We start from the raw sequence: 70,766 nt of genomic DNA, 5'->3' as shown, positions 1-70,766 counted from the left end.
ATCCGCGCAGAAAAGGTTTTATCCATGGATGCAAATTATTTATGGCTCCTTCAAACACTCAGCCCCGGTGACAGATTTGGTGGTGAGGAAAGGAGAGAGTAAGGTGTGACATGGAAATACAAGGAAATATTAGGAAGCAAAGCTTCACTGTCACTTGCTTTCCGGCTGCCTGTTCAGGAAGGAAACGGGGTGGGGGGGCATGACAAAGCCTGTGCTGGTGGGAGATTTGGGGTCTAGTGTTTGAGGAGGGGCCGGAAGGGATCAAACTGCATTGACTCCAAACCTCCCAGGAGCTTCTCAATCGTTAATGCACACCGGTCGCCTGGGGACCGTGAGAAACTGCCGGTCCTGGAGGAGAAGGGCTGGACCGGGCCTGAAACTCTGCATTTCTAATGCACCCCATGCCTCTGGCTTTTTAGTTTCTGTGTCACACTCTGAGTGGCAAGGCTATACCATACTCTTTTTTTTTTTTTTTTTTTTTTTTGTGGTACGCGGGCCTCTCACTGCTGTGGCCTCTCCCGTTGCGGAGCACGGGCTCCGGACGCGCAGGCTCAGCGGCCACGGCTCACGGGCCCAGCCGCTCCGCGGCATGTGGGATCCTCCCGGACCGGGGCACGAACCCGTGTCCCCCGCATCGGCAGGCAGACTCTCAACCACTGCGCCACCAGGGAAGCCCTACCATACTCTTATTAAAGGGTCACCGTGGGCTTCTGGGATAAGACAGCTGCCCGCCAGATACACCTCTTGTTTTCTCAGAAATTTCGAAGTGTATGACGCTAAGAAGACTCGCCTTTAAAGCATCAGCTGTATTAAAAAGACGCACAGCACCAGTCCTACCATGAAAAGAGCACAGTGGGAAACCAGGTGACCAGGCCTGGGCCCGGGAGCTTTCTGGCATTCCCAACGTATTTTTATTTTTTTAAATTTTTCAATTTTTTGGCTGTGCCTCGTGGCATGGGGGATCTTAGTTCCCCGACCAGGGATCGAACCTGCGCCCCCTGCAGTGGAAGCACAGAGTCTTAACCACCGGACCTCCAGGGAAGTCCCCGAAACGTACTTTTAAATTATCCAACTACTTGTTTCAAATAATTACTGTTTAAAAATGTATGCTGGCGGCTCCCCTTTTTGTGAAAGGGAGACCTGGTGGGAGCCGGGCCGTGGGATGGGGAGGTGCAGACCCCTGCGAGTGAGGAGACGCCCGGGCCATCTGCGCGAGGAAAGGGCACAGAAGGCCGTCGTGAGTCTGGTTGGTCATCCCCCCACCAAAGTGAAAACTTCCCTTTGAAACCCAGCTCCTCGTTTTAGTAAAGGAACCACTGTCACCGGAACCAGGCTCCAAAGGCCAGGCCGAGGGTCTCTCCCGTCCTGGCCCCCTTCCCCTTCTGTCTCTCTTCTCCCTTCCTGGCGCTCCTGCTGAAAGAACGTTCTGTCCTCCACCACCCGCTTCACTCCTCCATCCCTGGCTCGGTCCTTCCCAAGGCATGTTACGCAGTGCCCCGGTCATGGATTGAATTGTTTCCCCAAAACCCACTGAAGCCTGAACCCCCGTGCCCGGGACTCTGACCTCCTCTGGCAGTAAGGTCTTTGCAGATGTGATGGAGTCTAAGATGAGTCATTAGACGGGCCTTCGCCCACAGAGCGGCAGAGCCCAGGTGAAGATGGAGACGGAGATGCGAGGGCTGCATCCACAGCCGAGACACACCAAGGGTTCCCTGCGGCACCAGAAGCTAGAGAAAGGCATGGAAAAGTTCTCCCACAGCCTTCAGGGAGAGTGTGTCCCTGTGGATCTGGACCTTGATTTCGGACTTTCTGTCCACAGCCAGCCCCAAGGGAGCAGACAGGTGCACCCCAGGGGATCACACATATTTAGAGGACAGCCTGCCATACTTGGTGAAGTCAGCCAGTCCCCTGCTGGGAGACGGGGTCACAGGGGCTCCTCCCTCTCCCCAACCTGTCGGTCTGTTGTCTTCACACCCCCTACCCAGTCCTCCTCTGTAAGAGCCCAAGCTCACAGCCCCGCATCTCTCCCCTGGACCAAGGCAAGGATCTGCTAACCAGTGAAACCCAAATCGAATCAAGACACCCCCTGATTTAATTTTTCAAAGGCTTCCCAAGGCTCACCAGTCTCTCTGGCCTGGCAGACGAGGCCCTCCGTGGTCCCATCACCTCCCAACTCTCGAACTTTGCATCCAACTCACAGCTGTCCTAAACAAGCCATCCTCGACCCCAAGGCTTTGCACACACGGTTTGCTCTCTTCCCACCTTGCTTCTCTGACCTGACTCCCTCCCCGGCCCAGCTGGTCATGTCCTCCTTGGCATCTCTCCATTCCCTGGACGCTTTTCTGGTGGAGTCTTCATGCTGGGTGGCAACGGGTATTTGCGGCATTTACTTAATCATTCATTTGCTTGTTCATTCATTCAACAAACGTATCGAGTGCCTGCTCGTATAGAGCTTCCATTCTAGGGGACAGAAGCTCACACACACACACGCACGCGTGCGTACGCACACACACACACACAATTAGAATAGTAGCTTGTCATAAGTGAAGGGCAGATATGCAGGTTTATGGGAACTCCCTGGCGGTCCCGTGGCTTGGACTCCTCGCTTTCACTGCCTCACTGCCAAGGGTGTGGGTTTGATCCCTGGTCAGGAATTAAGATCCCACAAGCCACGTGGCCAAAATATATACATACATATATATATATGAGGGTTTAAACACCATGTTGATGGTAACGATTCCCACATTTCCCTCTCTGGTCCAAGAGCCGCTGGGCTCCGGATCCACGAACCTCAGAGGTCAGCGAGCTACCAGCAGAACCATCCGGCCTGTGCCTGTTTTGTAAGGCCCGAGAGCTAGGGATGGTTTTTACGTTTTTAAATGGCGAAAAAGTATCAACAAAAGAATGTCTCCTGGCAACTTCTTGCTCTTTTAACAATCAGATTCTTTGCCACTATTGCAGATTTTAATATAAGAAGAGTCATTCTCCTTGGAGAAATGAACACATCTTTTAAATGCTTGATTTTTCTTTAATTCTGCTACCAATTATTTGGAAATATTAACCCAGAATATTTGAGAGAACTATGTTTTAAATAGAAGCTTAAACTCCATAGCAGGGGCCCTTAGAGATCACTGGTGCTGGTCGAGGTTTACATTCGTTGCTGGATTTTAAACTTGGGCACCTGTACAGAACTTGGAACATTCTTTATCCTGAAGCTTTTTGCCTGTGTGTCTAGTGATGCCTTATTAATTTCAGAGATACATTATTCATTTCCCCATGAAGCAGTCAGGAACTTGCAAGAGAATTGCTAACTTCAGCCCCCATCACTGTGGTCTTCCTGCATCATGCAGGCTCCAACAGGGACCAGCAGCCCTGTTTGGGAACCATCAAATCTAGAGGCAAACTTGTTAAAAGAGCTGCTCTTAGGCCTGGCCTTTACCAGTCCTCTTAGCTCTGTCTGCAGTTCAAATTGATTCCACTTGTTTTCCAGGCTGTCCCGTCTCATTCACGAAGAAGGCAAGTGATAGATTTTCATGTATACGTCTTAGGATAAACATCAAGATTGGATCAGACTCAAATCGCTAAAGAATACACACCTTTCCTATCTCATCCCTGTTTTTCGTTTAAAACAATGTTTTTTATAGAACCTGCCTGACAAACACACACCTCAGCCAGGGGATCAAGGCCAACGTCACAGCAATCGGTCACGGTGACAGCATGTGCCCTGATGCGATGGAATGAAAATGACAGCTTACCCCTATGGTCGTCTCCCTCAAGCCCATAACTCCGTCTAATCTTGAGAAAAACACCAGACAAACGCCAGTTGGTTCTGCACAACCGGCCCGGTGCTCCTCAAAGCTGTCAAGGTCATCAAAAACAAGGGAAGTGGGCTTCCCTGGTGGCGCAGTGGTTGCGAGTCCGCCTGCCGATGCAGGGGACGCGGGTTCGTGCCCCGGTCCGGGAGGATCCCACGTGCCGCGGAGCGGCTGGGCCCGTGAGCCGTGGCCGCTGGGCCTGCGCGTCCGGAGCCTGTGCTCCGCAACCGGAGAGGCCACAGCAGTGAGAGGCCCGCATACCGCAAAAAAATAAAAATAAAAAAAAAAAAACAAGGGAAGTCTGAGAAATCGTCACAGCCAGAGGAGCTAAGATGACAGGACGACTAAAGGTCATGTGGGATCCTGGGCCAGAAAAGGACATCAGGGAAAAACTAAGGAAATCTGAGACTAGACTAGTCCATGAAAATGTGTTCCTATTCGTTCATTAATTGTAACAAACGTACCCAGACTAATGTAAGGTGTTCATACTCGGGAAAACTGGGTGAGAGGTGTATGGGAACTCCCTGCCCTAACCCGCGTCCCCTGCATCGGCAGGCGGACTCGCAACCACTGCGCCACCAGGGAAGCCCTCCCTGCCCTATTTTCAAAATGTTTCTGTAAATCTAAAACTGTAAAACGGAAAGTTTAGTTTTAAAAATATCATCATCGATTTTTAAAGAGCAGTGGTACTTTTTTCACCTTTATTGCAAAATAAAGATTTTCAGGGTTTTCAAAGCTCACAAGGAGGCCAGCTGGGGAATCTGTTATGAGTAAGCAGCAGCGTCCTCCCAAGAAGCTTTTCAAAACGATCCGATATTTTTAAAATCCTCTTGGATCAATGGTTCTTAATTTCCCTTAAAATGGATTTCAGGTGTTAACCCTCCCGCGTGTTCTGGCTTAGTCAGCAGACAGGAGCAGTGCAAGCGAACCGAGGGGAGGTTGAGGGGACCCCAGGAGAGCTGCCACGAGCAGACAGGGTCACCTCCACAGACGTCACGCAGCAACGCTGAGAGCCTGCTCACTTGTCACGGGCGCCTGCGGCCGGCAGGGGGAATTCGAGTCACGAGATGCATCTGCCCTTTCTGTGCCTTTGCCTCTGCTACGCGGTGACGGATGTGGTCATCCACAGCAACTGCCTAGTTTGATTTTTTTTTTGATTAGTCAAGCCCAGAAAAGGTGGGACTTATTTCCTTATGTTCTCTGACAAGAGAATGACATGCAGAGAAATAAGCTCTTCTCTAGCTCTAGGGTCTTAGACCTCAAGGACTGGGAAGGACTGTGTATCAGTCGGGGTGTCCAGAGAAGCAGAACCAATAGGAGATGACACACATATTATATCAGGAGAGATAGACGGTAGACAGACAGACAGACAGATAGGTAGATAGACAGATAGGTAGGTAGGTAGATAGATAGGTAGATAGATAAGTAGATAGATAGATAGATAGATAGACAGATAGGTAGGTAGATAGGTAGATAGATAAGTAAGTAGATAGATAAGTAAGTAGATGGATAGATAGATAGATAGATAGATAGATAGATAGATAGGTAGATAGATAGATAGATAGGTAGATAGATAGATAGACAGATAGGTAGGTAGGTAGGTAGGTAGATAGATAGATAGGTAGGTAGATAGATAGATAGATAGAGAGATAGAGAGATAGACAGGTAGGTAGATAGGTAGGTAGATAGATAGATAGGTAGATAGATAGGTAGGTAAACAAATAGATAGGTAGGTAGTTAGATAGATAGATAGATAGATAGATGATAGATATAGTCTTCTCCTATATAAAGAGATAGAGAGAGACAGATCCCAGTGTGGGCCTCATCCTACTCATTAAGGACCTGAATAAAACAAAGGTCAGAGGAAGAAGCAATTTGCCCTTTTTTTCCTGCCTCACTGTGGAGCTGGGACATCTCATCTCCTCTTCTCCTGCCCCCCAACTGCGATTTAGGCCATCGGCTCCCCTGGTTCTCAGGCCCTTGGACTTGGACTGAATTATACCGCCAGCTTTCCTGAGTCTCTAGCTGGCAGAGAGAAGACTGGGACTTCTCAGCCTCTGTAATTAAATGAGCCAATTCCCTATATGAAATCTCCTTTTATATGCATATACCTCCCATGGATTCTGTTTCTCTGGAGAACGCTGACCCTCTTTCAGTTCCTGGAAAACCCCAGCTGCTTTCCGTCTGAGGCTTTGTAGTGGCTGTTCCCCTTCCTAGCTAGCTGTTCCCTTCACCTCCTCACCTGCTGGCTTACTTCTCATCCTTCACATCTCAGCTCAAGTCCCCCCGTCTTCAGAGAAGCCTCTTCTGACACCCCAGACCAGGATCAACACATTCCCCCAGCACCTCGATGGATCTCTGAGACCCACTGGAGAGCCAGCCTGGGCTTCCCCCAGGCAGGGACCACTGGGCTTTGGGGGAGCGGCTCTGAAGGAGGGGGAGGGGCAGGCCCTGCAGAAACAAGGACCAACAGCTGGCAGCTAAAGGTCATTTGAAATGACTGGGGGAAAAGGGGGTACCTGGGGTGAGACGGGGGATAAAGGGGTGAGCCGACGCAAGATGCCGAGAGGCATCTGGGGATAAATAAGGAGGCCAGACGTTACCCTGAAATTGCAGGGAGGGGGCACCTGCACCGTGCCCGGCACGTGTGTTGAGTGACTGAGCAAATGAGCAGAGGAAGTGAGGGTTCAAGGCCGGCTCTGGCTCCTGATCATGCGCTCTTCCTGTTCCCCACACCCGGAAGGGCCAGCCGGGAGGAGGCTGTTTTCAGACAGACAGGAAATGATGCCCGGCTGGGCCCAGGGCTGAGGCTGTGGGGATGGGAAGGGTCAGATTCGAGGGAGATCAGTCCTGGCGCAGCTGCTGCAACTAGTTCCTATCAGTGCTTAGGTGACGGCTCTGGACGGAAGCTTAGGGATGAACCCTATTTAACCTTCACTACGGAAACGGCTCAGGAAATTCCAATCCCATCGGACTTCAACACTTCCTCTCAGTAAGGAGAGCATGTCCGTTTCTACCCCTACAAGTTCAATGTCAATCCCTACCATGTCTCTTTATTATGTCCTAATATTTCTAGCCGTAGCTCTGCCCGCTTAGTTGTTCAGGGAAATTACGTTTAGATGAGCCGTAATTTCTGGGTATGATAATAAGATCGAAGCGATTGTGTTTGGGTCTCTGACTCAATCTAGGGAGGTCACCTGTTTCACATGATGGATGGATCCAGGCTGGCTATTATCTCAACAATGAGAAGTCGGAATATTTATATATAGTAGGAAATGCTTCCTTTGTTAGAAGCTGATTGACTGAAAAGGGGTGGGTGGGTGGGAACTGGGTAGAGAGGCTGTAATTTTCGTAGTTGATCCAAATTCATAGGATGAACATTCTTCTCAAAAATGATTACTATTTTCCTAGCAAGATAATGCTGAATGTCCTTTTGCACAAACGTTCTTTGTTCTTTAAAGTTATCTAATGATTTGGCAAAGGAGTCCAGTAATTTACTCGTCAGGAAAACGCCATGTACAAAGTCACAACCAGACTCGGGGACAACGGGATGACCGTTAGCCCCTCTGGCAAAGCATTGTTAGTGCTTAAAGGCGGAGGGTTTGACCCCAGTAAAGCGGTGTTGAGACAGTTTCCCACAGTTCACTTTGCAAACCGAAATGTGTGAGTATAAATGTAAAACATGCCTATGTTTTATTCCAAATTTCAACCAATCTTTTCTCTCTGCGGCACTCCCAGGTGATAACAATTCGGGAAGACTCAAATCTCTCCCCTGCTCACACCATCCTCTGCATCCAAGGCAGAGCCCACCCGCCCCAAGTCGGGGACTGTGGCTCTCAGCTCCTACTGTGTGCCGGGCCCTCCACATACAGTTCCTGTTACACACAGGACCCAGCAGCCCCATTCCACAGAAGAGAAATGTGAGGTCAGGGAGGGGAATATGGTTTGCATCTGATGATAAAAGGAGGGTTTTTAATTCCCAGCCTGTCCTTCAGCAAAGACAGAGTCCCTCCTCATTCAGGTCCATACAGAGACTCTCACAATTACTCCAGTAATTACTGTAGTCATCTTGCAATTGCTCTAGTGCAAATATCGGAACATCTTCTGGGGAGGACCTCTACAGGCTGAAATAACTTGCTTTGGGCTTTTAAATTTTATTTATTTTTATTTATTTATCTTTTTGGCTGCATTGGGTCTTCGTTGCTGCGCGCGGGCTTTCTCTAGTTGCGGCGAGCAGGGGCTACTCTTCGTTGCGGTGCGCGGGCTTCTCATCGCGGTGGCTTCTCTTGTGGAGCACGGGCTTAGTTGCTCCACAGCATGTGGGATCTTCCCGGACGAGGGCTCGAACCCGTGTCCCCTGCATTGGTAGGCAGAGTCTTAACTACTGCGCCACCAGGGAAGTCCCTTGCTTTGGGGTTTTTTTGGTTTGTTTTTTTGGGTTTTTTTGGCCATGCCACACGGCATGCAGGATCTTAGTTCCCCTACCAGGGATCGAACCTTTGCCCCTGCAGTGGAAGTGCGGAGTCCTAACCACTGGACCGCCAGGGAAGTCCCTGAAATAACTTGCTTTGGATGATGATAGATCAGGAGTTCTCAACGTGTGGTCCATGGGCCCCTGGGGGCCCCTGAGACTTTCAGGGGATTTGCGAGGTCAAAACAATTTTTATAATAACACTAAGATGTTACTTGGTGACTCAGTTCACTGGGGTGACATCTGCACTTATGCAAAGGTGACAGTGGGTAAAAGTGCCGGGGTGTGAGCACGGGGGAGGGCGGAGCCCCAGCCCACATTTGTGGTCACTGTATCCTGCACTCAGGGACTGAAACGAAAATGCTAGGCTCGGACTTCTGTGGTGGTCCAGTGGCCAAGTCTCCATGCTCCCAATGCAGGGGGCCCAGGTTTTTGTTGCTGCGCGCGGGCTTTCTCTAGTTGCGGCGAGCAGGGGCTACTCTTCGTTGCGGTGCGCGGGCTTCTCATCGCGGTGGCTTCTCTTGTGGAGCACGGGCTTAGTTGCTCCACAGCATGTGGGATCTTCCCGGACGAGGGCTCGAACCCGTGTCCCCTGCATTGGTAGGCAGAGTCTTAACTACTGCGCCACCAGGGAAGTCCCTTGCTTTGGGGTTTTTTTGGTTTGTTTTTTTGGGTTTTTTTGGCCATGCCACACGGCATGCAGGATCTTAGTTCCCCTACCAGGGATCGAACCTTTGCCCCTGCAGTGGAAGTGCGGAGTCCTAACCACTGGACCGCCAGGGAAGTCCCTGAAATAACTTGCTTTGGATGATGATAGATCAGGAGTTCTCAACGTGTGGTCCATGGGCCCCTGGGGGCCCCTGAGACTTTCAGGGGATTTGCGAGGTCAAAACAATTTTTATAATAACACTAAGATGTTACTTGGTGACTCAGTTCACTGGGGTGACATCTGCACTTATGCAAAGGTGACAGTGGGTAAAAGTGCCGGGGTGTGAGCACGGGGGAGGGCGGAGCCCCAGCCCACATTTGTGGTCACTGTATCCTGCACTCAGGGACTGAAACGAAAATGCTAGGCTCGGACTTCTGTGGTGGTCCAGTGGCCAAGTCTCCATGCTCCCAATGCAGGGGGCCCAGGTTTTTGTTTTTGGTGTTTTTTTGCGGGTGGGGGGGGGGGTTGGCGTTGCGGGTTTGATCCCTGGTCAGGGAACTAGATCCCACACGCCACAACTAAGAGTTCGCATGCCGCAACAAAGATCCGCATGCGGCAACTAAGACCCAGTGCAGCCCAATAAATAAATAAATAAATATTAAAAAGAAAAAGAAAATGCCAGGCTCACCGGAGAACATCCTCGAGGCAAAATGCTCAATTTCATTAAATCCCAGCCCTTTAACATTCTGCCTGCTGACACGGGGAGCACAGAGGGCACATCTGTCTCAGGGAAAAGCTGTGCGGCTGGGCTGCAGGGAACCAGCCGCTCTTCCCAGGGAACATCAATCATTGTTACCTGAAGGAATGACTGACACCCTAGGATTATTCTGACTTGGGTTATTTTGGCAGATGTTTCCTTGAAAATCAATGAAGCGAGCTTCAAGGAAAGCAACTAACAGTATTTGCTGCCAATGAGAACATAGGAGCTTTCATGTGAAAACTGGAATTTGGAGAAACTTGTATCCACCACGAGCTTGGCAGCTTTCAACACTTAAAAGATTTTTCTGATGAGATCAGTGGTGACATTAATGAACGTGATCTTTTAATTTTGCATAATCATGACCTGTGTCAGTATTTGGAAGATTTGCATAATTTGTGAAGCAGTATTTCCCAAATGATCAATGTATGATGCTACAAAATCATGCCCAGGTAACAGACGCAGTCACAGTGCCAGATGGACCACTGGATTTGACGGAACTGAGCGTGAAAAGTCACTGATGTGGTTCCGGATTCCAAATTGCAACTAACCTTTGAAAAACCATCACTTGTTGAATTTTGGTGAAGTATCAAAGAATACTCACTGTCATCTGAAAAGGCTATTAAAATACTCTCCTCTTTTACAAATACCTATCTATGTGAGGATGGATTTTCTTCTATACTTAAACTACTTCAATTGCAAGAAATTGAATGCAGAAGTAGATGTGAGAATCCATGTGTTTTTGAAGACAGACAGTAAAGAGATTTGCAAAATTGCAAGACAATGCCACTCTTTTCACTATATGTGTTTGGAAATACAGGTTTTTCATAAAGTGTTATTTAGGTTAGCAAGCAATGAGTTTGTTATTTTTAAATGAATTACTATTTTTAAAATTTTTGGTTTAATTTCCAATACAGTAAGTATTAGCATCAACCCACATAAACAAAAGCTCTTTGGGGGTCCTCCACAATTTTTGACAGTGCTAAGGGGTCCTGAGGCCAAAAAGTTTGAGAACTCCTGTTATACACAATCATCTGAAGAAATCAGTAAAAAGCTAAAAAAGGAAGCAAAGAAATTTATATTTAGTTATTGTTCCTGAGGTTAAATGTTGGATGCCGTAAACAAGCTTTTAAAAACCATCCAATAGGGCTTCCCTGGTGGCGCAGTGGTTGAGAGTCCGCCTGCCGATGCAGGGGACACGGGTTCGAGCCCCGGTCCGGGAGGATCCCACATGCCGCGGAGCGGCTGGGCCCGTGGGCCATGGCCGCTGGGCCTGCGCGTCCGGAGCCTGTGCTCCGCAACCGGAGAGGCCACAACAGTGAGAGGCCCGCGTACTGCAAAACAAACAAACAAACAAAAAAACCATCCAATAAGTGGTTATGTTGTGGAGATCATTGGCTATGTAAATATTTCATGAATGGGTACTGATGGCTTGGGAGAGAATTTCTGGGAAAGCATCATAATTGATTCAGAAAATGCTGTGTCTGGCTGGTGACAGCGCCGGGGTTCGAGTCCAGTCTGAATCACAAAGTATCCACTGCTCGCTCCTTGTAGCTAATGTTCGAAAACAGGCAAAGCGATCTACAGTGTTACACATCAGCTCGCATTTACACGGGGGCACAAAGCCTCAGAAAACCCACAGGCGGCATCCCTGTGACTGGAATCCAGAACTGGAAGGTACCAAACCCCAATCCTCTCCTTTGACAGAAGACCGGCTGCGGCCCAGAGGGAAGAAGGGAGTGGGTTTGGTAAAGAGCCCACAGGGGGACTTCCCTGGCGGTCCAGTGGTTAAGACTCCATGCTTCCACTGCAGGGGGCTCAGGTTCCATCCCTGGTCAGGGAAGTTCCGCATGCCTCGCGGTGTGGTGAAAAAGAGAAAAAGCCCACAGGACTAGGGCCAGGATCATGACTCGGGGCCACGACTCCACCTGCTGACGGTTGTCCAGGCCCCATCGCCCCCCAACCTGCCTCCTCCTCCCCGGACACGTTCAGATGCTTCCCCTCCTGATGGGCCACAGGCAGGGACAATTTACATAACTGAAGCAGCCAGAGAGGGCCCACGGGCACCCAGGAGTGCAGACTCGGGCTGAAGGAACATGACTCCAGTTCCAGCCCCGTTCCCTGTAAGAATGAAGGTCTCGAGTCATCAGACCCAGTTTTTTTTTTTTTTTGGCGGTGCGCGGGCCTCTCACTGCCGTGGCCTCTCCCGTTGCGGAGCACAGGCTCCAGACACGCAGGCCCAGCGGCCATGGCTCACGGGCCCAGCCGCTCCGCGGCACGTGGGATCCTCCCGGACCGGGGCACGAACCCGTGTCCCCTGCATCGGCAGGCGGATTCTCAACCACTGCGCCACCAGGGAAGCCCAGCCACCTTATTTTAAACATTTCATTTCAAACGCAGTTCTCCGGTTTTTATCCTAGACTAAGGAATCCGCTCTTCTTTGATGATCTTTTTTTAATTTATAAATTTATAAATTTTATTTATTTTTTATGGCTGCGTTGGGTCTTTGTCGCAGTGCGCGGGCTTCTCATCACGGTGGCTTCTCTTGTTGTGGAGGACAGGCTCTAGGCGCACAGGCTTCAGTAGTTGTGGCACACAGGCTCAGTAGCTGTGGCGCACGGGCTTAGTTGCTCCACAGCATGTGGGGTCTTCCTGGACCAGGGCTCGAACCCGTGTCCCCTGCATTGGCAGGCGGGCTCTGAATCACTGCGCCATCAGGGAAGCCCCTGCACAGCATGTGGGATGTTTGTTCCCTGACCAGGGATAGAACCCGCATCCCCTGCAGTGGAAGCTCAGAGTCTTAACCACTGGACCGCCAGGGAATCTCACTCTTTGGTGATCTTTAAACACATGGTGCATTTGAGCACATCTAGTTATCCTAAAGGTAAATTTATCTGGTCTTTAAAAAAGAAAAAGCAAATGCACAAATTAAAGAGAATTCTTAGCCGCAGGAGCTGCAGGGTATGAGAAAGATGTCAAAGTGCAGGGCCTTTGCAGGAATCAACCTAAGGGGAAGTGTGGCCTGATCTTCATCAGCGGGGCCTGCTTGACTGTCCTTTGTTCCAGTGACTGAAACACTTGGCAGTACAGCCTGTTTCCTCACTGGCTCATAAAAGCCTTGCAGACAACAGACGGGGACACGAGTGGCTCATGGCACTGCTCGGGGAGCACTTGGCTGATAAAACTCTTGTAAAAGGTCAGAGTGTGTGTACACAGACCACCACAAGTTCATGATAACAGGCGACGAGACCCACCACAGAGGGTTTTCTTCCGTGGGCATTGTGACTATTAGCTTCACTAAAGTCAGCCTCTGTTACAAGTGCAAGATGACTGACCCAGCAGGTTTCCAGCAAGGGAGACGGCAGCGTTCTTCAGAATGAAGCCACGGAAGGCTTCGGGGCCCATTCCTTGCACAGTGGAGTGAAAGGCTGATTGAACAAGTATGGAACTGTGTTCTAATCCCAAATGCTCAAGTGTTTAGAGAAAAATGGAGTAAAATTAAGATGCAAAGGGAATTCCGTGGTGGTCCAGTGGTTAGGACTCCGCGCTTTCACCGCTGGGTCCTGGGTTCAATCCCTGGTTAGGGAACTAAGATCCCCCAAGCCACACGGTGCGGCCAAAAAAAAAAAAAAAAGATGCAAAGCCTCACTGAGTCAGGGTGGTACTTTGGGGAGGAGTCTGTGATGCTCTTCATGCTTCTTTTCTATGACGCCGGATGCCCTAAAACAGCAGCTATGAAAAACACAAACAAAGAAAACAGCAGCTATGAAGTTACCTCCCACAGTGAAGTCGCCTGGGTTCTGGTCTTTCATGGAGAGAGCACTTTGTGAAGCGCTCCTGGCTTTCTGCTCCGGTCTGCCCACTTAATACCACTGAGAAGGAAGAGAATCCTGATTTTTACCCAGTGTCTCCGCTGCTTCCATTTCACCTTGCAAAGGAGCAGCCTGGGAAGCGTGTTTGCCGTTGAAACCCGGCTCCCGACACGGCAGACAGCGGACCTGACGCGCTTTCATAAGGAGCTGGTCCAGCGACCTGGGGTAACCTGGCCCTGCTTGATTAAACATGTACCTTTTCAAAAATGACTTCTTTTTGGATACTCCACCGAAGTAGGAGATGAATTCACAAAGGTCACGGTGTCTGAGAGTTTGTGTTATCTGGATTTTATTGTTCTTAACTTACAGTCTGAACATTACAGTGTTGTGACATGGGTTTCTTATTTTGCCAAACGCATAAATGTGAAACTGGAAACAATAAAACAACTCATGGGAAAAATGTGTATTTTCCCAGGTTCCCAACTATTAAGAAAGGTAAACTGTTTCCCCCTTACATGCTCTCTGCAAAATCCCTACAGCTCATGCGGGCACTGAGGGTGAGACGGTCCTCGGAGGCCTGAGAGCAGGTGGGTCCTTGGACTCAGGCTGCCCCTGAAACCCCAAGCGCCCCTGGCAGAGACATAAACCAGGTTACGGGAGGATGAAGGTGAAGCAGACTCAGTCCCAGCTGGGAGCGGGGGGGGGAAATATCCAACAGTAAGCTCTCTAGCTAAGGCCTATTGGGGCACCACGGGCACCCCTGGACATTTTTATATGGTACCATTTTTAGAAGAATTCAAAGGAGGATCAAATTTTTAAAACTCTTTTTCTCATGTGGCTAATAAAGTATATCCTGAAATATTACTTTGAGAGATACTAGGTATGTCAGACAGAGTAACGGTCCCCCAAAGATGTCCACGTTCTAATTCCTGGAACCTGTGAATATGTTACGTAATATGGCAAGGGGGGATTAAGGTTGCAGATAGAATTGAGGTTGCTAATCATCTGATCTTAAAATAAGATCAGCCTGGAGTGTCCAGGGGGGCCCAATATAGTCACAAGGGCCCATAAGACGGCACTGAGAGGCAAAGATCCGGAGGGAGACTGGAAGATGCTGAACTGCTGGCTTTGAGATTCAGGAAGGGGCCAGAGCCAAGGAACGGGGCGCCTCCGGAAGCTGGGAAAGTCTGGGAAACAGATCCTCCCCTAGAACCTCCAGAAGGAACGCAGCCCTGCTGCCACCCTGGTTTCAGCCCAGTGAGACCCACTTTGGACTCCTTCCTGGCCTCCAGACTGCAAGGTGACTGCTCTGTGTCGAGCTGAGGTCTGTGGTGCTTTGTTACAGCAGCGACAGGGAGCTGATTCACGCATCTTTATAAATGATGCCGGGGTTCCCTCCAGAGGACACTCTTCCCTCTCTGCCTCCCCGTCCACGACGTTACACGTGGTTCCTTCTTGCAGGGCGCTCACACACACGGAGATGACCCTGCGACTGCAGCCCCCGCTGATGCGGGCCCCTCGGCATCAGCCGGCATCGAGCCAGAGCACACACGCCCCCCAGCGGTGGGCCTGCATCTCCTCTGAGCTCTGCCCATCACTCTGACTCATGGGAACTGACACTGAGACCCGAGGAGTGCGGGATGATGAGGAATGGGGAGACATCTGACGTCCCTCCCCCCGGCGGGGCACACGTGAAAGAACGCACGGCGACTTGACCTGGTCCTCAGGGAGAGCCGGCGTGGGGCGCACTGGCTGTGGAGAGCAAATCACATCCGTAGTGCATCTGAGTGTTTGTCTTTAAAATTTATTGACGTGGTTTCCCACAAGGACTGCATTCAAAGAATCACATGAAACGTGTTTATTTGGAGAGAAAGTGTGTGGCACCGAGCGACTCACTGCTGCCCAAGTCCCAGAGCTGCTGCTGGAGGGGACAGAGGATGCTCTGCATCAGCTACAGGAACCTTATCCCAGCTCCAAACTGGACGCCATCACAGATCCTAAAAAAACAAGTTTTTTGTTGTTTTTTTGTCCTTTTTTTTAAGGCAGGAAAGCAACACTGTGGTCCGCTCTGCTCACCCTGCCATTTGCACAATTCCAGAAGCGTGCACGTCTCAGAAGCAATGCCTGGGCGGCCTGCCTCTCGGGGGGCCCAGGCTCTTCCTGCCCGCCTCTCACCTCTTTCCTCCCTCCCGGCTACCCGGCTTCGCCAGCTGTCCCCAGGCACTCCCTCCTTTGCTGGTTTGAGAACCAGCCTTTGGAGGATGGAAAAGGGAACAAAATGGAGACACGAACCCCCTTCCCTGCTCCCCGCTGCTTCCCCCCCAGTCCTGACCCACCGGCAACTAGACAAGGACCTGGGAGAGAAACATTCACGAAAACAAAACTCCCGGGGCGGGAAGAAAAGCTTCGTGTTTATTTCTGAGGCTACCAGAGAAGAGGCACCTTTTGCACAGCGCAGAGCAGAGAGGTGATCAGAGACGTGGCGTGGAAGGGCCCCTGGCAAAACACAGGACACAGGGAGGACCAGGAGGGGGCGGGGAGGATGGCAGAGCCCACAGCCCCAGAGGGTTTGTTTAACCTGACTGCCTCTTTAGAAGCTGCTCCTTTCCCAGGAAAGGAGGGATGCAAAGAGGGCACGTGGGTTGCAACATCTGCTACCCGCTGACGCTGTGCAGGTTACGTTCAGTGTGCTGCCCTTTCACCGGCTGACAGATCACTGAGCCCGTTTTCAGATGAGCAAACGGGCTGCGCAGTGAGGAGATGGCTGCGGTCACGGCAGGAGCCTCAGAGCAGAACTCTGGACCCAAACGCAAGCGCGCCCGCGGGCCCCGCTGCAGGCCTTGCTGTTTCCACGATGTCCTGGTTCAAGCCCCGGCCGCACGCAGGGTGAGAATCACCGGCCGCAGCCCAGGCAGCTGCACTCCTGGGACTCCGCAGCGATGCTGCTGTGCCGCCAGGCCGAGAGCCGCTCCCCCCGCAGCCCGCCCTGTGGAGGATGGACGCCCGGGCTGCCCGCCTGCTGGCTGCGCTCAGGGGCGGGACCAGCACTGTACTCGGGACACAGGGCCTAACCCCGGGACCTGAACACCAGGAAGCATAAGCTTCCGGGGAAAAAACGTTCCGAATCCCAACCAGCAGCTGACGGTGCGTTTGCGGAACACAGCAGTTTTGCAAGTTCTGGAGAGTTTCCAGAAAAACTGGACGAGGACAGCCCCCTCATTCAGAGAAAAGCTAATGTTTCTACTGTCACAACACTTGTGCCGTCACCCAATCTCAGAACTTACAGCACCTGAAAACTGGCAGAAAGTTTTTCTTTTTCAGCGTGGGAATGAAATATCTGATCAGTTAAGGGACTCGAGAGAGAGAATCTTAACTGTTGTCACTGACCTTCTGCGGGGTCAAGGGCGCTCACTAATCAACCATATCAGCAGAAGTCACCTGACCAGAAGGGACAGCTACAGTCCCCGTGTGAGCCTGAGTGAACCTCACCACCGTCCTTGAAAGGCAAAGATCCACAGTCAGAACCATGACTGTGTTTGTACAACTTCGTTCTGCTCAGATCTAAACGAGGTGTTTTTACCTTTTGTATCACTGGGTCCATAAAGGTAGTCCCTGCCTGCATTCGCTGTTCAGAAAAATGTCAGAAAATAGGCTTGATCAAGATCAAAATAAGTCAAGCCCTGGGTTTACACGATTCAGAAACAAGCAGGCATTCCAATAAAGGCTCGTCTACTCCAACTGTAAACAGATTAAACAACTTTACAAGCACAGGTGTATGTTCAGAGACCATATAAACGTATCACAGGAAAAATACCCATCACAAACATCCAAAACCGTGTCGCAGATGCCAGGTGCACGGAGACAGCCTCACCAAACGCCCATCCTCCTGTTCTGCGTCCCCTGTGCCTACGTGCTTATAATCCAGTAGGCGCCTCAGAAAAGGCTCCGAGTCTTGAGTCTCCCCCTCCCACCGGCAGTCCCAGGGCGGCCCAGCTGCGTCACTCCAGCACCACCCGGAGGCTCCCTGCCTGCACCCGGCCCTCCTCGGACTCGGCGCCAAGGGCTTGTGATGGAGGCCACACCAGGGTCCCCCAGCCAGCCCCCAGGATCGCCAGGCGCCGGTCTAGCACGGGGAATTCAGCAGCGAGCAGGCCGACGAGGGCCAGAACTCAGGGACCCTGGCGTGTGCCCTAAGGGAAAAGGCCAGAGCGGCTGGGGGACAAGAGTGACCGGAACTCAGGCCCCGCCTGCACCGAGGCCACCCCGCGCCTCACCTCTGCTCCCGCGGAAGGGTAGACGCTGGCGCCCGCAGGCATCCCATGTGCGCACACCTTGGCTCCCGCTGCTCTGTAGCCCGGAGCTACCACCTCCCCCGGGAAGCCCTCCACGACTCCCTGCCTGGTCTTTCTCTGTTACTAACTGTGCGCTGCCCTCCCCGCCAGCTGCCTCCGTCACCAGCGCATTTCCAGGGCCCACGCTCGGTAAGACACAGAGCATTCGCCGTCAGAGCACAGAGACAACGGTGTCACACGTCACCTCCGGTATAAAACTCGCCCAATGTTTCAAAGCGGTTTCCGTTTCTGTAAAGGTCTGAAATCCTAATTACAGAGCGACTGCACTCACTGGGCGGGGGACCTATGGATGACTGGCACACGTGTAACTCCCCATCCTGCTAGCTGCTTAATTTTAGAAATGAAGATTGAACCCTGGCAAGATCACTCAAACGTCACGGAATTCCAATTTTGATGACAAAACTTCAAACGGAGCCATACGCTGAGTGACGGCGAGCCCCCCTGCTCAGGGACACTGCACACGAGAAGCTGCAACCACCATGACCCCAAAACAGAGCAGCCTGGGGGGCAGAGGAGCGTCCTTATGTTCTGGTCTTTAAATATCACCTGCACAGCATGCTTCCTCCTTTCAGAACCCACATTTGAAATTAATGGCTGAAACGTATTTTTCAAATTTAACCTGAAGAGACAGAGCAGAGTGGAGTGGAGTGGTGAACGTACCCACTCCACCCCCTGCAGAGATTCGGGGAGGCAGGTAGTCGAAGCTGGGCTGCCGAGAGCAGCACCCGGATTCCGGGAGCACAGCGACACCCGGTGGCCTCCAATGATGCTGCAGCCACAGGACGGCAGCGCCTTCCAGTCTGAAGGACCGGAGGCCCAGAGCCAGCAGGGCTTGCCCAGGTCACAGCCAGGGACGGACAGGGCAGGGGCTGGCCGCGCAGCCCACCCGCAGTGCAGCCTACTCCGGACCCCAGCACATTACAGTTTGAGAAGCGCAGGCCTAGAGGCTCTATCTGACCTCATCCCAGCGTTGGTGCAGGCTCAGCACCTGCACCCCTGCCGCTCCCTGCAAGGACTCAGTTAGCACCTGGTTGTTAGGCCAGCGAGCCCCACGCCCGTGCCTGTGGTGGGAACAAGGTTTTGCAGAAAGCAACCCGCAACATTAGCTTCATTTCCTGAAGCTACGATGTTATCTAATGCACAAAGCTTGCTCTAGGGAAGGTGCACGTTTCCCCACATTTCACTATCCCTGAAATCAGGCGACATCATCCCATCTACGGCATGTCTCAAACACAGCCAGCCAGGTGGCGCGCACAGTGCCACTGCGGATGGCGGGGGACACGCACACACACGGTTTGCTTCCTTTGTGAACAGCTGGCCAGGGCGAGCGCACCAGTAGCAGCAACACCACGAGAAATAACCAGCTTCGCTGACAACACGCTGGGTACTGCTCTACGAGCTGCGCGTGTGTTAATTCATTCAGTCCTCAAACCTGCAAAGTAATCACTATCGTTAGCACCCGTTCTACGCTTGTGAAAACGGAGACCCAGAGAGGTTAAGTAACTCACCCCGGGCCACACAGCCACGGGGTGGCCAGGCTGCGCTCCGAGCCTGTGCAGCTGGGCTCCAGTGCACACTCAGCCTGAGCAACTAGACCTTTCTCAGCTTTTGCTCTGTGCCGAGAACAGGCAAGGCGTGGAGGGGAGTTAACAGTCGTCAGAGCAGCAGACCCGTGAGGGCACGGGGAGGAAGGGCTCCAACATCACAGGGCGGCACGGCAGCCCCGGGCCGAGCCAGCCTTCCGGGGAGAGCGGAGGAGGGCAGACTCTCCTGAAGCGATGGCCAAAGAGGACCTGGATGACAGACACTGACGTGCACCTGAGAACAAAGCTTTGTTAAAAGCTTCCTCATGCGGCTTCCTTTCAAAACGCCATCACCCACCATGCTGAAGCAGAAGACGGGGAGAGTAAGGCTGGTACGGTACTTCCTTAAACGAGGACGAACTACAACTTCACGCTGTAAGCCTGGCTATGACTCAGCATCACAGCTGAATGTAGACAGAACACCGAGAGGAAAAAAATACAGCCTAGAGTCCTGAAATGTATAGAAACGCTAGGTTACCGGCACAATGTCCGTGTCCCCCAATCCTCACAGGCTGAAGCACTAAACGCCCACCCCCCAGCCCTGCCATGTGACAGTATTTGGAGGTGGGGCCTTGAGGAGGTTAACTAAGTCACCTTAGATGAGGCAACTTAATTAAGATGGGGTCCTTGGTGGAACTGGTGTCCTTGTAAGAAAAGACACCAGAGAGCCTGCTCTCTGCCCCCTCCAGGTGAGAGCACAGAGAGACGGCGCCGTCTGCAAGCCGGGAAGAGGGTCCTTGACCCGGAACCGAACCTGCCGGCACCCTGATCCTGGACTTGGCAGCCTCGAGACGGTGAGAGATACAAGTCTGCTGTTTAAGCCCCAGTCCATGGTATTATTTACATACTATCATGACATTACTTCTGGACTTCTTGAAATTTCTACAATGCATACCAAGTACTTTAAAAAACGGAATTAATTTCTGTAGCTGTAATCGGCCTTATACCATATTCACCCATGAATGTTCAGCAGATCTTGTTCCGTAAAATGAGTGGTGGAGAAGGGCCAGAAGGCAGGTCCTCCGCGGCCCGAGCAGAGCTGCGCCCAGCCAGCCTCCCGCCTGCAAAGTCCCCCCCTCCCCCCGGCAACACCTCAGTCTGCTCAGCGCAGGGCCCCAAACGGCGGCCACCACCTGCAGCCAGGCCGCCAGAGGAGCTCCCTCTAGCTGATGACAAGTGCAAACGGCATAAGGTGGGGGGACGGGAACACGGCCTTTCCTCCAAACTGTGTGGAGAACCCCAGGGACAAAAATCCCGGTGTTTTCATTCTTTTGCTAACTATTCAATCTCTCCTGAAGTCTTGAATCTTAAAGGTCGCTGGTGAAGTGATTAACTATGTCCAAAACAAAGTGACAAGACAGTGCCGTGTACCTGTGGAGAGAAGCTCCCAGCACCTACCTGTCCCCGCCCTGCACGCCCATGGGTACGCAGTAGTTCAGCTCCAGCCGCGCGATGTTGCCCAGCCTGAGGACGATCCCGGCGCCGTAAGACCAGCGGATGCACTCAGCCAGCTTTCGAATGTGAGCTCTGGGGCCCTCCCCTGGAGGGAGAGAAGGGGAGGTGTGACCACCAGCACGTGGTCCCCCGCACACGCTGTCCTTGGACAGCCCCGGCCCTCCCCCTCTGTGTGGCCTCTGGTCATCTTTTAAGCCAGACCTAGATAACTCGAGGAGAATGCATGAAGTGAGATTAGGCCCAAACTCAAGACAGGGCTGGGGGCCATACTTCCTCACCGTCCCAGAAGAACACAGGTCCTCTCAATTCTCTGGGCCTGGCACGTTCTGTTCCCTTTGCCTAGAATGGCATTTGCCCACCGCTGACCGCCCAGGAAGCCCCACTCCAAGCCTCGGTTTCCAGACACCTCCCCAAGCCGGGGACATCTGTGCGCCTCGCCCGGCCCTGAGCTCCTTCCTAGGGGAGAGACCAGGTCTCACTCAGCTCTGTGGCCGTAACGACTGGCACAGAGCCACCGCTCGAGAAATGTCTGCTAAACAGATAGGTTTCTCTTCGCGAGGCAGTATTCGATGACGATTCGTTATGCGTGTTCCAACCATTCGACCAACAGCTTCACTCTGGGCACCGCATCAGGTGTTGCAGGTGTCTCACGCAGGCACAGTGCCTACTCTTAAGAGACGACGCAATCTAAATGCGACACAGACACCCACTTGTGCTTCTAAACATAAGGTCAGCTGTGCCGAATGGTTGCTAAATAGTCCAAGTTTTACCATAGTTGAGGTTGCAGAGGTTTCCTGCGTTGAGGAAGAAGTGAGTTCTGAAGAGCTCTCCAAAGCCGCCCTGGCCCGGTCGGAAAGGTAACGGGGTGTACAGGTGCAGGCCACCGGCCCAGTACGCTTCTCCGCCCAGGTAGTCTCCTAGTCAAGGAAGGAGTGTGGATCAAAACAAGGTCACAGGTTCAAAACCACACTGACGTCCCACCACGTACACAAGCGAGGTGTGTGCTGTGAACACAACACACTCAGTGCCCGAGCTCTGTGAGCAGCTGCCCTTATAACTCCTGACGTTGTCAGCCTTTCTTAAATAATCTTTCTTCTTCTCCTGGTTTGTTTTATAATTTGCTTTAACTGGGAAGAAAAAAAAAAAAAAAAAAGCTAATGTGTAATTTAGGAAAGAATGAAGCCAGTAAAATTTACCATATCTGTAAAATGCTTGGAATAAAACAAGTAAACTCATGGAAATCACTTTTTCCACAACTGCAGATGACCAGATCATTGTCACTTGGCAAATGAAATGCATTATTTTGCAAAAATTTCAAGACCACAATATAGAGAGACAAAATGAAGAAAATGTCTCTGCAGTTTCCGGAAGTGGCCAGACATGCTATTAATCCAAAGGTATGCAGTGTCTGCTCCCTGCTGCACAAGGACGCTGTCTCAGCTCAACACCTTCAGAAAAGAGGCTCGTTTTTAAAGGTTCGTGACCACTTGGGTTTTTTTTTTTTTGGACAAAGCTTACTTTTGCCAAAATTCAAGACTATCCACCGAGAGTATACATTTGCATTATTTCTAAAAATGTCCCTACCATTTCATTTTAACTATAAAGAGCCACAACATTAAACAAACAACAACAAAACCCTGAAATGTTTATACTTTGTTACAAAATACTAGTTGTCAAGTGCCTTAGTCCCCTTTAACACAAAATGACAGACCATGAAAAAGAAAAATATGGCTGTCTCCAAGATTAACCCAAGGAATGAACTGCTTATTCACTTAAAGGCTCCAGCATCTCCTCAACTGCTATTGATACTGAAGTTCTAGAGGAAACAAAGAACGGACTGAAAGCAGGAGGTCAACTGGGTTTGCTTCTCATTTCCCAGCAAGTGTTCCTCTCTTTTCTTAAATAACCTATTTTATTCTAATCATAAAAGTAATATACTCATTGTACAAAATGTGATAAATATATGGAAGTAGAAAAAAAGGAAATTCTCCTTTAATTTCTAACGTTTGGAGATAACCAGCTAACATCTGGTGTTCTTTCATCCAGTGAATTATAATGAATAATTAAGTAAGAAAACAAAATGTAAGTCATTTTATATTTATACATTGCAGTCCTGATATTTTTTTTTAGTTTACTATATTATAAGCACTTTCCTTTAATACTTTATATTCTTTGAAAATGTGATTTTGATGCCTGAATAATCACATATATGTACCTTAATATAATGATCTACCCCTTGACTACTGTCATGTTTGTGTTGAATTTCTTGATAGTGGACATTAACCCATGATGGGCTTACTTGCACACACAGGTATTTTAAACTATCCTGAAGTATAATATACACATAGAAAAGTATACGCATCCTAAGTGTACAGCACAGTGAATTTCCAGGCACAGAACACACCATATAATGAGCACGCAGACCAAGAAACAGACAAGTGCAGTCCCCCGGAAGGCCCTGTTCTCCTTTCTAATCACTACCCACCACCCACGCCAAGTATAGCACTACCTGTCTACCTGTTCACCCGACAATATAGATCACTTTACCCTGTCTCTAAACTCTGCACAGATGGAATCATACAGTATGCATCCTCTGGATCTGCCTTTTTTTTTTTGGCGTGTTTCTGAGGCCTGTTCATGCCACCCAGCCAGTGGCTCTAACTTGTTCATCCTCACTGCTGTATAATATTCCACAGTGTGAAGACATCACCGTTTAGTTGCCTATTCTATCGTTGATGGGCATTTGGGTTTCCAGTTTTCAGTTTGGTTCTATTATCAATAGTCCTTGTATATATATGTTTTAGGCTCTTGATAAATACTGTCAAATTGCTTTCATGAAAAGTTACAGCAATTTACATTCTTGCTCATATAATCTTACCAACAGCCTTTTAATAGGTAATTAAATGAAATACCACTGTGTTTTAATTTTCAGGAAAATCGAAGACTCCAAAACTTTCATCTAGTCACTAAATAATACTTGTTATAGTGAAAAAGAAATTATGTTACTTTTCAAAAAAAAAAAAAAGACACACTAATAAAGCACTCTAAAAACAAATGAAAAGAAATAATTTCTATTTTGTACAAAAATTTAGGCCCAGAGCAATCACTATTTATAACAATATAAAGTGGAAAAAACAAAGATGTTAAAAAAAGTTAAGAAAATCAGGATAGAATATTTTATAATGTCATAACATGAATCTACTTAAATGACGTTTTTGTAGTTTTTAGTAACACGTGGAGATCCTCTGATATAATGTCAAGTACTGGAAGAGAGTTCCAGAAACCGGAATTCTCACACAATGCTGGACAGAGTATGATTGAGACAAGCTTTCTTGAGACAATATAAAACCCTAAGGATATTCAAGGATACTCAAAATCCTTTGACCTAGCAATTCCACACCTAGGACTTTATGTTATAAAGTAAACTTACAGATGAGCACAAAGATTCAGTTAGCTTGTTCACTGATACACTGTTATATAAACGTAAGAAAAAAGAAAACAGTCTAAGTGTCTAAAACTTGGGAGTTGGTTTAAAAAGATTGCCGTAAGGCAAGAAGATGAAATATGCAGCCATTAAAAATGATAAGGCTTACAAAAAAAAAAAAAAAAAAGATAAGGCTTATCTTTCTGATTCACTGCTGGTGGGAATGCAAAATGTTAGCTATTTTGGAAGACAGTCTGGCAGTTTCTTACAAAGCTAAACATAGTTTTACCATACAATCCAGCAATTACACTCCTTGGTATTTACCCAAATGAGTTGAAACCTTATGTCCAGATAAAAAGCTGCACATAGATGTTTATATCAGCTTTACTCATAATTGCAAAAATTGGATGTCCTGCAAGTAAGATGTCCTTCAATAGGTGAATGGATAAACACCCTGTGGTACAGCCATACGATGGAATATTATTTGGTGATAAAAAGACATGAGGACTCAATCACTATATTGTACACCTGAAACTAATACAATATCGTAAATCAACTACACTTTAATTAAAATATATATATATACACATAAACAAAAATTTAAGAAGTACACTGACCAAAAGAGAAAAAAAGAAAAACATGGAGGAAACTTAAATGCATATTATTTAGTCAAAAAGGCCAGTCTGAAAAGGGTACATACTGTATGATTCGAAGTATATGACATTTTGGAAAAGGCAAAACTGTGGAGATAGTAAAGGTCAGTGGTTGCCAGTAGTTGAGGGGGAGGAAGGGAGGGAGGGAGGAATAGGTGGCGCATGGTGAATTATTACGGTATTTAAAATACCGTAATAGTAGATACATGTCATTATGCAACTGCCAAAACCCATGAAACTTTACAACACAAAGAGTGAACCCCAACGTGAACTATGGAATTTAGTTAGTAGTAACACATCAGTGTTGGCTCATCGACTGTGACAAGTGTCCCACACTAACGCGAGATGTTAATAATAAAGGATGCTACGGGCACATACAGTGAACTCTGTACTTTGTGTCCAATTTTTCTGCTAACCTAAAAGTGCTCTCAAAAATAAAGTCCGTTACACAGGGAATATAGTCAATATTTTATGAATGACTATGTTGTACACCTGAAACTTATATAATATTGTAAATTGACTATACCTCAATAAATAAACAAGCTTAATGTAAATAAACTTGTGGAAAATTTGGAAAGTGCAGAAATGCATTTTAAAAGGCTTATTAAAATTATTCATAATGCCCATCACCCAGATAAAACCATAATTAACGTTTAGCTGTATTTTCTCTAAATCTTTTTTAAAAAATGCATGTTTATTGTTTACTGTAATATTAAAGTTATTTTATATATATATTTAAAAAACTTTGTTTTAATAAAGTACATTAGTTTAAAAAAATTTGCCAATAAGATGAAATAAGCTGCCATTAAAAATGATAAAGTACTTATTCCTATAAAAATCTATTCATATACTGTTACTGGGGGGTGGTAGGAGAAACAGGTTAGAACAGTTATGTAAACAACACACGTGTGCATGGATGTGCATGTTTAAACAACAAAATGCTCACACACGTCGTCTCTGGCCAATGGGATCACAAGTGACTGTCGTGTATCTTCTGCTTAGCTATCTTTTCTCATTTTCTACAGTTTCCTCAACAAACACCTTTCTGTGCCTGCTGTGTGGTAGATGCTGTGTTAGGTGCCAGTTCCACTGGTGAAATATGAGTATCTATTATTGCGGTGATTTAAACAAATACATGCGCTCAAAAATGAGAAGTAACCGTGATTTCGATTTTTTCAAGTTGGCGTGCTGTGGGGAACGACAGACCTTCGCTCTGTGGCCCAACGCTGTGCATGTTGAACCCTCGCACACTTGTGGGTCCCCCGAGGTAAAACCTGGAAGAGGATGCAGATGTCAGAGCAAAGCCGCTGGACAAAGTCTCCATCACACAACAAAAGTGCAAAAGGCGCACACTCGCTGCTGGGTCGTCCACATCTCCACGTGGCGGAACATTTCAGGGTTAGGAACACGCACGGGAGGATGTGGTAAATCTCACAAAGACCCAGGCTTGTGATCTAACCTAAGACTATACATCTAAACAAACACGTCAAACTTCTGGGGACACAGGTGAGATACAAGGCACAAATAAAGACACTTGGGTGGACTGTCTGTTATAAAGGAACTATCTGAAGTCTATGAGAATTCATCACGCAGCACCTTTTCAAAACAGCCTCCTACATGCTCACAATAAGTAAGTTAAAAATTAAGTTAATTAAGTTTAAAAAAAAAAGGATACAAATTATATAATAGTATGATCTGAATTTTACAAATCAGAGGAAAATAATACTAGAAGGAAACAGACCAAAATAGAATTATTGTTATCTTAAATTTTTTTGTATTATTACAGTGATTTTTAATTAGAAAAAAAGTATATGTTAAAATTTTTTTTAATGAATTCCTTGTGCTCCTTAATGGACCAGGTTATCATACTCTTTTAAACTATATCTGAGTAAAACGAAAACAATGAATTAAAAAAATATTAGAGGGACTTCCCTGGTGGCGCAGTGGTTAAGAATCCGCCTGCCAATGCAGGGGACACGGGTTTGATCCCTGGTCCAGGAAGATCCCACATGCCACGGAGCAACTAAGCCCATGCGCCACAACTACTGAGCCCGCGCTCTAGAGCCCGCGTGCCATGGCTAATGAGCCCGCGAGCCACAACTACTGAGCCCACATGCCTAAAGCCCGTGCTCCGCAACAAGAGAAGCCACCGCAATGAGAAGCCCGTGCACCACAACGAAGAGTAGCCCCCGCTCGCCATAACCAGAGAAAAGTCCACGCACAGCAACGAAGACCCAATGCAGCCAAAAATGTATGTATATCAGAAATCCCATCTACTTGCTATAAAATCTAACAGCTTCTTAGAACCCGATTTTAGACCACGGTAATTACTAAATAATGAATTAAAATGACCAGAGAAGCTGTGTATGGTCTTTCCAACACGGCTGTCATGGAAGCCACACCAGCTGACGCCCCCAGCCTCTCACTGACCTGCGGTGCCACAAACGTCCCAGGTCTAAGCACAAAGGGAACAGAGCACTGTTCTTCTCATTGTCCCGTTGGATAAAAGCCTTTATGAATTTATTCATTTGAACTTGAGTTTAAAAGTCTACAAATGTGTCTTTACTATCTGGGATTTCTAAGCAAAGCCTTTCTGAATACCTCATTAACATTACTTACAGAAACAAAGAGCAAGGTCCCTTTATTATTTTTTCAAATGATAAATCACACACATTCTTTTGAAAGAATTAAAATGATCCAGGAAACACAAAAAGTGAAAAGGCTCTTCCCCTCCCTACTGTCCACCGTGTTCCAATCTCCAGAAGTGACTACTGTCACCGGTTTGGTGGTTGACTTCCAGACCCCTGGTGCTGCTACCTGCAAACACACACGTGCACACAGAAGCTTTGCCCCTGATCAGGGAGCAAGCAACTCAACGTACTTCCATGCAAATTTTAACTTAGGGACACCTACCTCATCCTTTTTAATGATTACACAGTCCTTTTAGAAGGGTTGTGTTTGAATTTAATCATTTCCCTACGGGTAGTTTTAGAATTTTTGCTATTCTCAATAATGCTCCCGATGGACACCCTTGTACATACATCTTTGTACTCTTATGACTGTATTTCTGTACATTAGGTTCACGGAGGTGAAACTGTTAAGTCTCAGAGTTTAGAAATTAAAATTTTTTCTACTCCCAAACTGCCATCCAAAAAGGCTGAACTAGGTTAAGCTAAAACAACAGTTTCACTAATGCAAAATTAAAGAAAGAGTTCCTTGACCCCAAGACAGTCGTGAGTATTTCTACTAATAGCAACTAATAACAGGCAACAAATACAACTTCACCCTCTGCTGACAGGAGCAGAGGCTACCCCTAAAAAAGCAGGTTTTCTGAAAAGCAGCCTCCAGCAATATTCTTTGTGAGCCTTAAAAACATTCATATTCTTTTGCGACAGTAATTCCACATTGGCGAATCTCCTCAGAAAATAAAACGAACAAAAATTATTTACGAAGTTATACTCTTCACAGTGCTACGTATGTGCAAATAACAAAATATTAAAACGCTGCTTACGAAAAATTTCCCATGACTTGGTGAATGATTTACTCTATAATTTTTAAAAAGCAGGGAGGACACAAAATTGTACGCAACATACAGTGGTATCTCAACACTTTCATACAGATGTGTACATAAATTTATATGTATACACGCTCACGCAAACACACACCCACAAACATACTGGCTAACAGGAAATACAGCTGACTCTTGAACAACGTGGGTTTGATCACGTGGGTCCACCTACGGGTGGACACCCTTCAACAGCAGACGCTACAGCACTACACCGCCAGGGGCTGGCTGGCTCTGGCTGTGGAGGGAGCGTGGGTACGCAGGGCCGGCTACAAGCGCCACTGGGATTAGCCCTCGGGTTGTTCAAGAGTCGACCGCAGTCCACATGTTAACTCCGCTTATCGGGGAGCAGGGTTCTTTCACTGCCTTAAATGTTTCTCTGTTTTTATATTTCTGTAACATGTATGAACTGTATTCTTTCATACTCAAAGAGAATACAAAATTTTTAGTATAATTAAGTATCTCTCTACCCCAAAAGGGAAAAATATTAAGTATGAGGTATACTAGGTATTTTGAAATTAGCTTAAACATAAAAACTAAATTAAAATTTGAAATATTTGCTTTCCTAAACAGTTAAACTTCTCTAAAATATCTTCTAATAAACCAAGCAGAAAGATCCAAAGGAAACCATGTGCAAACCACCCATTCATTTATTATTACTTACCTATCAGCAATACTTGACAGTTTATCACCAATGGGTACCAACATTCCACCCCAGAGAGATGCTGAAAAAACCTGTTGAAATATAAACAAACAACCGTTTTCTTCCAGCGTTTCTTTCCTTCCAATGAGCATGAGCAGACAGAAAACACCCTGAGATCTGGTCGTGCCCAGTGCCTGCAGCGTGCAGAGCTCTGGGTCGGGGCACAGGGCTGCGGAACGAGAACATCTGGCTCCTGCAGGGGAAGAACTACAGCGCGAAGTGTTTTGTGGATACTTTTACAACTGGCAACTTCAAATTTCGAATAGAGACATACTATACATAAGCCCTAACCCTAAGCAGGGCCTGGATTCCATTCCGACGCAGGGCAGCTCCCTCCTCTCCGAGAAGCCAAGCCCAGTGGGACAAGCCATGGCCTGAAGCGGGGAGACCAGGGCCCTGGACAAGGGATTCTGCATCCACCCAGGGCTCTTTGGCTCGGCCTCAAAACCTAAGAGGACTGAGGGCGCATGGCATCTCAGGAGAAGGAAGGTAGCGGGTGCAAGGCTGCTACATTTAAGAAATTCCAATCCAACCCTCGGGGACGGAGCCCTGCCTCTAACTGGTCCAGGGCAGTGACCTCACCCTAGGTCAGGGATCCAATCTTCACACCCACGTAATCCATGCACAGAACTGACCCAGGGATTCCTTCGAATCCACGAGCCACGAGGCTCTCTGGGCTCCGGACCCAAGGCCCCCGCCGTGGCCCCCACCCCCCACCTCTCCCAAGCACCCCCACGCCTCTGCCCACCTTGTCCCCTCGGACGTGCAAAGTCCCTCGTCCTTCAAAGCTGCTCAGATGTCTCTTTTTTAGAAGCTTCCGTAGGAAGGATTACAGACGAAAACTGGGACAGAGTGGGCAGAGCAGGCCAAACGAACACTCTATTCTGGGAAATTCAAGTCTTTGTTCAACAGCGTGACAGATGCTGCAGAACAAAGCGAGGCGCCAGAGCCCCGCGCGCTCTCGAGCAGCTCCCCTCGCGACTAGGGTCTCCCGATGCTCCCGGCACACTGAGCTCCTCCCCCGCCTACTGGTCCCAACCTAAGGAGGGGCAACAAGGAGAACTGATCCCCCACCTGAGGCAAGCCCACTGGGCCTCGTGTCCCGCTGACCTCGGTGACGAGAGCCCCAGGCCCCCGGTCACCCCCAGCACCTAGACCTCTCCTCTCCACCTGCTCCCTCTAGCACCAGCCCCCCAAGTCTTCAGTGCCAGCAGGACCTACGAACCGGCCCCCTCGTTCTCTCCTGCCCTTCCTCCCCTCCTCACCCAGCTGAAATTCCACGGTCGGTCACCAGAACTCACCGACTTGTCCTCAGCTCAGCTGGCAGCACCCGGGACCTGGTCAGCCCGCCCTGCTCCCTCAGCTGTGTCTGGGCGACCGGCTGTTGGGGAGACGCCACCGAGGGTGGAGGGCCCACCTTAAGTCGCTCTAAGTGCTACAGGCCTCATCAAAGACGCCTCCCCTGGCCCTCTAACATAAGGCAGCACCCCCCTGGCGGCACTCTGTCCCTTAACTCTGCTGGATCGTTCTTCGCGTCACCTGTGAACCCCTGCCAGACTGTATATAAATCTATTTGCTTGTAGGTCTTCCTTCACTAGCATGTTAAGAACGGGAACTGTGTTTATTTACTGAGGTATTCTTAGTGCCCAGACAGTGCCTGGGAGCCAGTATATGTGGGAAGGAGGGAGGGTGGGTGGGTGCATGGATGGGGGGAAAGGAGGCTGAGAAAGAGAAACCGAGGCGTGGAAGGAGAAGCAGTCACAATGGAGTCAACAATGGCTGACAGCGTGCCATGGAGGGAGCACAGAAGGGGACCAGACAGAGCTCGCTGAACGGAGCAAGAAGCCCCTGGCAGCCTCCGGAAGAGCAACGGCAGGGGAAAGGCAGGAACCAAGTTGGAAGCGCACCGAGTCCAGGACTGACCGGCAGCAGTGATAAATGATTCTAAAACGAGACGCATGTCCCACTTCGTTAAAACTCACTCCTGGCCCCCAGGGTCTAAGGAGGCAGTGGAGGTGTGGAGCGCTGTCCCTCAGTCCCCCGGGCGCTGGGAAGACTGGAGAATAAGCATGGTGTCTCCCAGCCTGGGGCTCCACTGCCTCAGTCAGAATCCAGTCACTTACTCCTAAGGTCCTGAGGGAATCAGGAGGAACTAAACCAAACTGGGTAACACAGAAATTCCTGGAGGCACCCAGAGCCCTGACCACCTAGCAAAACACGGTGAAGACGCAGAATTTCTCTGGTAGTAACATCAGGAGGCAAAGAAAGCGGCAGCCCTGTCCTCCAGACACATTTGCTTGACGGCCCTGAGCTGGTAAGTGGGGAAGGGGCTCTTTTACGTAAAATGACTGACAGATGAGTTTTAAAGGGGCTGCTCATCACTTCTCCCCAGGGTAGCTTCAAGTCTGGCTAAATTGAAAAGACCGAGCGCTTGACTTTCAAGCATCAGTGTTCTGACTTCCTCTTTAGTGTCTGAGATATTCGGGAACTGAGATCTTCTAATAAGACTCCAAAAACAAGAGATAAAAACAAAGGTGACAATATTCTGGCGAGATACTCACTGAATCAAGTATGAGCTGCTTATTCAACTGAAGCTCAAAGTCTTCTTTTATGAAGCTCACGTCCCCTCCGGTGTAGCCTGCCAGCTCCTGTGGGCGAGGGTCCTCAGGTCAAAGGGGGCCAACAGACTTGTTACAGAGGTTTCTAAACAGCGTCACTGCAGTTAAGTCTGCTGTTTTGTATGTTTAGAAAGGCAACACACCACTTCTGTCTCCTAGAAGCTACGTCCTAGTTGTTCTGGATGGTACCAGGGGCCTGACAGAGGTACACAATCACCAAACGCACTGAGTAACCGCAGAGAATGTTATTCCTTACGTGTGAGAGTAAAACGCTGGCAACATCAACATTTCATTACAGAGCTTGTTAAGGATGATACGGCTTGTTTGGCCTAATCAGCGTTTGGGGGAAAAAAAAAAATCAGCCCACCTTTTACAGTTTGGCACATTTCCTATGAACATCTGATTTCTAGCTGCTCCTCTGACGCTGAGATCAAGCCAACAGAGCATCGGAGCCCCACTTCTCTCCAAGGTCACCTGCCGGGCCCTGCCGGCATGTGAGTTACAACCCCCGCCTTGGGTGTTCTTCAAGGGTCACCAGGGAAATCACTCCCATCTAATCACAACTTTCCTCCTGGCCTAGTAAGTGACACCAGCAAAGAGACCGGAACCTTATCCCGACTCTGTGCTCTGTGAAGGCAAAGCCTGAGCTACGGGAGCAAATCTAGGGCTAGGCACCCCGAGGGGGACGGACACCCTTGCAAGCCACTCTCGAAGGACTTTCACAAGGAGAGGAAAATGTCAGTATTAAAAACGTGACTACCCTTGCATGACGCCCTATCCCTCCAGGGTCACGGAGCCTGCAGAGGCCACAGGGGAAGGAACACTACCTGGTTAACCTTCAGCAAAGCACCTCTTCTCGGTAAGATGGAAGGGTTCCGAGAGTCGATCACCATCGCGTGCTGAAAGAAACGTGGATCGGGGGCGTCTGCACGTCAAACAGGCCTCTGACACAACACCAGACACTCGCTGGGCACAACCGTATGCCAGGCACTGTGCTAGGCGTCCCATAACTCTTCCGCCACTTAATCTTTACGGAAACCCCACGTTACACGTGAGGGACCTGGGAGAGTCAGGGAAACAAGTCACGTCCACCGGGTGGGCCGTCCCGACCCCATCGCCAGCTTTGCTCTCTCGGAGCTCGACAGCCTGACCGGTCAACTCAGCCGGCTCCCAGCTAAAATGCCAGTCAGCCCTTACGCACGCCACTGCCCGTTACCGCTGATGCTACTGAGAAAACAGGACAGGAGGTTGTGTCCAGAAATTCCAAGTGAGCAGGAGGCACCGTTTTAGCCACCCGAACCGTGGCGCTTCCCAATCCCTCCCGATGGAGGCAAAGGCTATTCTCCCAACTTAAGGCACGGCTGCGTCAAAGCATCTACACATCTGCCTTACCGAGAGAGATGACTTCAGCGAGTGCCCGCTCTCTTTGCGGACGGCAAAAGACACTGTCCTGGCGAGGCAGCCCAGCTCTCGCCACACGCCCTCCCACTTGACAGTGTGGCTGGTCTTCCAAACGGGGAACTGCAGGCAAACACGGGAAACCGTCAGCCTTCCGTGCTGCGCGGACAGGGGGCCGTCCCAAATCGGGTCCTGGGATGAGGCATCGCTAAAGGGACGGACTAAAAGCTAAGACACAACGTTTTTAATGATGGATGGGAGACAGGAAGAGACGGAGGGAAGCTGGGGAAGGAGGGAACAGAGCGGGCAGGCAGGAGGGAGGAGGGGAGAAAGCCATGGCCGCAATCAAAGGGAAACACTGCACGAGGCGCAGGGCTGTGCTCCGGGTGAGGAGACGGGGTCGCTCGTCTGAAAGCTGCACGCAGCTTTGTAACTGACGGGTTTCCTTTTCCAGTCTAGGACCGTCGGACACACACCCCGCCGGCTGTCTGCAGCCGGGAGGGGTGACCCAGATGGCCCACATCAGCCCCTGGAGAAGAGCCAGGAGACAAGGTTACCCGTGAGTGAAGCGCTTCCTCCCTGCGGCCAGAGAGGCCCGAGCCAAGTGAACGCTGGGGTCCGGGCAAGTGGGACCTGCCTCTTGGCCTGACCCTCTTCCCTCGAAGCCAAGCCAGCCTTACATTTCCGTCTCAGAGAAATGCCCAGGTTGGTTTTGAACAGCGAATGACGTAGTTTGGTGGCCTCGGGAAGGACAACAGTGACGCAGCCCTTACAAGGGAGCCAGGTCACGTCACAATCCCCAGAGGGAGTCCGCGCTGGGCATGCTCGTGGCACTCAGGCCCAGACAGCCCACGTGGCTTCCAGGGTGACAACGTGGGGCCTCAGCACGATTCCTCGTGAAGCCGCCACGAGGCACCGGGCCAGGCCCTGGGGAGGCAGACGGTGGGAGGGCAGGCCTGCCCAGCCGCCTTTTCCGCACTGAGGGCCCCGAGATTCAGCTACTTTCCCAAAGCCTGTGGGAGGGGGAGAGCTGACCTAAAGCCTTCCTCCCTCCCTTATAAGGCGGCTCTTAATGGGAGAAACACTGCTGCTCAGAAGAGACACATCTGTGTCTCTGGATTCCCGGCAGGAGGACGAGGCAGGGCCCAGATGACACCGCTGGGCTTGCGTAGCGAGCACCTACTTGGCGCAGCCCCCGAGGACACACATGAGGAGGATGCGGTCCTCTCCTCCGCAGCCTCTGCTCTCAACGGCAGGGCTGCTGCTGCAGGAGCTCCAGCCCTTGCGTCCCTTTGCCTGCCCTCCCTCGCGGCCTATTCCAACACTCTGACGTCCTGCATCTCTATCCCGTGTGGACAAACAGGTGTTTCTACTCTCCTGAGGATCTGCTCTTTAAAAAAGGCTTAAAAGAAAGAGATAAAAGGGGACTCAGGAGAGAAAGGTGGGGAGAAACCTCCCACCCTGTTGGTAGCCTCCACGTCCTGCAGGACGGTAGGGCTGGAGAGAAGACTGTCTGCCAGGGTGTCGGCCGCCGCGTCCCCAGCACTGGGCAGGAGGGTCTGAGGGCAACTCCCTGCACACGGAGAAGGGCGGCCACACCGAGGTGAGAATGGACGTGCGTCTCCATACTGAGCTGCGCCCTCCTGGCGACCTCGGGGCACTCAGAGTTGTCATGACTTTGGGCTGCAAGCTAAGTAGCATGAGTCGCTGATGCGTCTCGAGTGCCCACAGGGGGCCGAGCGCACAGCAGGAGGCAAGCCTGGGCAGGGACTTGGGACTCTCGGACCACAGGCACGGGCGGGGGTGACGGGGGGGCGCGCCGAGACGGCTTCCTGGGCCCCGTCCCTGGTGATGCTCGCTCAGCAGGCCACTCGGGACCAGGAATTTGCAGGTGAGCCCGAGGCTGCTGGTCTGAAGACCTGGGGAACTACTTTCATACGGGATTGTGTCTCAAGGTCTTTCCTCGTTAACTAAAGCCTAGAACAGGACGGGAAGAATAAGGATGAGCTAGAGAGGAAGGAAAAAAAGAGCAGCATTGGTCGTAAAGCCAAAAATGGTCAAACGATAGTAATTCCGTGCGCTGCATCCTGCTAGGCGTCAACCAACTGTAAACCAATGATGAAAGCTTCCAGTAACCTGAAGTAACTTTCACTGGCTGTCAGGTTTCGATCTTAGCCGGTACAAGGAAGGACAAACAGATGGTGTCCCAGGAAGTCAGGAGCAGGGAAGAAATGTGACCAGGTCAAAGGAGCTGCCCCCATGGAGATTAGCCACTCTCTGGCCCCGGCACGTGCGCTTGGCTAGTGAAGAGGTGCCCGGCCGGCAGGGCAGAGAACAGAGGGCGACCCCAGCAGCAGTGCCTGAGGCTCCCAGCATCAGACCACACAGCGGCTGTGCGCGCCCGGCCCCGCCCCCGCTTGCCGTCTTTGGGAATCAATCCATCAACAGACTCTTTGGTCCCACTCAAGTGTCCGAAGGGAAGGACTGAAAAGCTACTTACACTGTACTCGGCTGATATTCCTCTGTCTGTCTCCCGGAGTGAGCTCCAAGGGAACTGTCCCGTGACTTTATATAAGTTTACAGAGAAACTAGGAGACAATGGGACAGAGCTTTAAAAGCTGAAACAGTGATTATACCTTGTACACATTTAAATCAACAGATTTAAAAATATACTTCAAGGGCTCATCTTCATGAGGAAATCTATGGGCTTGTTCTAACACTGTAGAAGGGTCAGCTGATTCTGCAAAGTTTCTTTTCACAAACAAGCCACCTATTTTAACTTTTAAACAAGGCCACTGAACTCAATGATCTGTTTGGCTTCCTACTTTCTTTCGAAGTTTCCAGGCTGTGGTTTGAAGAAGGACAGGCCATACGAAGTTTCTTTTGTTCCATAGGAAAACTGAAAAGTCACCTTTTCTGCACGGCCTAGAAGATTAGGGAGTTTGAGGCCAAGTACCTAGGAGGAAAAAAAACATAGCAGGGGTTTGAACGGAAGGAACGATAACTGTTTAGAAAGACTGTGTGAGCTAGGGGACTCACTCAAAAACAGAACAAAAATGTAGCTGCGGCTCTGCCTTCCCCTTGTGACTGCTCGTCTTCCTTCAAGCTTGCCTCTGCTGAGTGCACACAGCCGCCGAGTGCAAGAGGCTAAACCTGCTGACTGTGAGGCTCAGAGAAATCAACTCTGTGGCCTGGAGTTTAGGGGAATTTCAACAGGAAACTATTAATATGAACATCCCCACGTCATTCCCAAACAATCCACATTTGTAACAAAGCACGTTATCGTCAACTCTAAGATTAAGGAGAACCGCGGGACAGTTTACAAATAAAGGTTGAGGGGCGTGAAAGAGCTCCGAAACTACCATCAGTCGTGTCCTCAAAGCTCACGGTTGACGGTTCCCCCGTTAGGAAGGGAAAAGCCTGTATCTCACCATGCTGCCTTCATTGTTCCCAACCATGGTGTTGTAGCTGCCCGTTAACCTCCTTAATTCAGTGACTTCAAAGGTAACGTCTAACCCGTTGGGAAGCGCGTTGTCACCTGAGTGAAAGAGATGAAACAATTCAGACAGCTCGAGTATGCGGTTATGTTTGGTCCCACTGCTGTAAATGGCAAAACGCTTGGGTTTAAAGCCCGGGAACACGCCCGCGCAAAATCCCATCACACCTCCGCGCCAAAAACCTGGGCCTGGCTTCCGAGGCGGAAGAACCAAAAACGGACTTCGCTGCAAGGGATAAGAGCAGCAGCAGTACTTAAACACGCGTTATTTACATTATTCGCCAAACGTACTTGTTCCCCTACTAGTGAGGTCCTTGAGAATACCTGGGGCCTCAACTCAGCTGACATTAAAACGTGGAATTCTTGTGACAAGAGGGGCTCTAGGAACCCTGGCGGAGAAGCAACAAGTCGACACAGATAGAGGAGGTGGATCTCTCTGTCCTTCCTCAAGCCGGGGGCGCGGGGCCTGGGTTCAGCGCAGCTACCCCTTAGCCACCGCGGGCCCCGGGGCGCAGGGGAGCAGGGCTGAGCGCGGCAGGAGCCTGGGCGCCCCTCAGAAAGGTCGGGGCTGACCCCGCGACCCTGGCTGGACACCAGCCGCATCTGGGAGCTGTCAGACTCACAGACGCCCAGGCACTGGCTCCCGAACACTCAGATTCAGCTGGTCTAGGGTGGAGCCCTGGCACCACTTTTTTTTAAATTAGCAGACTTTACTGCTTAGAGCGGGTTTGGGTTTATAGAAAAACTGAGCATAACGTTCTCACCCCCTCACACACATTTCCCCTCTCATTCAGTCCGCACTAGTGTGGTGCGTTTGTTACAACTGATGAACTAACAGTGAGACGTTACTACGAACTAAAGCGTGATTTGCACCAAGCTTCGTTCTCGGCGTTGTACATTCTAGGTTTTGACAAACGGACTCATGGAGAGTGGTGTGCCCTCTCACCCTTCCTTCCTCCTTCCCGAGGCTGGAACGGTGCTCAGCCACCGCAGGGACCAGGGGACCCTGGAGACGGTGAAGTGACAAAAGCACCAGGAGAAAACCACACCAGCCCCAGGTGACCTCAGGGAGCAGAGCTATGACGACACCAGCCCCAGGTGGTGGTCTCCCATCTGTCATGGAAAGAGATCTCTTTTGCCTAAGCCACTGGTATTTGGTGTCTCTGTTAGTCACAGATGAATCTATATTCCAGATAACAGAAACCCCTTTCATTTATGTAGTATTTTATATTTTCGCGAGCACTCTCACAGACCGTTTCATTTTCGTCTTCTCAAAACTATCTCCCACGCAGTCCCGAAGAGCTCACTTGCTCCTTGATTCAGTCCAAATGTGTATTTTTCAACGGACGTCTACTCCACTCAGAACGAAGCCCGCAGCCACACAGTAAGTCCTTCACGATCCGGTCTCTTGATCATTTTCCTGCCTTATCTTTCATCACTCTCCTTCCCCACATCTGCATTCTGGCTCTACGGAGCCCTGTGGTCCATCCAATGACCCTTTCTCTCTCTGGCCACTGGGCCTATTAAACACTCTCTCTCTCCCTGGAACATTCCTCATCAGCCCTGCTCCCCAAACGAACTCACACACACCTTTTAGGTCTGAGCTTACGTATCACCCCTTCCGGGAAATCTTCTCTGATCCATCTTTCCCTCCGCCCCACCAGGAGAGGCAAAGTTTCCTCCTCCAGCACCCCCCGCTTACAGCACGACTTATCAGCTGAACCGTCCTCACTTTCTCTGTCTGTCCCCGACTCTCTCCCACTTGACCAGAAGCTCCTTCAGAAGGAGACTATGCCTTGTCTGCTACTGTCTCCCCTCATGGCAGGGACTCATTAACGAAAGAATAAACACCGACCAAGTGGACAGAACTGCACACTACCGCACAGCAAACGCGCAAATGAACAAAAACCCAAAGTGAAATCTGACTCCTATCGCCCTCCTCTTTTTAACACACATTTAGGTGGAGTCTGCTAAGAGCCCATCCGGACACCTGCTGGGGTGGGCTATCCCGAAAAGCCTGGCTCTCTCCTTCTCGGAAGGAGATCCTTCTCGGAGCCCTGGTACCATCCAGGGGCTCGGACACGGCATCTTCAAAGTCACCCGCCCTCCCTCGGCCTGACGTAAAGATCCAGTTACTTCCTTGAGGCCACAGGTGCTCTCTGCCTGGACATAAGGTGTCTGTGATCCTGGAGGACGGAGGGAATCAAAGAGAAACTGCACCATAATATGCACCTTGACATGTATCGATCAAGACATCCACCTGTCTAAATATTCCCAGACGAAGCAATTTCTCACGGGCTTCGTGAGATTTCCTCATTACCTATAAGAGAAAAAATAATAATAATAAAAAGAGAGACTGTATTCCTCTAAGATACAGGAATGTAAATGGTGGCTGCAGCATTTAGGCCGGCGGCTTAGCATGTGAAGTGCTGACCCCTGAGAAGAGAGCCCCACTAAGACTAGACAAGTGAGCCTTTACTTGAGTAAAAAGCTTACTTAGTAAAAAGTTACTTTAAGCTTTAAAAAAAAAAAAATACAGTTTTTTAAAGTTGGAATGGTCGAACACTGCTGAAAGGTAAGTAAAACGGGGACTGGAAGGGGCCAGCTGGACGTGGCCTCTGGAAGCTGCTGGCGACTCAGCCCAGGCAGGGAGATGCGGTGCCGAGGACAGAAGGAAGCCACGGAGGAGGAGACGACAGTGCAACCCAGGAGAGACCCCAGTGGATAAACAGAGTACGGGCCCGAGGAGACGGCGAGGGTGGGTAACTACCAGGAGCCCACGCCCCCGGCCGCTGGGGGCCCTCCAGGGGAAGCGCGCTGAGCGCTAACGGGGCGCGGGAAGGGTCAGCACCCACTGCCACCAGCTCCACGGCAGCGCTGGGACGGCTGTGAGGAACACGGAGAGGGGCCAGCCGTGGACGGGAGGACAGACACCTCTTCTCCGGGATAAGGGCGAAGGCAAACGCACGTCAGTTTGTGGGAGGCTTCTGGGAGCCGACGGGGCTCAGCCCCCTTCGGCGTAGGCGGCAAGGTCATCCGCGGAGGCTGGGGCGGGGTGCTCCGTGTGTGAGCACACAGAGCTTCATGGGATCTTCGGAAGGGAATGGACAAGAAGGCCAAGCAGAGGGGACACTTGCCTCGATAAGGTTTTTAGCCTTAAAAACATCTCCAATTGCACACACGATGATGTCATCTTTAGTCCTCCCAAGTCCATCAAAATGAACGTGTTGGACGACCACCTAGACGTGACAAGGGGACGCAGATTATTGAGTACCAGACAGGGCAAGAGATCAGGCATCGAGGCTGAAGACAAATGTCTGAAATTAGTTTCAAAGATTTTTTTTTTTAATTTAATGATCCACGCTTCTTAATTCCTCACCTTTTCAAAAAACTGGTCACTTGAACTGACTAGGTCTTTACTTCCTGTGAACGAGATCAACAAGGTCTCTGCAGCCAGGTGACCAAGGACCAGGTCCTAAACCCAAGCAGGGTGCAGAGGTCCCCTACACATCCTTCCCCAAACGTTCCCCAAGCACTGGCCTCTGGATGACGCGGATTGTGACCTGGTTTAGTAACGGCGTGTATTTTGCCAGAGACCTTGTGTGGATTTCAATATAGCCTGATAAATGCTGGCTCAGAGCCTCTCACCTGTCTATACATGCTCACTTCATTCATTCATTCAATAAAAATGCACAGATTACCTATGAACCAAGTATCATTCTGAACGCTGAGAAGATAGCAGTGAGCAAAACATAAGAATTCCTGCCTCTATGGAGATTATATTCTAAAGGGGAGAGAAAAAGGCAACATACACAGTACAGTAGATGGTAGTGAGCAACAGAGACGAATCAAGCAGGGATAATGGGGAGTGGTAGGGAAACGTATGACTTACACGTGATCAGAATACTATACTAAGATCTTAATTAAAGAATTAATGAAAAATGTGCTTACATTTCTCCCACTGTATTTAATTTCAAAGGCAACAAAGTTTAGAAAAACTTTTATTCAAGACCCAAGGTCTTTTTTCTGGGAGCAGGGAACAAAGAATAAGCTTAAGCATAATTTGAGTTTCTCTTTGAAATACTTTTGGTTTTTTTTTTTTTTGTAACATAAATTCAAAAATGTGTTTGTTTACACTTCCCATGTAAATGATCACCAAGGAAAAACTATTCCTCTAAAACCAGAAACTATTTCTCCAAGTGTCCAGTCTTTCTAAAATGTAGTTGGCTGCAAACTCTCCTTTGATAAAGGTGTCGACACGGGTTAATCCCTTTATGTTTCCCCAGCGGCTTGTGGCAGCGAGTGTTTCTAGTAACAACTCTACCCAGCCCTCAACAGGATACTCACATCCTTGTTCTCAAGAATTTCCTGTTTAGCTTCAGGTTCAACTTCAACAAATTCAGCTTCTTCTCCTAATGCTCCAAAATCAGGTCCACTGGCTGGAAGAGGCTCCAAACTCTGAAAGGAAGGGAGAAACCACAGATAAATGAACTTATATTAGAAAACAAAAGCTTGGGACTTCCCTGGTGGCACAGTGGTTAAGAATCCACCTGCCAATGCAGGGGACACGGATTCGAGCCCTGGTCCGGGAAGATCCCACGTGCCGCGGAGCAACTAAGCCCGTGCGCAACAACTACTGAGCCTGCGCTCTAGAGCCCACAAGCCACAACTACTGAAGCCCGCGTGCCACAACTACTGAAGCCTGCGCTCTAGAGCCCGTGCTCCGCAACAAGAGTAGCCACTGCAATGAGAAGCCCGCATGTCGCAACAAAGAGTAGCCCCCGCTCGCCTCAACTAGAGAAAGCCCGCGCACAGCAATGAAGACCCAACACGGCCAAATAAAAAAAAAATTAAAAAAAAAAAAAAGCTTTTAGTTTTGTCTTTAGACGGTGCCCCAGAAAACTCAGGACCGCGGTCCCCTCTGGGGCTGAAGGCAGCAGGGTGCGGGGCACACAGGCAGCATAAGCGGCTGTTGACGCACAGGTGTTAGGCTGGCGCTGACCCCTCGCTGTCCAGAGTATTGTTAATTCATAAAGCAAAGACGAAAATTCATCAGCGAAAGGGTCAGGCACAAACCTACAATGGCTGTGCCATGAACCGAGGACTATACCGCACCTGGTTCTGTACACCTGAGGCCCATCTGAAGACCAAAAAAAAAGGTTTTTTTTTGCTTTCCCGTTATGGAAAGTATCCTAATTTTTTTAATCAAAACTGGATACATTCTAGGATAATTACATTAACCAGCCAAATTAGTAAAAAAATATGTTTCTGGACTCTGATAATTCGTTTTGGTCCAGAAAGTCTCACACACTAAGGGGAACTGCATATGCTCATAAAACAGGCCGGCCAGAAAGCAGTCCCTTCCTTCAGTCTGAACTGAGATTGTCTCAAAAGCATTCTAGCATCTTCTGAGGAAGGATTCTATAATAATAATTATGGAGACATGATAATACAATAGTATGTATAATAAGGAACACATAACATTGTATATTTATTACACATGTACGGGGATTCCCAGACACTCGTGGAAATGGATTCAGAAGGTCCGGTGTGGCACCAGGTGGCGGCAGAAACAGGCACCTCTGGGGAAAACTCTGGGAACGAGCACCCGGCTGCTCCCCACTCCACCAGCTCTCTACACATAAGCACTTCCGAAGTGCACAGGAGCGCCCGACATCTGCAGAACGTGGAGCAGTGGGGACTCCGGGCCCCTCTCACCTTCTCCCTGGAACGTTCAGTCTCTTGTCAGCACATCCTCCATCATGCCACTGGTCCTCTGGAAAGGTAATGACCTGACAGCGCCATGTTCCCTCTCCCATCCTTGCCCTAAAAGACTCTTGATAGTCCTCAAAGGTGCCCTCGGGGGCCAATGCAACTAGACTCCTTAGCAGGGCACGTGAGGAAGGAACTCCACCACGCGGCCCCCACCTGCTACTCCAGATTCAATCCCCACCACCCCTGACCCTCCCCTTTGTGTCTGTGCACACCTGGTTCTCTCTGCCCAGGTTAACTACCTGCCTCCCCCAAAAGAGCTTCAGTGCCATCTCCTCTGTGAGCCGTCCCTGGCTTCTTCAGGGAGAATCAGTCCCTCCTTCACAAGACACCTCCTGGAGGAAATTTATGACCTTTACAGGTACTGCTTTTTCTTATTTTTATCTGCCCTGCTATATCAGAAATACTCAAATATTTATGGAATGGGTGAGTGAATGATTTTTTTCTTTTGTTCTCACATTTCATAAACATCTGAGTGCCTATTGTTCCCCTAAAGAGCAGGGAATGCAGCCGTGAATAAGCCAGAACCAGTCCTTCCCTCAGTGGCTGAAGTGGATTATTTACGTAAGTAAAAAGGGAAGATAACGCTGGGCAAAGAAACAGAATTTATTTCACATAATTATCCTTTCGTTTTTGTTGTGTAAATATTTTTAAAATGAGATCATTACTATATTTCTCAAAAATATGAACAAATTAAAATAGTAACTTTTTTATGCAACATGTCATGAATATGCTTTCTGTATTTAAGTTTATGTAGTGCAAAAAAGTATATTACAGATGCGCAGATTGTCTATGCAGAGCATATACTATGGTTAGGAATATACGCACATATTCATTCTTCTTAATCTGAATGCTTGACAAATAAGACTTTGGGCATAAAGTCTATGCTAAAAAATTTCCATTACGGTTCCTAAAACCTCAAAAGCATGAAACACACCTCACCAGAGACATGCTAGACTCATTTGCATTCTTAAATCTGAAATTTAGCCTTTAATTCAAAAGGTGATGTCTTTACAGTTTCACAACCGCACCAAAGCTTGATGTCCTAAATTAACTGTTTCACTACTAGAGATTCATTCATTCACCAAATATCCACCCACTATGTGACAAATGCTTACAAGGTCCTCACCCTCACAGAATTTACATTCTAGTGTCTGGGTAAGCATTTAGTGAAATGAATTAAAACAAATATTTGGATCTAGCCTCTAACCTTTAGGCAGATCGGTCTACTGGTGAGTCGACAAATTTTACTGAATGCCACATGCCAGGCACTAGGCAAGGCAGTGCTAACTGAAGAAATAGGACATGAAATAAATTTAATGAGTTATGAACAGCATCTTTAAAGTGATATTGACTAGAATCAGATAGAAAATACAAGAAAAAAATAGGTATCAAGGGTAAATACTGTTTCAGAAAACTTTTGTTTCACATATGCATGAAAGTACTAGATAGCAAATACGGGATGTTTTCTTACTGTGAGTCCTGCCCAAAATTCAAACAACACTGGCTAGTGAAATGTAAAGGCCAAATTAAAGAACTGAAATTATTTCTGGTCAATACATTAATCAAAGGAGCAGCAGTTTTAGTGTCAAAGGAGCTTAATAAAAGCAGAGACTTTTTTTTTCCTGTACTCCTAGCACCTACAACAGTGCCAGGCACAGAGGTGACCATTGGTAAATATTAGTTGAATAAACGAGTGAATGCTTACTCTGCCAAGATGCTACAAGGGATGCAAGGCAAGTAAGATACAGCTCCTACCGTCATCTAGAAACTTAGACTTTAAAAGGATAAGTCAAAAATGCAGAGCTAAAACAGGGCACCAGAGTAGAAATGTCAAGGAGATTGGCAACACATCCAAAATGAGGAGAGATAAGGAGGTTTATGTAGGAAGTGACTTGAACTGAGTTCTAAAAGATGGGACTATTTTGCCAGCTGAAGATGGGAGCGGGGGTGAGTGATGAGAGAGAGAGCTCCGCCCAACAGCACGGTCCAAAGAGTGTGTCGGAAGAGGAATGCTGTTTCATTTGCAGAAAGCATCTGGAAATGGAAGTTAAGTCCATTCCCGCACACCAGGCTGAGAAGTCTGTGCTAAACTCTTTTGGAAACTCCCGAAAACTTCTCAGCAGGGCAACTGAAACAATCCACGTTGTAGAAGAGAAGTTGTGTTGAGGGCTGGGACTCAGGAGGTCTGAGTTTTAGAACATTCTGAGGCTCTAACGGTGTGACCCTGGACAAATAGTCACTCTCTGGGTCTCAGTTAAGATTACGATAAAGAGCAGTTGCGCAGCTTGGGTGCCGCGCTAAGCACCCAAGCAAGTGCTTCACGTGTATTGTGTCTTTCAATTCTCCTACAGCCCGGGGAGTGGGTACTATCACTGCCTCCACTTTAAAAGGAGGAACTAAAGCTCAGCGAGGTTCCGTCTTTGCACGGTAACCAAGAGACACGAGGACTCCTAGCTGGGTCTGGGTTGGAAGACACTACTTCGTGCTCTAAGAGTCTAGCAAGACCCCAGGTGCGGCTGAGCGGGAGAGTTCGGAAAAGGTGACGGGTAAGGAACTAAGACGCCCGAAACCGCTGAGGATACAAAGAACTTATTCCTCCGCTGTAGGACATCACGGAAAGCCCTAGAGTCCTTTCCGAGCCACTGCCTCGCTAAGTGACCTTGGGCAAGTCACGCCCCTCCTCTGAGTATCCGTTTTCTGCTCGGAAGCCTGCGGTACCCGCTGGCGGCATCTCTGCGGCCTCCTCCACCCGGCCCGCGGAGGCCCAGCGCTGGAGCGCTACAGGCGGAGATCCCCGGCCCCGTTCCGCACCGGCCTCGGGGCCCTGCAGTCCCCTCACCAGGGCAACCCCGGGCGCAGCCGCGAGTGCGTCCCCCGCGGCGCCCGCCCAGAGGTCACGCAGCCCGCGGGTCGCTGGGCCTCTTACCCTGGCGTGCACTGTCCCCATGGCTCCCCTTCTGGCCGCCGCCTCCCAGAGCTGCCCTGGCCCGACGAAGGCTCGGCGGGTTTGGCAGAGGGTGAGTCCCCGGTGGCTGAGTTACCGGTTGGTGCAACACCCACAAGCCCCTGGACGCGACTGACTGGGGGCGGCCATCATGTGCCGCCTTCGCCCCGCCTCCAGGCTCACGGTTCCTCCGCTCATTGGTCCTTAGGAATCTATGACCCGGATGTTCACGCCTACGCCGGGAAGCTCTGCAACCTGGAGAACGCCCGAGCGCCGAGCGTTCAGTGGCGCCCGGGAAGCTGCTGGCGCGTGTTGGGGGGTTTGCGTGAGGGTCCCGCTGGGAGTGCCAGAGCTGCCCTGGGGTGGACCAGACCACCTGATGGGCGCGCCGGGACTTCACTCACGTGTCTCCCTTAACCCTCCTGGCACCTCGGCCCAATGGTGCAGTGCTTGTCCCCGCGCTTTGGCCGAGGCTCGCCACACCCGGCTGCAACAGTGGCCTCAGCCGGCGTCTGGAGCCGCACAAATCCGGATTGGCGCCCTCCTCCTCTCCCGCTGGCCGCACGGAGCTTTCAAGTCACTGAACCCCCACAGGGTTCAGCCTCCTCATTGGCAAAACGAAGTGTGACGGTCTTATCTGCTTCGCAGGGATGGATTACAAGGCTCGCCTGAGAGTTATTAACGCCTGGCACAGGGCAGGGCACTTATTGAGCAGCGAATAAATGACCATTATTCTTTCAACTGCAGTAAATGTCAGTGCGTGTCATCGGGGGTTCGCATGGGGGCCACTCACATCGGAGAACAGGACAGCCCAGGGGCTTCATTTGGGTGGTGGAAACAGCCTTCCCCCGCTCAGAAGACAGTATATAATAAGTAATAGTCACGTGGCGATAAATGCAATGAGAGAAACAAGAGACAAAATGAGAGAAGGATTTTCAGTATCATGTGCACTAATGTTTCCACCCCTTCCCAGAGACCCTGACACTCTTTTCTTTCTTTCTTTTTTTTTTTTTTTTGACAGGCAGGAACAGGTAATGTTATTGATCAGTGAAAAAAAAATAGATCACTGCACATTTGGCCTGACACTCTTTTCTGTTTGAGTAGCAGCCCCGGAGTCCTCCAGCATCCCTGGGGTAAACATTAAGTCCACATTCCCCTTCTTGCCTCCCAGGCGCTTCTCCTTCCCACACTGCATCCCTTGCCAGTTGACCTATCCACGTGTCTTCCCCGCTGGGCTGTCAGTCCCCAGAGGCGGGCACCAGTCTGTCTGGTTCCCTCCATGAGCCCAGAGGCTAGCACAGTGCTTGGCGTGATGCAGGGACCTGGTGAATATTTGCTGAATTACTGCTCCCCCGCCGTAGGCTAGGGCAAGCAGACAGACACTGCTGATTAAAATTGCACATTCCTGGGCCTCAGGCCTGATCTACTGAACCAACCTCTGGAAAGCAGAACCTGGAGATCTGAATTTTTTTAAAGTGTGCCAGGTAATTCTTTTGCCAACTAGGTTTAAGAACCCCTCATTTTAAAAAGGCCTTTATATCCATGTCTGACTTCATCACTAGTTTCTAACGTCTTTGAAGACGTGGGGCCGCTAACCTGCTTATAAGGAACTTGGCCAGAAATGGGTGGAAGAGGTGCTCAGCAGGAGGGGGAGGCAGAGGCGGCAGCAGGGCATCCGCAGGAGTTGGGGGACAAGGATGCAGGGCCGTGATACAGGCAGGCAAGACGGCCTCGCACGAAAAGGGGAAAGGTGCGCCGGGCCAGGCCTGCGGGGAGAGACGTCTGGGCCTGGGCGTATGTTCAAGAGGCTGCAAGCTGATGAAAGAACTGGGCTATAAGTTAGCTGTTGACCCCGGGCAAGTCACACCCATTTTAAGGGTCACTTTTCTCCACTATAAAATAATGAGATTGCTAAGGACCCTGCCAGTTCTACAAAAGATTTTTTTTTAATTGGCTTGTCTTTCAGACTAGGAAGTAATAGGTCCTGGGCTTTTGGAGGCTTTTAAGCCATTTTGGATCACCACTTGCCAGGGAATCACAACCAGATTAGCTCCCGTTTAGTGGTTACGACGCTGGCTTTATGGACAGACCCGCTGGCTGGGGTTCAGCCGTGATTCTACCACGGCTAAGCTGTGTGGCTGTAAGCAGAGCCCCTACCTCTCTGGGTCAGTTTCCTCTTTTGTAAAGTGAGGGTAGTAATGGCATCCACCTCACAGGATCGCTTTGAGGATTCAGTGAGTTAATAGATGTAAAGCTGTGCCTGACCCAGGGAGAGTGCCCCCCCCACAAGGATTAGCTGTCCCTATACCCATGTGCCAGGCCACGTGCCAAGTGCTTTTCATAAATCGTCTTATTTAACCATCACAGTAAGGTAGGCTTTTGTAGAAGACGAAACTTAGGGCCAGAGAGGCTAAGTGACTTACCCTAAATCCAGGTGGGACCCAAACAAAGGAGAGTGTGACATGGTCCCACCTCTGGCTCTTAGTCACCTCTGAATGATGCCCACGTGTCCCAGGGTCTCGGGGGGGTGGGGGGTGGGGGAGGTGGAGTAGATGGTGGCTCAGAAGCCTCCCGACCCTGGATTCGCCTCTCTGGCAATTTTTAAAGGGGGGGTGGTGGGTGGGGCATACATAACAGGCTGTAGCCACCAGGTGTCTGAGTGGGAGAAGCTCAAAACACTGCCCGGTTGTTACCCAGCAAGACTCCGAGTGCCCAGGGCTCAATGCCCACAGGCCCGGCCAACCTGCCTCTGACCACCAAAGTGGGGCTTCATGGGTCTCACTGACCCCCAGCTCAAACTCAAAAAGCTGTTTTAGGTATGAAAACTTGGACAGAGATCTCCAAAGATAATCTAGGAGACCGAACAAATTTTAAGCACAAGTCACAGAGGCTGGACACTTATTCAAAAATTCATTCTCCTGGTTCCCTGAAGCTCAGTTTTCTCATCTGTAAAATGGGGATAGTAGTTCTTAAAGCATAATGGTATAGTGAGGATTTAATGAAATAAAGCATGGGGCCTGGCACACTGTAAACACTGAATAAACTGGATTTTCTTCCTGCATCTCCTTGTTATTCTCTTAAATAAGCCTCCTCTCAAAGATAAGCCATGACTTTGACCTGCATATTACAACCAGAGTCCTGAGCCAACTATAACATTTGAGAGCCCTATCGTGTACAAGGGCCAGGGTGGCAGAGGACACGTTAGGAACACAAAGACACGGCTCCACCCTCTCTGACGGTCACAATGTACATTCACTTTTTTTTTTTGGCTTTGCTGCACAGCATGCGGGATCTTAGTTCCAACAGCCAGAGGCACACCCCGTGCTGTGCCCCCTGCAGTGGAAGCTCGGAGTCCCAACCACTGGACTGCCAGGGAATTCCTTGTACATTAACATTTTAAAGGCTCTCAGAAATCCTGCAGTACATACACTTGTTTCGCTTTCTTTAACACAGTATTTCCTGGGTTATTTATTCTGTCTTAAAGACTTTTTGGGTTTTGAGGTTTCCTGTGGCTTTCAGTGGCACTGTTCACCAGAATTTCTGCTGTTCCTCTTTTGGGCAAAAGGTAGAGTTGCACTTCCATGCCCCCATCCATGTGACTTGCTTTGGTCCACTAGCTGTAGGCAGAAGGGAGAGGTGTCACTCTGGATGGAGACCCTTAAGCACCGTGTTCCTCCCCCACCGTCCACCCCGACCCTCGAGGGCCTGGGACAGGCTCAGCCTGGGTCAGCCAAGTCCGATGGGCGTGTAGTCTGAGGAGTGAACCTTTTGGGAGTCTGGGAGTCTTTGTTAAACACAGCATAACCCCGTCTATCCTAACTGATAAAATCCCTAGCGCCATCTGCAAGGACACAACACTCCAGAAAATTTGGTTCATGAAGTGCTGATCTGGTCTCATCACTCAGAGAAATGAAGATTAGTGACTACACTGGTTCCCTGGATAAAAAGTCAAACCCCAAATCTCAGAGGCCACGAGGAAGGGACGCTGGGTCTTCACAGATCGCCGCAGAGGTCACCCCTACTCTTAGTTTGGGGCACCCTGTGGTATGGACTCCCTGGGGCTGCAGCCTTGGTCTCCTTATTCCTTTCCCAGAGGGCGGGCACCCTGAGTGAGGGGCTCGCCTCCATCCCCCGTGTCCCCAGCGCCTGCTGCCTGAGGAGTGACGGTGAGCCGGTGAGAGGAAAGAGCGCGGCACTGACATGAGGCAGAGGCCCGGGGTGAGCAGGCAGGTGCCGGAGGACCAGGCTCCGAGCTGCCCGGGGGGCACGGAGGGAGGGATGCCCAGGAGGAAGGCGGCTTCTCCCTGTGGGGAGGTGGGGGTGACTTGACCGGGTTTGAGCCTAAGGATGGCTAGAGGCGGGGTGCAGGCCACGGGAGCCCGCCGGGAAGTCGTTGCAGCAGCCCAGGGCAGGGACGGGCTGCCAACAAGGGAGCGGCTAACAGAGACGTTAAGCGGGGGCAGACGCGCAGGATTGGGACCCGCTGGAGGAGAGGGTGGGGGGACTCAGTGCGTCCCCAGTTCCTGGCTCAGGTGACTCGGCTGTTGATAGAACCAGGGCAGCTGATGAGGGAGCTGAGGGGCTCTGCACTGGAGGGAGGATGTGGGGGAGCCGATGGGGGTGTAGGTGGTGGGGGGGGTAGGTGGGCCGTCACCGAAGCCAGAGACCGGAGGGGGGACGGGGTTCCTCGGAGTGAGCGAGGCCTCCCCAGGAGTGGTTGTGTGCACGCCCCAGCCCTGGGGAAGAGCCCGGTAACCAGGATGGCGTCGGGGAGTCTGGAGTCTCAGAGGAAGGAGGGGGATCCGGGAAGGAGGGTCTGGCCCTCGGTGTCCAGGACAGAGCACGTGGAGGCCACCTGGCCTGGCAGGGCCGTCTGGGGCAGCAGGACCATAAACCTTGGGGCTGGGGAGGTCGCAGGGGAGTTTAAAGGAGCCTGGCCGTGACGCAAGGAAAGCAGTACTGTGGCTCCTCGCGAAAGATGCAGAGACGGGGGAAAGCACTTTCACGATCACATTTATTATAAATTATTTTCCGATGAAAGGAATACTTAGAAATTTAGTACACAATGCAATTACAGATAATGGCATATCGGTAACCACCGTCGGCGTCCTGGCGTACATCCTTTCAGTCTGTTCTACTCATACACGCCCACACACGTCTTAATTTTTAACAAGACTGGGCTCATGCTTTGCACCAAGTTCTGCTGTTTACCAAACAGACTGTTGCTCCCTGGCATTAAACAGACTGCACACTGATGAGTCCCCAGGGCATAAATGGACCATAAATAGAGGGAGGCTTTTATTCAGCAAGGAGAGAGGAACTTGAGGATGTATTTTCACAAGCAGCCGCTGCCTTCTAGGTGCTCACGACCACATCAAGGCTCGCGCAGGCTCTGCCCCCAAGAACCACACTCTCCTCTAAAGTGTATGTCCTCGCAGTGGAGTGCTGGCTTTGACCTTGCTGGTTCTTCAACTCCAGCACACATACACAGTGTGGGTGAGAGTTGCAATTTGGGGGGCCAACATTTAGGATTTTGAGCTTACCATTGTTTCTTTTTTTTTTTTTTTTTTTTTTTTGCGGTACGCGCGGGCCTCTCACTGTTGGGGCCTCTCCCGTTGCGGAGCACAGGCTCCGGACGCACAGGCTCAGCGGCCATGGCTCACGGGCCCAGCCGCTCCGCGGCACGTGGGATCCTCCCGGACCGGGCCGCGAACCCGCGTCCCCCGCATCGGCAGGCGGGCTCTCAACCACTGCGCCACCAGGGAAGCCCCACCATTGTTTCTTTGCTTTTTGTTATACTCAAATGCATAAATAAGAAAAACAGACACACACATTTCAGCTTGGGTCATATTGCACTGTGCTTGCCAACAAATTACCACCCTGGAGAGAAGGTGGGTGCCTGTCTCTTGCTCATCTCCGTTAGGGCTCTGCAAGTGGAGAGGAGCTGGGGGTGCCAGGGTGACCGTCTTCGTGCACTGGATTTTTTTTCTTTTTTTTTTCTGGCCACGCCACCCAGCATGCAGGATCTTAGTTCCCCAACCAGGGATCGAACCTGCGCCCCCTGCGGTGGAAGCGCGGAGTCTTAACCGCTGGACCGCCAGGGAAGTCCCCGAACTGGATTTTTTTTTTTAAGGCTTCTTCTATTAATATCTCACTGATTCCCATAATGTATAATTCAACAGGAAATACGAAGATTCCCTTATGATTAATATAAAACTATCCAATATTTAGAGTAGGTCAAGAAGATGTACCAGGGCTTCCCTGGTGGCGCAGTGGTTGCGCGTCCGCCTGCCGATGCAGGGGAACCGGGTTCGCGCCCCGGTCTGGGGGGATCCCGCGTGCCGCGGAGCGGCTGGGCCCGTGGGCCGTGGCCGCTGGGCCTGCGCGTCCGGAGCCTGTGCTCCGCGACGGGAGAGGCCGCAGCAGAGGGAGGCCCGCATACCACAAAAAAAAAAAAAAAAAAAAAGATGTACCAGCATGTAAATAAGTTATCATCTTTTAATGCCCCCCTAACCAGGGGTGTCCTTGGAGGATGGCACCCCCCCTCGCCCCACAGCAACTGCTTCCTGTACGGAGAGATGGGACCGCACTCCTTTCTTCTTTCCAACCCCCAAGACTGCACAAAGGGCAGCCCAGCCCCCAGCCACAGGGTTCTCCCTACCCACTCCACACCCCCTCCAAACACCAGCCATTCCAGGACCCTCCACCAGGACAGCTGAGTGGGCGGCAAGTCCTCTTGCGGGTGACCGGCCTCCTCCACGTGGCCACTACCGTCATTTCCCAGGGCAAACCAGATCCCTCCGCTGTCTACTTGAAACACTTCCGTGTCTGCTAATAGCAAAAACGACCGTGGGCTCCTCTCCCGAGTGCCCACCACGTGGCCGGGACTGTGCGAGGGGCTCCCCGAAGCCTCGCAGAAACCTAATGAGGAGAGGAGGGTCACCCCCATGGAACAGGTGAGGAAGCCGAGGCCCGGGATCTTCAGGATAAGATCCCACCCTGGTAACTGACACCAGGCCCTTCATCCTCCGAATTAGTTTTCAGAATTCAGAAAACAGCAGCAGCAGGATCCGGGCCACGTTAGTGACGCAGATTGCCGGGTTCCATCCGGAGAGACGGTGATTCAGCACGTCTGAGGTCACACGGGAATCTGCATTAACAGGCACCTCACCCCACCCTCCGCCCCCCAACACACACACACTCTGAGGGGCCCTGCCTGGCCCCGCCTCTCTCTCCGTACTCCACCCCCTCCCTGTGCTGCCAGCACCCAGAGCTACTTCCTTTAGGCAAACCAATGCTACCTGACCCTCCCTGACCTGCACCTGTCCGTCTGCCCTGCCCCAGCTCCATCGGCCAGCTCTCTCCTCCTCTGCCGTCAAAGTGAGGCCCAGTGGACGCGCTTCCCGGCCCCCTCCCTGGGCTTCACCGCATCCTGTGCAGCTAAGTCTTGGTTATTAGCTTTCAGCGGGTGCTCTGAGACCTCTGATTTGCTCAGCTGCCTCCCATAAGACAGGACCTCCTGCACCAGAGGGTAAGCTCCTTGCCACCTATCCGGGGCCCGACGACGTTTCTAGAATGGCACATGAGGCCTGAGTAGATGAGAGGGTGCCTGTCGGACTCACGGCCCCACAGCCAAATCATCTGCGTGGAAGCGGGGAGTGTCGCCGTCCGCCCGCGCGGGTTGGAAGAAGAATTTGCAGACACGAAGTATCTTAGAAAAGAGTGAGTTTACTGAGAATAAAGAGCAGAGTTAGTGAGGGGTGCTGCAAATACAGCGGGCCCACTTCCTGACAGACCAGGGAGAGCCGACCCCCTGTGTGGACTAGTGGCCAACTTTTATAGCCTGAAGACAAAGAAAATTCCTGCTGGCAGGATGGCATTAGGTGATTGGTCAGGGTGCTACAGGTTGCTACATGGTGAATATTTTACCTACTATGGAGTCCGGTTTAGATTAGGAGAGCCCTAGTCTAGTCTAGACTCTGGCTGTCCAGTTTAGATTTGGAGAGCCCATGGCAACAGTTGCTATGGTGGCTTGGTTAATTCCAGAGTTTTTGTCCTGTGTCCTTGATGTAGGGTGTCTTTGATGTAGGGCTCCACGTTCCCCCCTCTTTTTATATACGGGCCAAATCTTTGGCCCCTTAACACCCTGCTCATGACTAACTATCTGCCTATTCAATACCTATCTCGGGCCATAGGAACCCAGGTCACTGGGGAAAGGGGCGATGACGGTTCCTGGCTTCTTCCTGCCCAACAGGGGCGTCGTGGCGCCCTGGGTCCCAATGCCCCCTCTCTGTCGGGGTGTATTTACGGAGGGAGATGAGAGCCCGTGGAATGATAAGGCAGCTTGTTCCGACGTAGTCCGTATGTCAACTGGCTGGTACCCTTGTTGCACCATCTGGAATTGACTCTTTTGAACCTGTCTGGAAATGGACTTAGATAATGCGTTAATAATGCAGGGGCCAAACAACAAAACAAGGGCTATCAGGATTAATGGTCCCAGCAAGGGCAATAGCCATGTCCATATCTGGATCCCCAGAGAGGAGAGGAGGCTGGAAAGCCAGCTGGGGCCCTGTCCTGCTTTCTCTTTTAAATCTTCTATTAATTTGATGTTTTTCTTTAGAATCTGGAGGTCTTCTTCAGCCTGGCCGGAGGTATTAATATAGAAGCAGCCTGTCTCATTTAGTAGGGCGCAGACACCCCCGCCTCAGCTGTTATAACATTAAGGGCCCTCCTAGTTTGTAAAGCCACCTTGGCCGGAGAGCCTAGGGCTGACTCCTGTTCCTCAGTGGCTGCTACCGTAGCCTTCCAAGGTTCCTGGACCATGATGGTACAGGGGCCTCGTGGGGCCCTGGGTCCCAATGCGTGCTCTCTGTCAGGGTGTATTTACAGAGGGAGATAAGAGCCCGCAGAATGATAAGGCGGCTTGTTCCAACGTAGTTCGTGTGCCAACTGGCTGGTATCCTTGTTGTAGCACCATCTGGAATTGAATCTTTTGAACCTATCACGAGATGAACTTAGATAATGTGTTGATAATGCAGGGGCCAAACAACAAAACAAAGGCCATCAGGATTAATGGTCCCATCAAGGGCAATAGCCATGTCCATATCTGGATACCCATAGAGGAGAGGGGGCTGGAAAGCCAGCTGGGGCCCTGTCCTGCTCTCCCTTTTAAATCTTCTATTAATTTGATGTTTTTCTTTAGACTCTGAAGGTCTTCTTTCAACCTGGCCGGAGGTATGAACATAGAAGTAGCCTGTCTCATTTAGTAGGGCACAGACACCCCCCGCCTCAGCTGTTATAACATTAAGGGCCCTCCTAGTTTGTAAAGCCACCTTGGCCGGAGAGCCTAGGGCTGACTCCTGTTCCTCAGTGGCTGCTACCGTAGCCTTCCAAGGTTCCTGGACCATGATGGTGAGATGGAGAACGCTCCTCTCTAAGGGGTATGCCTGCAAACCAGAAGAGCCCTCTAAAGACACTATGCATTATTTCGGGAAAATCAAGAATTGGGTTATCATAAGCATGTCCCCACCCCCGCCCCCAATCAGCAGTTCGTTTTTTTTCTCTCCAGGACAGGTCTTAAGGCCTCCTGAAGGAAGGACCCAAGGTTGGGAATGTCTCCGAAGGAAGCTAAATCCTTTGCAGTCATAATGGTCGCCTCTGGGACCACGGCAGTAATTGTGCAGGAGCCCCTCCAAAGTGTGGGAAGATCCAGATTGACCCCGTTACCGCACAGAAATGAAAATCCGGTGCCCCTCAAGGATACCCCCAGTGTGGGTCCCCAGAGCCAGGCCCTGAGCTTTTGGGAATTTTCCTCTGGAAACAGACTGGGGTCCTATGGCCTAGGATTATATTGGGAAGGCCAAACTCCGAGGAAGTAATCATCTATACATAAAGGGGAGAATCTGGGCTCTGACTGATTATGAGTGTGACAGGGGCATTGGCATAACAAGTTTCTGAATATTAGCTGAATTATGTTATATTTTGGAGGAGAGTCTTGTCGGGAGGTTAAACTAAGTAAGTGTACGGTGGTCACACCGATCCCCACATATTTAGTTCCCAGGGCCGAGCTATTTATGGGGATATGGTCTTCATTAATATATTTCTTAGTCGCATTTTTCCTTGAATTTCCCCAACACAAAGTGAAATTACCTTCACGTACATCATATTCATCCTCCTCGGACTAGGGATCCCACTCCAGCCTAGTCTGATTAAAATTGAGGGTGTAGTTACAAAGAGAGTCATTTAGCCAGCCCCAAATGGGTCCCCATCCGTCCAGGTTGGAGACAGTCCTTTAAATTATGTCTTTTCCGGTATGCATAATCCCCTGATTGTAAGTCGTGGGGCATCTGATCTTCATCCGAAAATGGATTACTGAGATAAGCTTTAGAAACAAACTTAGAGTGTCCTCTAATAATTCAATTAAACTGTTTAGAAATATAACATGACAGCAAGGAACTAACTGGGAAGTGAGTCTTGGTAACACAGACCTTAAAGAACAAAACTAGAATTTAATATTCAGTGAAACGTAATTTTTTTTTTTTCATTGTGAGGGAATTAACCCTGCAGCCAGGGAAGGCTTTATCCCATCAAATAAAAAAATGAGCTTTGTCAGGGATCTGGAAAAAGCCAAGCAGCCATCGTGGATTTTCCATAGCTCTGACTGTTTGACTGACAGCTATTGTTTACCCATTTTAAATTCCCTGATTTAGGAGTAGACTGTTCTCATGTTTTAAGGACGTCAGGATGGCAAAAGTCTGGCAATGAGGGGTTAATTTTTGTAGAAGCAGAATGAACTTTATCTATGCGAGCCACGATCTTCATAGATCATTGTGAAATAATATTTATTTACTTTACTAAAGTAACAAAAGATTTTAAAAGTAAATACAAATCACTTAAAGGCAAAGGAATTTACATAGTTTGTTATTAAAAGCCGCATTCCAAGAAAACTTTGTTCTCTTAACAGAGAGAGAACCAAATTTCAGCCTGGTCTCAATAAACTTTTTTATTTTTAAGTTTATTATCATATAGGCTTTTTGCTTGTGGAAACTTTTATAAGGAGTCTCAGACTGAACTTTTAAAAGCCCTCTCAGGGCTAGGAAAGTCACACCAAGGGCTTGTCACAGATTTCGCTTACCAGATCTAGGTGAATTCCTCCCTTTTCAAGGTTCCCAAAATACCTTGAGATTTCTGTACCTGTTAGTGAGGTAGCCTTCCTAATTTACCTGATAAAGCTGCTGGGAACCTAAGAGTTTCCCATCTCTGGAGTGAGCGGACAGACGAAAAATGTAAATGTTTCAATTTTGCTTACAAAGGTATAATTTACCAAATTACTGTAAGTCAGAATTAGTTTGAGAGGAAGGTTTTCCTTACACCTGGAAAACACAGATTCAAACCAGTAATTTTTCAGATAGAACCCATAAAATTATAACCATATTTACCAGTTCATTCAGTCCTTTGTAATTAATCCTTTTTGTTCACAGCTTTATGAAGCCATCAGGTTTTTCCTTAGAATTCTTCAATTTCTTACCTAGTAATCATTACAGTCTGAAAGTCAGAAACTTGTATTTATCCAAAAGTCCTTTTTATAAATCTTCTTGAAGAGGAAGCATTTTTGCAAAGGCATTAGAGTGAAACTGTAAGTGTCTATAATGACAAAAGACTTAAGAAGGCATGTTAAGAAGGCACATTTAAAATCTGATTACAGTCAAATTAAAGTAATTTGGTTACTGTTATGGCAGATGACACTTAAGGAAGCAATAGTTATTTACTTAGCCAAGGTAACAATAAAAGATTTCAAAGGCAAATACAGAACAGATCACGTAAGAGGTAAAGAAATTTAAAATCTGTTATCAAAGGCAGTTCAACATTTTAAGAAAACTTGCCCTCTTAACAGAAAGAAAAGCCAAATTCAAGTTTTGCACCAGCTTACTTTTAAAATTCATTTACTTAACTTAATTTCAACATTTTAAGAAAACTTGCCCTCTTAACAGAAAGAAAAGCCAAATTCAAGTTTTGCACCAGCTTACTTTTAAAATTCATTTACTTAATTAAATTTATTCTAAACTTAGTCAATCCTGACCATGCATAAAACTTTTTCCCCAGGGTCCACTTTTCACAAAACTTTTTATCACTTTCTGTATCCATCACTTTATTTTCCCATTCAGAAGCAGTCAACTCTAAATTAGACCTACTTCCTTTTTTCTTAATAAAACGTAATTCCATTCCTCACACCTTCTTTACTGAAAACACACATCCTACTTTCCTTAAGCAACCATGAACTGTCCTTTATAGCAGTACTCTGTAGATTGGTAAACATAAATCCAAGTGATTCCTTGAAAAATATGCTTCTTACAGAAAGTATCTCAGTGAGCACTACACATTTATTAATAGCTCTAAACCTTTTGTTTCTCAGTAAAAGGAAGCCAGTGTTCACTAATTAATGTTTCAGTATCTTATTTTATTTGGAAATGGACTAGTTATTTAATAAAATTCCCTCCTTTAATTTAATTTAGCACAACTCTAAATGTTTTAAGTTGTCAAATATCTGGAGAGATTATTCTTAAGTAGACATTCCTAAAACATAATTATTCCTAAAAAGTTCACTCAAAGCTCTTATCTCATTTGTATTTTCTTTTTTTTTTTTTTTGGTACGCGGGCCTCTCACTGTTGTGGCCTCTCCCGTTGCGGAGCACAGGCTCGGGACGCGCAGGCTCAGCGGCCACGGCTCACGGGCCCAGCCGCTCCGTGGCATGTGGGATCTTCCCGGACCGGGGCACGAACCCGTGTCCCCTGCATCGGCAGGTGGATTCTCAACCACTGCACCACCAGGGAAGCCCTGTATTTTCTTTTTTTAAAAATTAATTAATTTTTATTTATTTATTTATTTGGCCGTGTTGGGTCTTCGTTGCTGCACGTGGGCTTTCTCCAGTTGCGGCGAGCGGGGGCTACTCTTCGTTGCGGTGCGCAGGCTTCTCATTGCGGTGGCTTCTCTTGTTGCGGAGCACAGGCTCTAGGTGTGCGGGCTTCAGTAGTTGTGGCACGTGGGCTCCGTAGTTGTGGCTTGCAGGCTCAGTAGTTGTGACACACGGGCGTAGCTGCTCTGTGGCATGTGGGATCTTCCCGGACCAGGGCTCGAACCCGTGTCCCCTGCACTGGCAGGCAGATTCTTAACCACTGCACCACCAGGGAAGTCCCCTGTATTTTCTTTTCTTAAAAGTTTCTTCACATTGAATTATTTTCATTGCTGACAAATTTGTGACAGTTATAATAAGATCTTATTTACTTTATAGTAAACCTAGGCACAATAAAAGTATTATACTTAATCTTGATCGCTCTAAAGACATGTCTATATTAACTAGATCAATGAACTTAAACATTAATACCAGGTATTAATTTAATATTGAATATTCCCCAGTTCACGTGAATCTGAAATTTATTTAGCTTAATTTTTCTTGTATTTAGAATTGTTTGATTTGTAAGCACTTACTTTTCTTTTCAGCCAATTAAATGGAGCTCATTTACAAATTAACCTCAGCAATATTATCCAAGGACACAGACACATACTGAGACATACACAGATATCCAGACAGTCAGGGATCTCATAGTTTCCACTTGAGGTTTAAAATGTCTCTTTGCCTCCTTTTTTTTTTCTTGGCTTGAAGTTCTACTAATTAACCCAAGGCTGAAGTCTCAGGCAAAGTGGGCTGTGTTTGTAGCTCAAGGACATGATAAGAGTTAACTTCAAGCTTTCTCCTAGGCATATTTTTGTTCTCTCAGGGTCAGAATTCTGAAAAAGATATTTCAACAAGCTAGCTTTCTCTAATTGCATATGCATAAAGAACTGGTTTTGCAATTTCAAAAAATTTTAATCTTAACCAATTTTCTCCAGACTCTAAAGACTATTGTGGCCATCGTGACTGAAGAAACCTAACTTGTTTTGAATTTGGGAGATGTCAGACACGGGAAAGGAAACATGGACTCTAATAGTGCCCAGGTCTCCATTTGCCACTTCCCTTAAGGGAAGCATATTAGAATCTGTTTCCTGGCGCTGGGCAGTCCTGCATCTTGTGCGGGGAGGGGAGGCGGGCTTGCGCCCTGATAAGGGGGTAGCTCCTGGGGAGCTGTGCTGAGGTGGGTGCAGGGGCTGAAGCAGTGAGGGTTCATGGGGTGGGGGACAGGAGAGGTCGAGTGGAGGGTCACCTAGGAGATCTGATGGAGAGGGAGGCAGAGGGGGTCGGGGGGATAAGGCGGCAACAGAAAGACACATGCGGTGTGAGTCCCTCAGATCCGGATTCTGACTACGGGCCGTAAAGGTCTGGACGTAAGGAACCTCTGAGTCCTTTCCTTGTTTCCGGCAAAAGAGCTCAAGTTGGAGGATCGTGTTATAATTTAGTGTGCCATCAGGAGGCCACTGTTCTCGGTCCCCCAGTTTACAGTGGGGCCAAGCCGTGTTGCGAAAGAAAATGAGCCTCCTCTTTTTGAGATTTTCAGGGTCAAATTTTTTCCAGTTCCTGAGGATACAGCCGAGGGGTGAGACTGAGGGAGGCTCCCGAGACGTACCAGAACCCATTCTTAGCCTGTATGCCACAGAATGGGGGTCCTGAGAGCCACCGGCTGACAGAGAGACGTCCCCTTTGTCCCAGTGACCTCTCCGTGCGACTAAGGCACAAAATGGGCCGACCGTCCCAACCATCGCGTCCGACCTTGAGAGGTGACCCCTGAGCGTGTGACTAAGGCACCTGGTGACTCGGGCAGAGAAAGAAAGGAAAGAGAGAGAGATTCCCAGGACCCACCAGGTGACTCCCCTCTTGGCAATGCTCTGAAACGTGAAAGGCACTCCGGGGACAGCTCAGAGGCAACGCCTAGGCCCCTGTAAATCAATCCAGACCGAGAAAAAGGTGAAAGTAACAGAGAAGAGAGGCCGAGGAATCGGCCTTGTAGTCCTGCCGGGAAGGCGGCAGCCAGGGGAGGGGGCTCAGCGTTCTGCTTGAACCAATACGTGTCTCACGGTGCGTGGAAGTCGTCTTGCTGGGGACAGATGCTCTAACAGCCTGGTCTGTCCGTGACCCCCTCATCCTTTCACGGGAGTCTTCAAGCGGCAGGCGCCCTAATGGCTTTTAAATGCCTGACCCGTGCCCACACGATACCCATCGGCCTAGTCCTCAGTCGGAAGGAAGACAGAGGGACCCTCACCCGTTCTGGGCGGCAGTTACCGGGGCGAAGTAGCCGTGGAGCCTTCGGAACACACCAGGATGTGGCCCTGGCCAGAGTTCCTCCGTTGCTTCCCGGGCAGCTTGCCTGTTCACAGAGGGGCCCAAGGAATGAGGCGAGGAGGTGGGGGAGGAGATCCCCCCAGGAGACATCCCCGTCCAGGCCACCAAACTGTCGTGGTCCGTATGTGGGTTGGAAGAAGAATTTCCAGACACGAAGTATCTTGGAAAAGAGTGAGTTTACTGAGAATAAAGAGCAGAGTTAGTGAGGGGTGCTGCAAATACAGCGGGCCCACTTCCTGACAGACCAGGGAGAGCCGACCCCCTTTGTGGGTTAGTGGCCAACTTCTATAGCCTCAAGACAAAGAAAGTTCCTGCTGGCAGGATGGCATCAGGCGATTGGTCAGGGTGCTACAAGGTTGCTACATGGTGAATATTTTACCTACTATGGAGTCGCGGGGCTGTCTGGTTTAGATTAGGAGAGCCCATGGCAACAGCTGCTATGGGGGCTTGGTTAATTCCAGAGGTTTTGTCCTGTGTCCTTGACGTAGGGCTCCACAGGGAAAAGACGCATCACCACTCGAGAGCAAAGCCGGGAGGTCGCCCACCACAGCCACTGGATGTCCTTGGGCATGTCTGGAAGCCACATCACCAGTCTGCAGGAATAAAACAGAGAGGCACCCACGTCGTATGAGCAAGAAGACAAACCAAAACAAAAAGGACAAAACCAAACCCTGACCAAAGGCAGACATCTTACGACGATACCATCGTCCAGGTAAACTGCCAGGGTCACTTCTAACCCCGCTGTGATAAATTCCCAAAGACAAGCCAACCTAAAAGCCCAAAGGAAAATTCGGCCATTTTTTGATTTGGGAACGCTCAAGGGACTTACGTGGAAACAAAAGGAAAAGACGTTGGTTTTCCCGGATCCTACTCCTCTGTGGCAACATGGCCACCGACGCAGAGCATCTCGCGGTCGAGAACCACCCCCTGCGCCCAGGTCTCCTGGGCTGGGCCACGTGTGAGTGCAGTAGAGGGAGCCGCCAAGGAGGCCTGACCACTGCCCTCCAGACTCCCAACACCCAGGACATGAAAAGGACTCCACATCTCGGGCTTTGGGAAATGCCAGAGCAGCCCTCAACGCAGGGCACGGCTGTGCGGGAACGGGTGGTTGATTTGGCAGGTTGGGGAAGGGCTCTGGGGAGGACGGCCAAAGCTGGAGAACTGAGCTGGATTTTGAAGGACGGTTGGGACTTTAAATAGATGGACTGAGGGGGCTTCCCTGGTGGCGCAGCGGTTGAGAATCCGCCTGCCGATGCAGGGGACGCGGGTTCGTGCCCCGGTCCGGGAAGATCCCACGTGCAGCGGAGCGGCTGGGCCCGTGAGCCATGGCCGCCGAGCCTGCGCGTCCGGAGCCTGTGCTCCGCAACGGGAGAGGCCGCAACGGTGAGAGGCCCGCGTACCGGAAAAAAAAAAAAAAAAAAAAGATGGACTGAGGGACATGTTGACTAACTCGCTAAAAAGAAAGTAAACGCCAGGGGCTTCCCTGGTGGCGCGGTGGTTGCGCATCCGCCTGCCGATGCAGGGGAACTGGGTTCGCGCCCCGGTCTGGGAGGATCCCACATGCCGCGGAGCGGCTGGGCCCGTGAGCCACGGCCGCTGAGCCTGCGCGTCCGGAGCCTGTGCTCGCAACGGGAGAGGCCACGACACAGGGAGGCCCGCATACCACAAAAAAAAAAAAAAGAAAGTAAACGCCAAAGTAAATCAGAAGAACACTGAGGGAAAACAAACGCCCAGGAATCCAGCAGGCATCCCGGCGTTGGCCTCAGATCCCCCCAACATAGCAGGAATAAAATCCCAAAATAGAAGTGCAGACCTTCAAGAAGGGACAAACCTGTAACAGCAACGAGAAAGAAGGAGGGGTAGGCAGGGGCTTGGCCAACGAGGCACCTTTCCAGGGTGTTCCACGCTGACCGTGAACTCCACCCCGATGTATCAGGAGCCAGGCCCCAGGCCGAGGGCCTTCCACGGCTTCTCTCACTTAATCCTCGCCCCACTTCCATGAGGGTGCCACAAAGCCACGTGAAGCACTCACCTCTGGACCGCAGCAATCGCAGACTCCACGGGCAGCGTGCAGGGCAGCACCGCGAACGACATGACCTTAATTGGTAAGAAGTTGCACATCTTGCTTATGTACCCATCTTGGTTTCTAATTGCTTCCCTCAGGGCTGAAAAATACAATTCGGAGATCTGTCTCTCACCAGTGTAAAAACCAAACCATCTTCCTCGGGTGGTGCTTGGAATTTCAGTGAAATATACAAATCCTGGCAGCCCAAGAATCAGAAGAGCCTGCAAATGAGATGGGGGGCGGGGAATGTGCCCAAGTAGCCCTTGGATCGACTACAGGGTACAGGGTCCCTTTTAAAGACTCCCTTTTAAACTATTTTTGGAGGCGTGCACAAACTTCTCAAAGTGCCCCTGGCCCCAGTTTTATGAGCTCTTCTTTGCACCTGCAGCTGGATTCCATCTCTTCTGCCTGGAACCCCCTAGCCTTCTATTTCCCCTTTGTAATGACCTCGCGATGCCTCAAATCACATTAATCTGAGCAGCTGCTGGTTAGTGCAACTCCTGGGGTGTTAGTGCCTCAGGGGCAAGACACGGCATCCCATTCGTCTTTGATTTATTCTATTCTATTCTGGCCACGTCCTGCGGTGTGTGGGATCTTAGTTCCCCGACCAGGGATTGAACCCTCACCCCCTGCATTGGAAGCTCCGAGTCTTAACCACTGGACCACCAGGGAATTCCCTGTCCCGTCCATCTTTGAATTTCCCCAAATGCCCAGCTGGAAGCTGGAGGGTGCATTCATCTATCCATTAAATAATCAATGACATGATAAAATAACCAGATTCAGTGAAGGTTCAAAACTGTGATTTTGCGGGGAGGGAGAAATTAGGAGGGGCTCCTCGAGAGAGAAAAGGCTTTGAGATGGGAGGACAGGCAGAGAACGGTGTTCTAAAAGAACAGGCCACCCCCGGGGGTTCCCCCCAATATCCAGCGTGCCTGGACTTTAGGAGCAGAGAGCACAGCCAGTTAACATAAAACTCAGCTGGAGGTTGTTTTCCTGTGGCCAGGACCCCATGGGAAGGGAGACTGGGCAAAAGGACCCAGGGGGATGGGAGGCCCGTGCTGGGCGGTAACAGGTCCCAAAGGGCCTGCCCTGGTTGCTCCGCTCCACCTCTTCCCACGCCACGGCAGGACCTTCCTCCACAGCACACAAGGGAAGCCACCCCTTCTGCCTCATAAAGGGTCACAGAGAGCCTCTGCTGTCCCGCCCCCAGAGCCGGCACCTATGGTGAGCTTGGGCGACAGGGTCTCCAGGATGCTCTCGTCCCAGGGCAGGATGCTGAGGTGCCGGTGATCGAGCAGCTTGTCTTCCTCAGGCCCCGCCTCCCCAGCGGCCATGCCCGGGGAAGACTGCAGGCTCCCGTGCTCCCAGGGGGCCTCGAGGACTTCCAACTCTGCTGAGGATGCACTCAGGCACAGAGGGGGCCTGTCACAGATGCCTGCGAGGGGCACAGAGACAAACCCGTCAGGCAATTTCGGGCAGCGGGGTCATTACTCACCCACACACACCTGCCCACCAAATTAGAGGGAAGCTGCAGGCCTGTTATTAGTACAAGGCGGAGATCAACGAGGGCAGGCAGTCCTAGCAGGGAGAAAGGAGTGTGGGGCTTTGACGCCGGATGGACGTGACGGGGGTGCCTGGCTCCATCACTCACCAGCTGTGTGGGCTCTGGAGCCACGTGTGGATTCTTGATGTTTAAAGCTAAGGATTATAACTAATTTATAGGAACGGAAGCACTGCTTAAGCCAGCGGTCCAGGCCCTGCAGCAGCCATTCAAGTGCTACCATTATCATCATCTCTGCTTTTCAGGTGAGGAATCAGAAGCACAGAGAGGTTAAGAGATTTGTCCAAAGCCGCTCAGCCAATACGTGGCACAGCGAGAATCAAACTGAGATGTGATGTCAAAGATGGCACCCCTCCATCACACGGCCTGGAAAGAAGCATTAGGTCAGGGGGTTTGTGCAGGCCCTGCCCTAGGTGTCGGGGCTCAGGAGCCGATACCAGTGGGTGGTTCCTGCTCGCACACTGGGTGGGGGCAGACGGACAGGTAGTTTCGGATGCCCACGCCTGCCTCGACTCACCTCTTGCTTCCAACCTCAGATGAAAAGACCAGGGGCTGGACCTCCCTGGTGGTGCAGTGCTTAAGAATCCGCCTGCCAAGGCAGGGGACACGGGTTCGAGCCCTGGTCTGGGAAGATCCCACATGCCGCGGAGCAACGAAGCCTGTGCGCCACAACTACTGAGCCTGAGCTCTGGAGCCCGTGAGCCACAACTACTGAGCAAGCGTGCCGCAACTACTGAAGCCCGCGCATCTAGAGCCCGTGCTCCACAATAAGAGAAGCCACCGCAATGAGAAGCCCGCGCACCGCAACGAAGAGTAGCCCCCGCTTGCCGCAAGTAGAGAAAGCCCACGCGCAGCAACAAAGACCCATTGCAGCCAAAAATAAATGAATAAATAAATAAATTTAAAAAAAAATAAAAGAGGATGCAAGAAGAAGAATTCACACAAAAAAGACCAGGGGCTGCGCCTGGATGCGCACACCTTGCTCCCAAGTTACACCTCCCAGTTATGCTCCCCTGGATCTTTCCGCCTCTTTTAGACACATAGCTCACACCCTGGGACTTACTTTCCCTCAGGCATGTTTCAGAGAATCTGTTCCCAGAGGACACCTGGCCCAGCCCCGCGCGTCCTCTGCAGGACCCCGAGGAGGCCAGCCTGGCCGAGGGAGGACCTCTCTTAGATCATTAAACCCAAACCCAGCACCGATGCTGCAAGCGCCCAGCCGCATGCCAGTCTTTAGAATTACTAAGAATCACCTGGCGTCATTTCATCCAAATGTCTTTTGCTGGAGATGTGGAAACGGAGGCCCAGAGCGGGGAGGTGGCTTGCCCCAAGTCACCTAGTAACTTCCACAGGGTCCATCACTGTTATTTATTCCCAGGTCGCTCCCAAATTCCATCCCCGGTCCAGACTGCTTTCCAGGACCTCGGACTCTTGACATCACTGTGCTTCTTGCACAACCACCCAAGTATACCCCCGGGGCACCGCACACGGGGCCTGAGCTTCCCTGCAGAAGCCTCGCCCTCCTGAGGGCCCGAACACTGAGCAGAGCCCCTCTCCCCCGTGCCGTGCCGGCTGCAGAAGCCTCGGCCTCCTGAGGGCCCGAACACTGAGCAGAGCCCCTCTCCCCCGTGCCGTGCCGGCTGCAGAAGCCAGAGGCCAGGACTTCATCCTTAAGTCTTCCTCCTCCCGAATCTCTGGTTGGTTGCCTCCGAGTCCTGTTCCCTCGGGCCCCTTCCACCACCCTTGCTGCCGTGACCCCGGCCAAGCCCACGGCGGCCTCCTTGACCTCCTTCCTGGATGCTGCTCTCACCCTCTCTGCACTGCGGCCGGGGGGGCCTTGCAAAGCTTCCTCTGACCGCCCTCACTCCCGCTTCGGCAGCCCTCCGTGGCTCCCTATTGCTGTGGGATGCAGACCCCTTCACCACGTCCATGAGGCCCAACCTTGTCCCTCCACTTTTCACTTACTGCCATGCCTGCCCCTCTCCTCTCTGTCCATCTCTCTGGGTGCCCCACTCCCGCCACTCCGGTCACACACGCCTTCTCTGCACGTCATGCTCATGTCCCCCATGCCTAGAATGCTCCTGTTCACCCTCAAAGTGTCAGCATGTGTTCACATCCTCCTGAAGCCCTGCTTGCCCCTGCCTTGCAGATCCCCTCGCTCCCCGTGTGATCCTACAGCATCCTGTACCTTCCTGCCAGGGCACTGAGCACACCGGCAGCCTTCTCTTTACATATCTGTCCCCGACCATGTTGCAGCAAAAATAGAAATGAAGTTTTCCCTCTCCTGAGAACAAGGAAAATAAAGGGAACAGTGAACAGGCTAGAGAAGAATCATAACCTGGGCTGAAAGAGTTCATCACTCCTAGTTTTTGTTTTTTAACTGTTACTAACCTGTAGTTTCTGTAACTAGATCTGTAATTCACAGAGCTAACCTATTACTCTGTAACATTACGTGACTTACATCCTGCACTCCCTTGTAGCAAATCACCCCTTGCAGTATTTGCATTTCAGAAAAAAGGTCACAGGCCGATAACCCAGAGACAAACGGACCCAATTACCGGGCTGCCTGACATGATGCCAGATGTGATTTTTTTTTTTTTTTTTTTTTTTTTTTGCGGTACGCGGGCCTCTCACTGTTGTGGCCTCTCCCGTTGCGGAGCACAGGCTCCGGACGCGCAGGCCCAGCGGCCATGGCTCACGGGCCCAGCTGCTCCGCGGCACATGGGATCCTCCCGGACCGGGGCACGAACCCGTGTCCCCTGCATCGGCAGGCGGACTCTCAACCACGGCGCCACCAGGGAAGCCCCAGCTGTGACTATTTTGAAATAATGCAGGAAGAAGAATAATACAAGACCTTCACTACTTTGATCCTTATCATATACCCCGGACTGCTAGCCCCACGTATAAAATCTTCTCTGATTCCCGAAGGAGGGGGAGACAACAGTTCTTGAGGCCCTAGCCTGCTGTGTCTTCCCTTCTGCCTGGCAGAAAAATAAAGCCATCTCTCTCTTCCTCCAAAATCTCTTGTCTCCGTATTTCCGTTCATCCTTGGTGCACAGAGAAGCCGAGATTTTGGCAACAAAATACGGGCCCGTCCGGGATCTGCTCGCGGGCAGGCAGCCCCGCAGGGCCCCTCGGCTTGACTGAAAGCTTGGGGATCTCTCTCCACACCAGCCTCCTTCAGGAAAGCGGAGGGTTGGTGGATTGCTCCGAAGCCAGATCTCCAGGGACTCCCTGCCGCAGGGCTGTGCCCCGATCACACCCGGCCTGCCTACTTGGCGGCGGAACTCCGAGGCTGCGGTGGAGAACGGGGGAGAGGCTGACCTAGCAGCGGCCGAGGCTCCTTTTGCCTTGAGGACACCTTCTCTTCTCTTGCCCACACCGGCCTGGACTTCCGCTCCGAGAAAACACTGAACACTGGAGGATCAGAAAGAGGGCGTACGGAAGTTGCGACGCACCCGTCAGCACCTACGGTGAGTCTCCCGGACTGCGCTCCATGACCTTTGACCGTCCCCTTACAGGAACTTAAGTTCCAGTCTGGGGATTCCCCTGCAAAGGGAAATCCTGATGTGTCATTCTCCCTGCAAAGGGAGATTCTGATGTAAGGTGCCACTTTGGGGCAACGGTTCGGGTCGAGTGGGACTCAGAAGTCACGTCTGGGCGGGTCGCCGCCATATGTTTCTCCTTTTTCTTTTTGAGCATCCATTTGCTGTTTCCTTTTATGGTTTATGTTTTATGTGTGACTTCCAGCTGATGAGGTGAAGGTTTATGTTTTGATTTGAGCGCGCTAACATCTAACTTCTGTTACCAACTGCTCGAGCCAAAATGGGAAGCGCTTCCTCCCTGGGAACCCTTGGGGAAAATTTTAAATGACTGGTGGACCTATAGCTATGATCCAATGACAAAGAAATGGGTCTCCTACGATTAGATCTTTATTGCCACAGGATGGGAAAAATGGACTGAGGTTCCCTTATGTTCAGGACTTTATGCCGCTTTTATTAGAATCCCGCTCTAGGTGGCTCCATAATCAAAAGCCTGAGGAATCAGAAAAGAAAAAACAATCCACTCTCCTGACATTCTAAATGATCCTCTTCTAACTTCTCCCAACTCTCAGGGGCCAGGGTAGAACCAAGCTTCCCCCACCCTGCAAGTTCCCTTAATCCTTCAGAGTCTTCTGATCAAACTAAGACCTCACCTCCTCAGAGGGACAATCCCTGCTGGGACATTTTATCAGCCAGTCTGCCCCTGTTATCAGAGCCAATTTGAGCACTATCTGGTTTAAATTTTAGCTATAAAACCATGACCACAGAAAGAGAAAGATAATTTTTGACAGTATGGCCACAATATTCTTTAGACTCTGGAGAAAAAGGGTTAAAATAAAACTTTTCTTGAAATTGCAAAACAAGTTCTTTTTGCATGTGCAGTTAGAAAAAGCTAGCTTGTTAAAATACTTTTCTTCAAAATTCTGACCCTGAGAGAACAAAAATATGCCTAGGACAAAGCTTGAAGTGAACTCTTCTCATGTCCTTGAGCTACAAACAAAGCCCACTTTGCCTGAGACTTCAGCCTTGGTTTAATTAGTAGAACTTCAGGCCAAGAAAAAAAAAAAAAAGAGGCAAAGAGACATTTTAAATCTCAAGTGGAAACTATGAGACCTCTGTCTGTTATCTGTGTATGTCTCAGTATGTGTTTTTGTCTTTGCATAACATTGCTGAGGTTAATTTGTAAATGAGCTCTATTTAATTGGCTTAAAAGAAAAGTAAGTGCTTACAAATCAAACAATTCTAAATATAAGAAAGGGCTTCCCTGGTGGTGCAGTGGTTAAGAATCCGCCTGCCAATGCAGGGGACACAGGTTCGAGCCCTGGTCCGGGAAGATCCCACATACCGTAGAGCTACTAAGCCCAAGCGCCACAACTACTGAGTCTGCTCTCTAGAGCCTGCAAGCCGCAACTACTGAGCCTGCGTGCCTAGAGCCCGTGCTCCGCAACAAGAGAAGCCACCGCAGTGAGAAGCCCACACACCACACCGAAGAGTAGACCCTCCTCGACCCAACTAGAGAAAGCCTACACACAGCACTGAAGACCCAATGTAGCCAAAAAGAAAATAAATAAATAAAATAAATAAATAGATAGATAAATACAAGAAAAATTAATTTCAGGTTTATGTGACCTGGGAAATATTCAATATTAAACTAACACCTGGTATTAAGGTTTAAGTTTGTTCGATATTTGCCTTTAAAATCTTTTATTGTTACTTTGGCTAAGTGCACAACTATTGTTTCATAGTGACATATGATCTTATCTGAGTGTTCTAAACCCTTTTGATTTTTTTGATACAACTTTCCAAATCAAATTGTAATGAAGTTCCTTTGACCTCTAGCTAACCTTGGGGTGCTTCAAAGGGCCCCTGAAACATCTGAAAGAGAGATATTACACTAATTAGGTTCATTTGGTATGCTAAAAGCACATGAGAAGTATTGTCAAATGTATAATAAATCTTAGGTTATATTGTATGGTAATCATTATTAATACAGATATTCTAGAAATTATATGGAGTTTCAAAAAAATTCTGATATGTCCTGGTAAAATGTTATCAGTCACAATTCTAGTTATTATCTTAAGTGTCATATGTCACAAAAGTAACCAAGTTACCTTGTTAATTACATTGTAATCATTTTAAACTTGCCTTAAGTCTTTTGTCATTACAGACATGGTTTCACTCTGATGCCTTTGCAAAAATGCTTCCTCTTCAAGAAGATTTATATGAAAAGGACTTTTGGATAAATACAAGTTTCTGACTTTCAGACTATAATGCTAAACTGAATATAAAGAAGCTCTTCTCCTCAAGCTACTTATGGTTGACAGCAATTTGGTAATTTACACCTGTGCGTAAAATTAAAACATTTATATTTTCACTCTATCTGCTCCCTCCAGAGACTGGAAACTCTTAGGTCCCCAGCACCTTTATCAGATAAATTAGGAAGGCTACCTCACTAACAGGTACAGAAATCGCAAGGTATTTTCGGGACCTTGAAAAGGGAGGAATTCACCTAGATCTGGTAAGCAAAATCTGTGACAAGCCCTTGGTGTGACTTTCCTGAGAGGTCTTTTAAAAGTTTAGTCTGAGACTCCTTATAAAAGTTTCCACAAGCAAAAAGCCTATATGATCCATTACAGTTATATAAATCATCAGGCCAAGTTTATTGAGACCAGACTGAAATTTGGTTCTCTCTCTCTGTTAAGAGAACAAAGTTTTCTTGGAATGCTGCTTTAATAACAGACCATGTAAATTACTTTGCTTTTAAAATCTTTTGTTACTTTGGTAAAGTAAATATTATTTCACAATGATCTATGAAGATCCGTGGCACGCATAGATAAAGTTCATTCTGCTGCTACA

At 49.7% G+C, this 70,766-nt stretch overlaps 2 protein-coding genes across 7 annotated transcripts in view; both read right to left on the bottom strand.

Annotated features, from left to right (window-relative positions):
• Window positions 1–15,288: 15,288 nt before the first annotated feature.
• On the bottom strand, window positions 15,289–45,655 carry SAMM50 (SAMM50 sorting and assembly machinery component). Of its 4 annotated transcripts, XM_028490702.2 has the most exons (17): window positions 45,453–45,634; window positions 42,470–42,527; window positions 41,867–41,891; window positions 41,099–41,209; window positions 39,889–39,990; window positions 38,984–39,071; window positions 36,687–36,793; window positions 36,081–36,211; window positions 35,756–35,843; window positions 33,250–33,378; window positions 32,685–32,756; window positions 31,801–31,887; window positions 29,201–29,271; window positions 26,178–26,245; window positions 21,665–21,811; window positions 20,838–20,979; window positions 15,289–15,501 (listed from the first exon to the last, which is right to left on the bottom strand). In XM_028490702.2, the coding sequence occupies exons 6-17, from the start codon at window positions 39,066–39,068 to the stop codon at window positions 15,456–15,458; spliced, it is 1,173 nt and encodes a 390-aa protein (XP_028346503.1). In that variant the 5' UTR covers window positions 39,069–39,071; window positions 39,889–39,990; window positions 41,099–41,209; window positions 41,867–41,891; window positions 42,470–42,527; window positions 45,453–45,634; the 3' UTR covers window positions 15,289–15,455. The 4 variants fall into 4 exon arrangements, with proteins under 4 accessions (XP_028346503.1, XP_028346502.1, XP_028346504.1 ...); XM_028490701.2 differs by lacking the exon at window positions 41,867–41,891; XM_028490703.2 differs by lacking the exon at window positions 42,470–42,527 and having other exon boundaries at window positions 45,453–45,614.
• Window positions 45,656–58,350: 12,695 nt separating this feature from the next.
• Window positions 58,351–70,766, bottom strand: part of PNPLA3 (patatin like phospholipase domain containing 3) — a 30,982-nt gene continuing 18,566 nt past the window's right edge. For 2 of the 3 annotated variants that reach the window (XM_024127498.3, XM_024127499.3), the window contains 3 exons: window positions 64,027–64,242; window positions 62,775–62,907; window positions 58,351–61,335 (listed from right to left, as the gene is read on the bottom strand). In XM_024127498.3, coding sequence (XP_023983266.1) covers window positions 61,194–61,335; window positions 62,775–62,907; window positions 64,027–64,242 — 491 coding nt within the window. In that variant the 3' untranslated portion in view covers window positions 58,351–61,193. The remainder of the gene's footprint in view (window positions 61,336–62,774; window positions 62,908–64,026; window positions 64,243–70,766) is intronic. The other variant, XM_024127500.3, reaches the window with a different exon arrangement.

This window comes from Physeter macrocephalus, chromosome 6, assembly GCF_002837175.3.
Source record: "Physeter macrocephalus isolate SW-GA chromosome 6, ASM283717v5, whole genome shotgun sequence".
NCBI classification, from domain to species: Eukaryota; Metazoa; Chordata; class Mammalia; order Artiodactyla; family Physeteridae; genus Physeter; species Physeter macrocephalus.
This window is presented reverse-complemented; position numbering and strand designations above follow the sequence as displayed.

Coding starts and splice junctions, on each gene's coding strand:
- SAMM50 (XM_007099837.2), bottom strand. CDS start 45,473: ATGGGGACAGTGCACGCCAGG. Junction 39,991..41,098: donor AAATTCTTGAGAACAAGGAT/GTGAGTATCCTG, acceptor TGTCACGTCTAG/GTGGTCGTCCAACACGTTCA. Junction 15,502..20,837: donor GGCGTGCAGGGCGGGGACAG/GTAGGTGCTGGG, acceptor TTGTTTTTTTAG/GATCTGTGATGGCGTCCAGT.